The 67625-nt window shown below is 61.8% G+C and overlaps 2 protein-coding genes across 7 annotated transcripts in view; one reads left to right on the top strand and one right to left on the bottom strand.

Moving 5' to 3' along the window:
- The first annotated feature begins 1098 nt into the window (after positions 1-1098).
- On the top strand, positions 1099-50554 carry SBF1 (SET binding factor 1). Of its 4 annotated transcripts, XM_039383500.1 has the most exons (43): positions 1099-1147; positions 16590-16675; positions 20699-20836; positions 21286-21420; positions 22490-22600; positions 24404-24427; positions 25488-25593; positions 26001-26133; positions 27251-27359; positions 28053-28166; positions 28750-28827; positions 29278-29391; positions 30396-30524; positions 30654-30752; positions 31433-31637; positions 31896-32008; positions 32557-32706; positions 32813-32881; positions 33380-33538; positions 33867-34126; positions 34757-34929; positions 35034-35107; positions 35209-35404; positions 36450-36577; positions 37187-37362; positions 40342-40481; positions 41120-41327; positions 41431-41627; positions 41715-41852; positions 43315-43410; positions 43642-43719; positions 44279-44463; positions 44997-45173; positions 45700-45801; positions 45884-46069; positions 46213-46339; positions 46423-46553; positions 47071-47304; positions 47454-47564; positions 47986-48197; positions 48316-48403; positions 48502-48633; positions 48963-50554. In XM_039383500.1, exons 1-43 carry the CDS (start codon positions 1114-1116, stop codon positions 49059-49061), a joined length of 5754 nt encoding a protein of 1917 aa, XP_039239434.1. In that variant the 5' UTR covers positions 1099-1113; the 3' UTR covers positions 49062-50554. The 4 variants fall into 4 exon arrangements, with proteins under 4 accessions (XP_039239434.1, XP_039239435.1, XP_039239436.1 ...); XM_039383501.1 differs by lacking the exon at positions 24404-24427; XM_039383502.1 differs by lacking the exons at positions 43315-43410; positions 43642-43719.
- Positions 50555-63087: 12533 nt separating this feature from the next.
- PPP6R2 (protein phosphatase 6 regulatory subunit 2) overlaps positions 63088-67625 on the bottom strand; it is a 56579-nt gene continuing 52041 nt past the window's right edge. For 2 of the 3 annotated variants that reach the window (XM_027722548.2, XM_027722547.2), the window contains exons 22-24: positions 66557-66764; positions 64047-64202; positions 63088-63307 (exon numbers count right to left, since the gene is read on the bottom strand). In XM_027722548.2, the coding sequence (XP_027578349.1) occupies positions 63256-63307; positions 64047-64202; positions 66557-66764 (416 nt within the window). In that variant the 3' untranslated portion in view covers positions 63088-63255. Of the gene's footprint in view, positions 63308-64046; positions 64203-65465; positions 65700-66556; positions 66765-67625 lie in introns of those variants that run through there. The other variant, XM_039383499.1, reaches the window with a different exon arrangement.

Below are 67625 nucleotides of genomic sequence, written 5' to 3' on the forward strand. Positions count from 1 at the left end.
CCCAGCTCTGCCAAGGCCACCCCTGAACCACGTCCCCAAGTGCCACATCCACAGGGCTTTGAAATCCCTCCGGGGATGGGGACTCCCCCCTGCCCTGGGCAGCCTCTTCCAAGGCCCCACCACCCTTTCCAGCAACAAATTCCTCCTCAGCCCCAACCTGAGCCTCCCCTGGCCCAGCCTGAGGCCGTTTCCCCTTGGCCTGGCCCTTGTTCCCTGGCAGCAGAGCCCGGCCCCCCCCGGCTCCCCCCTCCTGGCAGGGACTTGCAGAGCCAGAAGGTCCCCCCTGAGCCTCCTTTGCTCCAGGATGAGCCCCCCCAGCTCCCTCAGCCCCTCCTGCTGCTCCAGACCCTTCCCAGCTCCCTGGCAGTGTCCAGGGGGATCTGCTGCCTCTCCGTGTTGCCTCAGGGGCAGGAGGGATCCAGGGCCTCCAAGGTGTGGAGACATCCCTGCAGCACCAGGTGTGAGTGTTGGGAGCAGAGCTGGGATGTTGGCACACAGGAATTCCTGGGATAACCTGGGATAAGTCCTCCTGAGCCCTTTAGAGCTTGTCTGGGGGATGGTGGCAGTGTCACCTGTGTCACTCTGAGGGACACAGCCAGCTCATCTCTGGGCTGGTTTCCCCTCGGCTGCACTGCCAGAGGGGACGGGGCTGGAGCCAGGCTGGGAGAGCTGGGGGGGTTCCCCTGGAGAAGAGAAGGCTCCAGGGAGAGCTGAGAGCCCCTGGCAGGGCCTAAAGGGGCTCCAGGAGAGCTGGAGAGGGACTGGGGACAAGGGAAGGAGGGACAGGACACAGGGAATGGCTTTCCCTGTTCAGCCTTCCCGCTCTCGGTCTCTGAAATCATTTCAATGTGATTATTTTGCATTATTTTGCTTGGCTCTGCCGCTTCATCCCAGCCCATGAGGGCTTTGGGGTGCATGGAATTTTCCATGTGCTGGGGTGGCTGGAAGGAGCCTGGAAAAAGGGGGATGAGTTGGGAGTGTCATCGTGTACCACCCCAAAAGCAAAATCCTGTCTCCTTGCCCTGGCATTGGGAAAAAGGAGGATGAGGAAGGGGCTCTGGAGGAGCAGGGGGAGTAGGAAGCTGCTCACAGCTCTTGGATCTCTTCCCAGAAATGCTTGCTGGAAAATGTGGACTCTCCTCCCCAGGTCTGGAGGGAGAGACAGGGAGGTGGTGGGTTCATCCCAGCTCCGGCTCTGGTGTGGGATGTGGGGAATGGGGAGGTGATGGGCTCATCCCAGCTCCTGCCCCAGCCTGGGCTGGGTGGGATGGAGGGAATGGGGAGGTGATGGGCTCATCCCGGCTCCTGCTCCAGCCTGGGCTGGGTGGGATGGAGGGATTGGGGAGGTGATGGGCTCATCCCAGCTCCTGCCCCAGCCTGGGCTGGATGGGATGGAGGGAATGGGGAGGTGATGGGCTCATCCCAGCTCCTGCCCCAGCCTGGGCTGGGTGGGATGGAGGGAATGGGGAGGCAGTGGGCTCCTCCAGTGCTGTTCCACTGCTCCATGTCTCATTTTGGACAGCTTTGGGTCTGATTTGGGGCGTTGTTCCCACTGGTGACTTCCCAGATGGTGCAAATATTCCCATCCTGGGCCTCCGGAGTGGGAGTCCCTTTCTGAGCACCCAAACCACCTGGGCACGGGGATTTTGGCTCTGGCAGGAGCCAAATCCCTCTGGGACCCGACTTCACCGGAACCACCTTTGGGCCAGCCTGTTTTCCTCGGGTCTGCTGGGATAACCCATGCATTCCCATCCCTGGGGTTTCCAGCAGGTCTCCTCCGTGTCTCCAGCGGGGCTGGAAGGCCGGTCCCGTGCAGGCCTGGGATTTGTCTGTGGGATTTATCCCCAGCCCCGTGTGCCCACGCACGTCCCGGCCCTCCAGTGGGATTATCCCAAGCTCTGTCTGTCTCCCTGAGCTCCTTTGGTGCTGATGGGGCTGTTCCTGCCCTGGGGGGGCTCGGGGGGTGCACGAGGGGTCCCTCACGTCCTTCCTGCCTGGGCTCTGTCCACGCAGCCGGCTCGGTTTAGCTTCGCCTTGATCCAGGGCCAAGTTTGGAATACTCAAGATGTATTTTCCAACTTTCCTGGCCCTTGATGTGGTTTTTTTTTGGTCTTCTGGGTGTTTTTTCCCGGGATTGGTCTGTCTGGAACCAGCTGTCCGGGCTGCATTGTCCAAAATCCCCGGTGGGACGAGGTCTCTGCGAGTATCGCTCCGTATTCCTGAAAATCCAAGCGGGACAGGAAGCTGGTGTTGGGGAAAACGTTGGAATTTTCTGTGGTTCTCTCAAATTTATCGCTAATTGCCACTCTATTTATATTTTTAATTGGTTTGTTACTCATCTCCCTGTGACCTTTGGTGGTGGCTGAGTTGGTTTTGCGCTCACACGACTCTCCGTGGGTCGGGTTCGGGGTTGTTTGTTTGGCTGCTGAGCGTTGTCAGGGTTGTTTTTCGTTGGGCTCGGTGAGTCCCGGGCGATGTTTTCCATCCCTGGGGCTGAACGGGGGGTCACTCACTCGGTTGAGGTTTTGGAAAAACCTAAACCTACGCCAAAGATGGAATTCAGCTGGGTCAGATTCCAGAGGTTTTCTGCCTTTTGGGAGACCCGGGTCTGGCTATGGTGGAAGTGAAGCTGTTTGGGGGCAGAGGGGTCAGTGTTCTCCTGGGGAAGAGAAGGCTCCAGGGAGAGCTGAGAGCCCCTGGCAGGGCCTGAAGGGGCTCCAGGAGAGCTGGAGAGGGACTGGGGACAAGGCCTGGAGGGACAGGACACAGGGAATGGCTTCCCAGTGCCAGAGGGCAGGGATGGATGGGATATTGGGAAGGAATTGCTGTCTGGGAGGGTGGGGAGGCCCTGGCCCAGGTTGCCCAGAGAAGCTGTGGCTGCCCCTGGATCCCTGGAAGTGTCCCAGGGCAGGTTGACCGGGGCTTGGAGCAACCTGGGCTGGTGGAAGGTGTCCCTGCCCATGGCAGGGGGTTGGAAAACATGGTCTCTGAAGTCCCTCCCATCCCAAACCATTCCATGATTCTACGATTCTCAGTTTTTCTGGCAGAACAGCAGCAGAGATGAACGTTTGCCTCCTCAAGTCTGAGCAGTTATTCCAAGGCTGGAAACTCCACGTGTGTGGAGTGTGGAATGTGCCAGGCATCTCAGGGAAGTGCACTCCTGCTCCAGCTGGATTTCCCCTCTGCTCCTGTTGGGATGGGGAATTCTCTGCTGTCCCTTCCCCTGAGAGCAGTGTTCCACCTCCCTGCTCCCGGGGGCTGAGCCCTGGCATGGGCAGCAAATGTCACCCTGGGCTGGGACTCCCAGGGTTTGTGCCCATCCTCACATGTTCTCCAGAGGCTGGGCCAGCTCTTCCTGCCTTAAGGAATGAAAATGTGATGTTATGGCTGTTCCTGGAGTTCCTGGATTGTGTCCCTGGCACAGGGCGCCAGTCGGACACGGGCCCTGCCAGCCATCCTGTGTGGGTGCAGAGCATGGCAGGAGCTCGTGGTGCTGAGCTGGATCCAGGGATTCACGGAATCATGGAATCCCTGAGGCTGGAAAAGCCCTCCCAGCCCATGGATCCCCCCTGGGCCCCATCCCCACCTTGTCCCCCAGCCCAGAGCACTGAGTGCCACGGCCAGGCCTTCCTGGGACACCTCCAGGGCTGGGGACTTATCCAAGGATTTCAGTTGAGTTCTTCCTGGAAGCAGGGGATTTTAGGCTTGTGGAAGTTTTCCAGCCTTGTCCTCTGCCCTCCAGGATCCACCTGTAGGGAGGTACCCAGGTGTGGAGCCACGCTGGGACTGCAGGACCTGCCCCGGCTCTGTTGGTTTTGGGTGGAGGAGGAGGAGGTTTGTGCTCCCTTCCCGTCAGGATCTGAGCAGTGTTTCCTTGTCCTTCCCGGCACACAGAGCCTCTGCCACTGACAGGGGTGCCGGATGTGCCTCGGGTTCAGGGAATCATGGAATGCTTTGGGTGGGAACTTCAACACCACCCAGTGCCACCCTGCCATGGGCAGGGACACCTTCCACCAGCCCAGGTTGCTCCAAGCCCCGTCCAGCCTGGCCTTGGACACTTCCAGGGATCCAGGGGCAGCCACAGCTTCTCTGGGCAACCTGGGCCAGGGCCTGCCCACCCTCCCAACCAGCAATTCCTTCCCAATATCCCATCTAAATCTCCTGTCTTTAGCTAAAACCCCTGGGATAATCCGGGAAGAGCCTCATGCCCTGCTGATCCTCAGGAGCCAGCCCGGGATCACCGGTCCCAGCTCCTGGCACAGCCGGAGCCGAGCGGGGTCGGCAGCTGGGACTGGGCTTGGGATCGGGCTGGGAGCAGCTCCAGGTGCCTGGAATATCCTGAACTGCCAGGGACCCCCAAGGACCATCCAGTCCAACCCCTGGCCCTGCCCAGGATACCCCAGCGATCCCCCCCTGTGCCTGAGCTCTGGCAGCCTTGGGGCCGTGCCCATTCCCTGGGGGAATTCCCTGTTCAGTGCCCACCCCCCTCTGGGGGAAGGGCCTCTCCTCTGGGGCCGGTGCCATTCCCGGTCACCTCCGTGACCTCCTGCAGAGTTCCCAGATAATCCGTGTGTGGAGGGCGAGGTGGGTTTGGGGGGTCTGGCTGTTGGTGGGGTGGGTCAGGAGCTGTAGCAGGAGCTGCCAGGGACACGCTAATCCCAGTAATCCCCTGGCTGTGCTCAGGGCTGGTGGCGCTTGGATTCCCATCTCCCTGCTCATTCCCAAGGATTAGAGGTGAGAAGCCATCCCGGGTCACGGGGGCAGGAGTGGGACTGTGGCTGGGCTCCGGCTCCCTGTGCCGTGGGATTTGGGGGCAGCAGAGGTGGGATTTGGGGGCAGCAGGGGTGGGATTTGGGGGCAGCAGGGGTGGGATTTGGGGGCAGCAGGGTCTGCATTCCCGGGCCTGGGCAGGGCACAGCTCCTCTCCAGGCTGTGGGGTCAGGTTGGAGGGACAGCTCCGTGTCCTGGCACTGCCGGTGCTCCGTGGGACAGGAACTGCTGCCCTGGAACCACAACGGGCTTCACCTGCTCAGAACTTGCCCTGGCTCGCGGGGAAATGCCGAGGAGGAAGCTGAAGGCTCGAGGGGGAGAATCACTTCCCCATCCCGGAGCAGTCTGTGATCAGTTTGATGGGGTTTCAGTTCCCCTTGGCATCGGCCCCTTCCCCCTCCGGGCTGGGCTGGCTCACTCTGAGAGGTTCCTGCGGGAGCTGCCTCGCTCCTCCTGCACCCTTCCCACTGCCCCGGGACAGGCACATCCCTGGGGAGGGTCCTCCCTCACCGGGGGGATTCCCTTCTGCTCCACAAATCCTGTGAGGAGCGGCCGAGGGAGCTGGGAAGGGTCTGGAGCAGCAGGAGGGGCTGAGGGAGCTGGGGGGGCTCATCCTGGAGCAAAGGAGGCTCAGGGGGGACCTTCTGGCTCTGCAAGTCCCTGCCAGGAGGGGGGAGCCGGGGGGGGTCGGGCTCTGCTGCCAGGGAACAAGGGACAGGCCAAGGGGAAACGGCCTCAGGCTGGGCCAGGGGAGGGTCAGGTTGGGGCTGAGGAGGAATTTGTTGCTGGAAAGGGTGGGGAGGCCTTGGCAGGGGCTGCCCAGGGAGGTTTGGAGTCACTGGGCTCAGTGATCTCAGAGGACTGTTCCCCTGTGTTCACAGGATCATGGGATCATTAAGGTTGGAAAAGCCACTGGGTCCAACTGTCCCCAGCACTGCCAAGGCCACCACTGACCATGTCCCCAAGTGCCACATCCACAGGGCTTGGAAATCCCTCCAGGGATGGGGAATCCCCCCTGCCCTGGGCAGCCCCTTCCAATGCCTGACCACCCTTTCCAGGAGGAATTTTCCTGACCCTCCTCTGGCCCAGCTTGAGGCCGTTTCCTCTTGTCCTGTCACTTGTTCCCTGGGAGCAGAGCCCGACTCCTGCCCCCCTTCTCCCTCCTCCTGTTGGGGAGTTGGAGAGTGTTGGGATCATTTCCTCCATTCCAACACTCAACAGGAGTCCCTTGGTAGCTCTGGTGCTGCCAACCCCGCTGAGGCCCCTGTGGAATCTGACCTGATTCCCACTCCTGTATCCCGGATCTGGCAGTTTGTGGTGTTGTCCCTCCCTGCACAGTTTCCCCTCTGGATGTGCCACACTCCGGGGGCAGCTCCGGCCCTTCGGCCGCCTCCTGAGTGGGACACTGGGAACAAAAGCTCCTTCTGCGGCTGTGGGAGATGTTGATCCTGGCAGGCTCTGGATGGAAATGATCTCTGTGGGGTCGAGACAAACTGAGCCAGTGCTTAGATCATTCCTTCTGCCCTGGCAGGATGGAATGGGGAGGGACTTGGGCACCCGTGTGTGATCCGTGAGGAACAGCCCGGGCTGGGATTTGGATTTTGGGGTTTCCCTCTGTCCTTGGCTGCCCTGCAGGGAACTGCCTGGCACAGACAGGAGAGGGGCTGGCACTGAGCCCTTTTGTCCTGGAATTGAAGCTGGTTCCATTCTCTGCTGTGTCTGGGGCTGGATCTTGCTCCTGCTGTCCCTCTGCATGCGTTTGCCAGTTGGGAACAGCTCTGCCCTGGAGCCAGGCTGGGAGAGCTGGGGGGGTTCCCCTGGAGAAGAGAAGGCTCCAGGGAGAGCTGAGAGCCCCTGGCAGGGCCTAAAGGGGCTCCAGGAGAGCTGGAGAGGGACTGGGGACAAGGCCTGGAGGGACAGGACACAGGGAATGGCTTCCCAGTGCCAGAGGGTAGGGAGAGATGGGATATTGGGAAGGAATTGCTGGTTGGGAGGGTGGGCAGGCCCTGGCCCATGTTGCCCAGAGAAGCTGTGGCTGCCCCTGGATCCCTGGAAGTGTCCAAGGGCAGGCTGGACGGGGCTTGGAGCAACCTGGGCTGGTGGAAGGTGTCCCTGCCCATGGCAGGGTGGGACTAGGTGGGCCTTAAGGTCCTTTCCAACCCAAAGCATTCCATAATTCCCACCTATTTTTCCCTGCAGTTTCCCTCCCAGGTGGTTGTCAGGACCCACCATCAAACGCACCCTGCTCCCTCCCAGCTCCATCCCATCCCTCCTGGGGCCCTTTTCCCTCTGCTCTGCTCTTGTGCTCTGGGAAATGTGTCGGAAACGAGTTTAAAAGGAGGTGATGCCTAATGGGAAAACGCTCTGGATGACTGGAAAAGAGACCTAAAGGTGCTGATTAAGGAAGAGGCAGTAATTAATGAGGTGGGTGGGTGGCAGTGCCAGCCTGGCATGGCCAGGCATGAACCCCGGGATCCAGAGGGATCCCAGCAGCAAGGGTGGAAGGGAATGGCCAGAGCTGGGGCAGGCTGGGACCCCCCAGGGCAGGAGGGGCTGTGGGAGGGGGGTCCTGAGGGATCAGTGGGTTCCAGGGCAGGAGGGGCTGTGGGAGGGGGGTCCTGAGGGATCAGTAGGTTCCAGGGCAGGAGGGGCTGTGGGAGGGGGATCCCAAGGGATCAGTGGGTTCCAGGGCAGGAGGGGCTGTGGGAGGGGGATCCCAAGGGATCAGTGGGTTCCAGGGCAGGAGGGGCTGTGGGAGCAGCCCGGGCTGTTTTTAGGCCGTGGGTAAACGTTGGCAGCCCTGTAATTATGCCCCGGGGTGCCAGTGCAGGGGGGTGATGGCTCCCCTGGGAAGCAACTGGAATTTGGCATCAGGTAAAAATAGAAGAGGTTCCTCCCCAAAACACTTTTAGCAGCTCTGGTCACGCGGAGCCGCGGCCGGACACGGCCATGGAGCTCCGGATGGGCATCGGGATCCTCATCCCGGGGGACTGAGCCACAGCACCCACCCCGGGCCAGGGTGTGGAGTCAGTCATGGAATGGGTTGGGCAGGAAGGGACCTCAAAGCCCATCCAGTGCCACCCCTACCATGGGCAGGGACACCTTCCACCAGCCCAGGTTGCTCCAAGCTCCGTCCAACCTGGCCTTGGACACTTCCAGGGATCCAGGGGCAGCCACAGATGCTCTGGGCAACCTGGGCCAGTCCCTCTCCACCCTCCCAGCCAGCAATTCCTTCCCAATATCCCACCCATCCCTGCCCTCTGGCAGTGGGAAGCCATTCCCTGTGTCCTGTCCCTCCATGCCTTGTCCAAAGCCCCACTCCACCTGGCAAACAGGATTCTCCAGGAACTTTCACTGAAATGATGGATTTTGAGTTGTGCTTTGTACTGATTTGGGAGTTTCAGTCCCAAACCCACCCAGGCTGTGCAGTCTGAGCTGGGCAAAGCTGTTTTCCACGAGGTTTGGGTCAGGGAGAGCCGTGCTGTGCTTCCAGGAGCGGGATGGGGGATCTGTGCCCACTCATCCCCTGCCCCAGGGTGTGAGGCCATCACCTCCATGGTGGGCACCAGCCTGAGCAGCAGGGAGGCACCAGGGCAGGGTCAGGTTGGATACTGGGAAAATTCCTTCTGGAAAGGGCTGTCCAGCCCTGGCACAGCTGCCCAGGGCAGGGGGGAGTCCCCATCCCTGGGGGGATTTCCAAGCCCTGTGGATGTGGCACTTGGGGACAGGGGTCGGTGGTGGCCTTGGCAGAGCTGGGGGAGAGTTGGACTCAGTGGGCCCAGAGGGATTTTCCAGCCTAAATGATTCCATGTTTCCACGCAGCTTCCACCTCTCCAGATCACTCCTGGTCCCTCCTGGCTTGAAGGAACCCCCTTGGACAACCATCCCACCTTCTCCCAGGCACTGTCACCTGGACGCTTTTCATAGAATCCCAGAGGATTTGGGGTCACCTGGGGTCCCCTAAAGCAGCTCCTGGGCCCTCAGCTTGTCACAGTTTTCCTGGAGGGATCTCTGGCCCTGGGCTGGAAGAGCCGTGGGGCCCAGCCCCGTGTGAGGGGTGGTTTGGGGGCCCTGGGGCCGTGTCACCCCAGGGATTTGTGGAAGGTTTCCTGTCCCAGCAGCGGCTCGGGGTGAGCCGGTGGCAGCTGCGGAGCCTTATCTGTGTCCTGCTGCCAGGCCCCCTCCGGGCCCGCAGCGCTTTCCTGGGACAGCTCTCGGAAACAGGCGGGTTTTTTTTTTTGTTTAATTACTTCCTCTTCTGCCTTAATGTTTCTAAAGATAAACACGGCTCTCCCTTGGCACCGGATCAAGGAACAGCCGGGCTGTGCCAGGGACTCCGCTCCGTACGGGAATGTGCCGTGCCCGCTCTGCAGCCCCGCCGGAGCCGGTGGGAAATCTGTCACCCCCTGCCAGGACAGGACTGATTCCACACGGAGCTGTTCCCTCCTTCACCAAGCGTTCCCAGATCCCGGGATCTTCCCTGACCCTCTGGGGCGTGTGTTGAGTGTCATCCCGAAAGCGCCGTGTGTGGCCAGGAGCAGCATCCGCTGCGTGGGGACATCCGAGTGGATCTTCCCGCAGGATCCGGGGCGATGGGAGAGCGGAGAACCCCACATTCCACAGGCCCACGGGGGTTTTTCGGCCAGAAGGGGTTTGCCAGCATTCCTGATCCCATGAGGCTGCACCTCCGGGTCCTGGCAGGGTACCTGGTGCTGCCCCAGGGGTCCCACACAACCAGGGGAGATGGGATCTCTCTGACACTTCTCATCCTTAATTTCAGAGGGATTAGGAAGAGGTCTGAGGAATAATGACAGCTCAGGGACAGGGGCCCCGGGCCAGGGCTGGTGTGACAGAGCGGTGAGAGCCCTGCAGGGGGATCAGCTCTGTCCTCTCTTTCACCTGCTTCACTTAACTGCCTGTAAACACCTCGTCATCGTGGGGCTCATCCAGAGCCTCACGTGGGAGTGCCGGAATTGCCCTGCCGGGAATGACAGCCGGGAATTGCCGTACTGGGAATGTGCCCTGGTCCCAGCCCCCCGTGCCAGCCGGGCAGTGCCGTCCCCGCCGAGTCTGCTCGAGGATGTTGTAACTGGGAGTGAGTGACCCCGGGCTGGCTGTGCCTCCTCTGGGAAGCCTTCCGTGGCTGGAAGGAGTGTTTCCAGCCGGGAGCTGGTTGGGATTGCATTGCATGCAGACAGTGCCTCGTCACCCAGCTCCCGTTCCACCCGGCCCAAGCTGTTTGTGTCTGATCGTTATCGGCCCTGTTTACAGAGTCAGGCACGTCCTCACCCATCACCGGGGCCAGCACTAAACACGGAAAGAGGCTGCCTGTCCTTAATTTGCCCCTTTTTTTTAGCTGTGGTCAGGGTAGGAGTTGGTGTTCCAGGCCTGACTTGTCTCTTTGCAGAGAGTTTTGCTCCGAGTCCCATCCAAGGCCCCCTGGCAGAGCCGAAGGTGTCGGTGTCACCCTGATCCTGCCCTGCCCACCTGCAGCCACCTGGAGTTCCTGCTGCCTGGGAAAGGGTGTTGTCCCTGCCCAAGCACCTTGTCCCGTGGAATTGCACTAGAACCTGGAGTGAGTGGGTTGTTATTCCTTGGGATTATTCACTCACCTGCCGTGCTGTCCCTGTGCCAGGGGGGCATAGTGGCTGTGCCCACAGCAGGGATGTGGCCTCGGGGGCAGCCCAAGGGGACAGTGGGATTCCAGTAAGTGCCATCTCAGGAGGAATTTGTTGCTGGAAAGGGTGGTGAGGCCTTGGCAGGGGCTGCCCAGGGAGGTTTGGAGTGCCCATCCCTGGAGGTGTCCCAGGAAGGCCTGGCCGTGGCACTCAGTGCTCTGGGCTGGGGGACAAGGTGGGGATGGGGCCCAGGGGGGATCCATGGGCTGGGAGGGCTTTTCCAACCTCAGGGATCCTGGGATTCATGGACACATGGCAGCAAAGTCCCTCCTCACACCGGTGGGTGGCACAGGGAGCTGCCAGCACCCACCGTTGGTGCTGGTGGGGTCTGGGCTGTCCCCCCCGTGCCGGGGGGACCCTGCTCGTGGCCAGGTGTGGGGACAAGGACTGTCCCCTCTCACCCTGGGCTGGGTGGGCTTTCCCTGGAGGCAGCCGTGGGGCCGTGGCGTGGCCGGAGCAGTGGGACAGCCTCGACCCTCACACAGGCCTTTTGTTCCCCTCCATAGCAAAGCCATTCTTGGTGCTCCTTTCGGGACTACGTGAGGAGGGAACAGTGCCTGCATTGTCCCGGGGCACACACTCGCAGTGTTGTTCTGGGCGGCCCTGCTGGGGCTGGGGGGGCTCTGGGGTGGGGATGGCTCCGGCCCTGCTCCGGCCTTATTCCTGTCCTCTTAATCCCCCAGAGCTTCTCCTGCTCTCCGTGAGGGAGGAGCTGGAACATCCCAGCTCTGCCCTCCCTCCGGTGTTGGCTCCCGGGGAGCAGGAGGGCTGAGCGGTGCTCCGGCCGGCCGGGACACCTCTGAGGATCGTGGAATGCTTTGGGTGGGAAGGGACCTTAAAGCCCATCCAGTGCCACCCCCTGCCATGGGCAGGGACACCTTCCACTGGCCCAGGTTGCTCCAAGCCCCGTCCAACCTTTGGCACTCGGGATGGGGCTCATCCCACCCCGTGGTTGATGCAATCGCTCCCACTTCTTGCGGAGCAGTTCCCAGGCTGTGACGGGGCTGCCTCGGGGTTACGTGGATCTACGTGGATCTACGTGGATCCTGCCCCGTGCCAGGAGCTCCATTAGTGACCTGCTGGGGCTGGGCCTCGTTGGCCTCTGCTGGAGCAGCTCCAGCTGTTTGGGGTTGTGGCACCGAGCGCTCTTGGCAGGAGCTCCTGGCCCCGGGCAGGCCGTGTGGCCTCGTGCCTGGTGGCTTTGCAAGGAGCCACCTCGGTGACTCCAGGCAGGGCTTTGGAGCACGAAGGGTTTTAGGGTGCTTTAAAACTGCTAAATTTGTCAATGATTTCTGCGCTGAGGCAGCGAGAAGCTCTCAGCTAATGATGATTCAAAGCAGGGATGAGGCTGAGCCCGTCTGGGGGGAGCTGGAAAATCACTGGTGGTGTGAAATGAGCATTTTGGAAATAATTTGATGTGTCTGAAGTAGTTGAATGTTTCTGAAGTGACCCCCCACCCTGTCCTGGCCGAGCTGACACCTTTGGGGCTGGTGACACAGCCGGGGGGAGGGAAGGGTGAAGCACATCTTGCTCCTGTGGTGAGGACTTAGAATCAAAGGATCATGGAATGGTTTGGGTGGGAAGGGACCTTAAAGCCCATCCAGTCCCAGCCCCTGCCAGGGGCAAGGACACCTTCCATTATCCTGGGTTGCTCCAAGCCCTGTCCAACCTGCCCTTGGACACTTCCAGGAATGGGGCAGCCAGTGTTGAGCTGTGTTGGCTGAGCTTTGTGTTCCCCTGGATGATATCATCCCAAATTTCCGAGGTTTGGGCTGTGGGAGTCGTGTCTGAGCCTGCAGAGGCCCCCCTGTTCCTGGGCACTGGCTGGACTGGTGGTCCCGTGCCGTGGTGTCGGTCACTGGGAGCGGAGGGTGTCGGGTGGGAGGGGTGGGACAGGACTCCTTCCGAACAAGGAAAAGTTTTGCCTCAAACCCACGTGCAAACCCCTGGCTCTCCATCACCCTGGCTCTGCAGGGAAGGGCTGGAGAAGCTGCAGCACGGCCGGTTCCTCGCGGGCCAGGCCCTGTGGTGTCCCTGGAGCAGGACCTGGCTGTGGGACCGGGATGGGCTGGGGCCACGGGGAGCGTTCCAGGGAAGGTGGAACCTCTCTGTGGGGTCCAGGAACACTCCAGACCCCGGAGATGGAGCCCTGGCTCGGTCTGTGCGTGGTGTTGGGGCTGAGCTGCCGTTGTCACATCATTTAAGGGGCGCTGGGAGCGAGGGAAGCGCCGGGAGCCGCTGGCGTGGCCGTGACCCCCGGCCGTGACCCCCGGCCATGGCAGGGGCCGTTCTCGCCGTGCCAGCGCTCCCGGCGGGGTCATCCTGCGGCTGAGAGTTTAACTTTGTGCTTATTTAGAACTTCCTGCATTGCAATAACATCCCGTAAACTTCCCGGTGCAGCCGGTGGGGACGGGGCCAGGGGCGGGGACAGGCTCCCCCAGGTGTCACCCCCGGGCCTGCCGGAGCAGGAAGGGAAACAGGGAGCCAGGCAGCTGCGTGGAGGCCGAGGTTCACAGGCACACGTGCTTTCCCAGGAATCTCGGCCGGGAAAGCAGGAGAATGGATGGGGCAGGTCCAGTTCCCCCTGGCAGGAAGGGACGCGCCGATCCCACAGCCCGATAGGGCCCTGCCTGTGCTGAATGCTGGGAAGTGGGAAGGCTGGGATCAGGCTGCCCCAGGAGCAGCTGAGGGAAGCACCGGGAGGTTGTCCGGGATCCCTGAGTCAGGCTGTTTGTTGGTGACAGTCCCTAAAATCAGGATGTACCTGCCTGCAGGTGGCTGAATGGCGTGGGAGCACTTGGCTCTGGGAAAACCCCAGGAGTCAAGTTTCCTTTGGCTCTCTGCAGCTCTTGGAATGAGCCCAGAAACACCCCCCCTGCTGTGTCCTGGGCAGGGCAGGGGGGGATTCTGCCCCTCTACCCCCTCAGGGGAGACACCCCCCCCTGCAGAGCTGCTCCAGCCCTGGGAACAACAGCAGGAGGACGTGGAGCTGCTGCAGAGAGTCCAGAGGAGGCCCCGGAGCTGCTGCCAGGGCTGGAGCCCCTCTGCTCTGGAGCCAGGCTGGGAGAGCTGGGGGGGTTCCCCTGGAGAAGAGAAGGCTCCAGGGAGAGCTGAGAGCCCCTGGCAGGGCCTGAAGGGGCTCCAGGAGAGCTGGAGAGGGACTGGGGACAAGGCCTGGAGGGACAGGACACAGGGAATGGCTTCCCAGTGCCAGAGGGCAGGGAGAGATGGGATATTGGGAAGGAATTGCTGTCTGAGAGGGTGGGCAGGCCCTGGCCCAGGGTGCCCAGAGAAGCTGTGGCTGCCCCTGGATCCCTGGAAGTGTCCCAGGGCAGGTTGGACAGGGCTTGGAGCAACCTGGGCTGGTGGAAGGTGTCCCTGCCCATGGCAGGGGGTGGGGCTGGATGGGCTTTAAGGTCCCTCCTGTCCCAACCCATCCCATGACTCTGGGATCTTGGATCTGTTTCCCCTGTGGATGTGCCAGCGGAGCTGCGTGCGCTCGTGGCAGGACTGGAGTGAGCCAATGTGGAGGGCACAGGTTGGAGCCATCAGAGCCATAATCCTGACCCGTGGATCTAAAGGGATTTTCCTGTCTGGAGCTTGAGCCGGGCCCTTGGCCCCGGGAGCAGGAGCCCTTGCCCGGGGTGTGAGGAGCAGGGCTGTGCTGTGGGAGCACACGGCCGGCGGGTCTGGTTAACCCCGTCCTTGTCTCTGTGTCTGCCCAGCTTGGCTCTGACCTTTCCATTTTGGGCCTCGGGCTATAAATGGCACCTTTCCCGCTGCCCTGTCCTGCTAAATCCAGCTGTGGCTGCCGGGCGGGGAGCGGGGCCCCGGGGACGCGGCCGCGCTCCCAAAATAGCCCTTTGGGGCTGCGCTGCTCCTGTTCCCGGCCCCATCGGCTGTTCCGTGGCCAGGACCCGGCTCCCAAATCCAGCAGGCGTGGGAGAGGCCCTGGGTGGTCCCCTGGATGATGCACTGGATGTGATAATCCCTCAGCGGCTCTGGAAGGGGCTGGAGTAGCCGCCCTTGCTCCGTCACAGGCTGCCTGTGTTCATGGCTGTGCCACACTCCTCGGGATCTCTGATCCACAGCTCGATCCATGAGCAGCATCACTGCTGGAAGGGCATGGCCAGTGTGGAAGTGCCTCCCCAGCCTGGCAGCTCCTGGAGGTGGCTCAGCCGTTGCCTCAGGCTGTCCAAGGAGCCTCTGCCCCTGGAACCCTTTCCATGCTGTCCGGGCCAACTGCGTTGGGAAACAGCAGCATTTAGTGTTTGGGTCGGTGTGGGCTGGGGGGCAGGTGAGGGCGGGAATGCTCCCAGTGCTCCCAGTGCTCCCAGTGCTCCCTGCACAGCGTGGCACCACAAAGCCACGGGGCAGCAGGAGCTGCAGGGAAGCCAAAGGCAAAGGCGAGGGCAGGATGCAGTTGTTTGGGAAAGGCCGAGTGCCAGGCTGGAGATAAGGAGCAGGGAATTCCACTGGACCCGGGGTTTGGGATCCCTGTGGGGTGTGTGATCCCTGTCAGGGTGTGTTATCCCTGTCCATGTGTGTGATCCCTGTCCATGTGTGTGATCCCTGTCAGGTGTGGGATCCCTGTCTTGTGATCCCTGTCCATGTGTGTGATCCCTGTCAGGTGTGTGATCCCTGTCCATGTGTGTGATCCCTGTCAGGTGTGTGATCCCTGTCCGGGTGTGTGATCCCTGTCAGGTGTGTGATCCCTGTCCATGTGTGTGATCCCTGTTGGGGTGTGTGATCCCTGTTGGGGTGTGTGATCCCTGTTGGGGTGTGTGATCCCTGTCAGGGTGTGTGATCCCTGTCCATATGTGTGATCCCTGTCAGGTGTGTGATCCCTGTCAGGGTGTGTGATCTGATCCCTGTGGGGTGTGTGATCCCTGTGGGATGTGTGATCCCTGTCCATGTGTGTGATCCCTGTCCATATGTGTGATCCTTGTCAGGGTGTGTGATCCCTGTCAGGGTGTGTGATCTGATCCCTGTGGGGTGTGTGATCCCTGTGGGATGTGTGATCCCTGTCCATGTGTGTGATCCCTGTCCATGTGTGTGATCCCTGTCGGGGTGTGTGATCCCTGTCAGGTGTGTGATCCCTGTCCATGTGTGTGATCCCTGTTGGGGTGTGTGATCCCTGTTGAGGTGTGTGATCCCTGTTGAGGTGTGTGATCCCTGTCAGGGTGTGTGATCCCTGTTGGGTGTGTGATCCCTGTCCATGTGTGTGATCCCTGTGGGGGTGTGATCCCTGTCCATGTGTGTGATCCCTGTGGGGTGTGTGATCCCTGTGGGGTGTGTGATCCCTGTGGGGTGTGTGATCCCTGTCCATGTGTGTGATCCCTGTGGGGTGTGTGATCCCTGTCCATGTGTGTGATCCCTGTGTGGTGTGATCCCTGTCCATGTGTGTGATCCCTGTCCATGTGTGTGATCCCTGTCAGGGTGTGTGATCCCTGTGTGGTGTGATCCCTGTGGGGGTGTGATCCCTGTCCATGTGTGTGATCCCTGTCCATGTGTGTGATCCCTGTCCATGTGTGTGATCCCTGTGTGGTGTGATCCCTGTGGGGTGTGTGATCCCTGTCCATGTGTGTGATCCCTGTGTGGTGTGATCCCTGTCCATGTGTGTGATCCCTGTCCATGTGTGTGATCCCTGTCCATGTGTGTGATCCCTGTGGGTGTGTGATCCCTGTCCATGTGTGTGATCCCTGTGTGGTGTGATCCCTGTGGGGTGTGTGATCCCTGTCCATGTGTGTGATCCCTGTCCATGTGTGTGATCCCTGTTGGTGTCACGAGGGAGGAGGCCTGGCCTGGCCCGTGACCGGAGCTGCTGCCCCGCGGCCCTGGTGCTCCTCAGATAACGCACCGGGAACTGTTTGCTCCCGGATCCCTTGGAATTGCTGCTCTTCCCTGCTGGGGTGGGCAGTGCCACCGTGCCTGTGGGACGGGCTGGGGTCTCTCCTGTGCTGCCTGTGTCCGTGGAGGGCTGACGTGGTGCTGGAATATCCCAGTGTTGCTTCCAGCCTGGCATTCCCAGAGGTGGCTGTGCCAGCAGGGGTTCCTGCTGCCTGCTCTCTAATCCCAGTGTTGCTTCCAGCCTGGCATTCCGGGGGGCTGGCAGTCCTCTAATCCCTCTCTTGTCTGCAGGGAGCGGGGATGGACAGGGACAGATCCTCCAGCGCTTCCCGGAGAAGGACTGGGAGGACAACCCCTTCCCACAGGGCATCGAGCTGGTGAGTCACTGTCCCTGGGGACCCTGGGGTGACACCGGGGTGGGTGACACGGGGACACATCCCACAGGGTCTGATGGGGGGAGGGGTTCCCACCTGCCCCCAGTGCAGCTCCAGAACACTCTGGAAATGGTGGGATCCAGCGTGCTGGCTCCTCTCCCTGCCTCTGTGCTCCCCCTCCTCCTCTGGGCTCAGCTGCTGGGGGTGCTGGAATGTTTCCTGGAGGAGCCAGGGATGCAGCCTCACCAGCGTGGTCAGGCCCTTCCCGGTGCCTTGCCCCCTCTGAGCAGGGGCAATCCCGAGGAGCTGCTGGGACCTGGATCCCTGATCCCTCCCAGGGCTCCGGACACGGTCACCAGCTGTCCCCAGAGTCCTTTGGGATCAGCTCAGTGCCGGGTCATTCCCAGAACGTGGCACACCCAGCTGGATGTGGTGCTTCATGGGATCCTCCAAACCAGGAGAGTGGGATCGTTCCCCTTGTTTGCTAAATTGGAATGGAAGCTCTTCCCAAGTGCTGTGCTGTGCCCTGGTGCTCTGAGGACTCCGAGGGAGAGGAGCTGGAGCTCCACTGCCAGCGACAGGACAGACCCCAGACTGAGCCCCCCCGAGGCTGCTCCGCTCCCCTCTGCACTTTGTGGGATCATGGAATCATTTAGGCTGGAAAATCCTCTGGGCCCACTGAGTCCAGCAGTCCCCCAGCACTGCCGAGACCACCACTGACCCCTGTCCCCAAGTGCCACATCCCCAGGGCTTTGAAATCTCTCCGGGGTGGGGACTCCCTCCCTGCCCTGGGCAGCTGTGCCAGGGCTGGACAGCTTCTCACTGGCACTGGGATCAGTGGGAGCAACTGACTCCTCTTCCCACCGTCACTGGGATCGACAGTGTCCAGCCCCTCTTCCCATCGTCTGTTCCCCAAAACTCCAGCGCAGTTCCGGAGTTTTCTGGGCTGTTTTGTGCGAGGCAGAAACACACATTATTTTTCTGGTCCGAGTTTCCTGGTGTCTGCAGGGACTTGGGAACGGTCCCAAACAGGAGGAAAGCTGCTTTTTTCCCCAGGGGTCAAACCGTCCAGCCAAAAAATCCCTGGAATTTAAACAATTGGAGCCCTGTCCTGTTGGGAGCCAGGGGTGGCTCCAGGGCTTCCCACAAGCCCTCCGAGGTGTCCCGGGGGAACAGGAACAGCACGCGGGGCTGAGCCGAGGGCAGCTCCCCAAAACCCAAGGGAGCCCATCCTGGGGGATTGGGCGGGACGTGACATTGCGGTCGCAGCTGGTTCTTTTTAGCAGCTTTTTTGGGGAGAAAAGGCTTTCTGGGGTGTCAGGGAGCTGCAGTTTGTAGCTTCTGGCCTTGCGCGGCGTCCGGCAGCAATTCCAAACACGAACATGTCGTGTTGACGGAGCCGGTTCCTCTGGGGACACACACAGGATGTGGCCGTGTCCCTGCTGCAGCTCCTCCCTCCCTGCCCAGAGCTCTCTCCTCCGGAGCCCCTGGAGCTGCCTGGAGTGGGCATTCCCAGGGGAGCAGCGGGAGAACGAGGGATCCTGGTGGCAGCGGCTGCCATGGCCCGAGCGAGGTGTGCCATGGGAGCGGAGATTCCTGTAAATCCGGGGCCTCCCTGTGCTCCAGGGAGGGTCAGGGCCATTCCCACTCTCCCTTCTGGATCCTTCCCGTGGTGCTGGGCCTCCTGTCCTTCCATGCCGTGATCCCACAGGTCTGCCTGACATGGCACAGGATTTTCTGTGTCCTGGGGTGGCTCTGGGGTGGTTTTGGCACCCACTGGGTGCACCCAGGCCTCCAGATCTGTTCCACCTCTGGCAGCACAGCCAAGGCAGCGTTCCAGACATCCAGCTTCCAGTGCCTAAGGGAGCTCTAAGAGAGCTGGAGAGGGACTTTGGACAAGGGCCTGGAGGGACTGTGGCTGCCCCATCCCTGGAAGCGTTCCAGGCTGGGTGGGATGGGGCTTGGAGCAACCTGGGCTAGTGGAAAGTGTCCACGTGGAAGGGGATGAGCTTTGAGGTGTGGATGTGACTCAATCTGTTGGACTTGGTGAAATTCCCTTTTAATTGTGTGTCATGTTTTTCACTGAAGCTGGAAAATACTTCAGGTTCTGGAAAATTATTGAGGGAAAGAGGGAACAGGGAAGTAGTGGAGTCCCCATCCCTGGAGGAATTTAAAAGCCATGTGGATGTGGCACTTGGCTGGGGGGGTGGGCAGGCCCTGGCCCAGGTTGCCCAGAGAAGCTGTGGCTGCCCCTGGATCCCTGGAAGTGTCCAAGGCCAGGCTGGACAGGGCTTGGAGCAACCTGGGCTGGTGGAAGGTGTCCCTGCCCATGGCAGGGGTGGCACTGGAGGGGCTTTAAGGTCCCTTCCCACCCAGACCGTGCTGGGACTCTGATCTGTGACCCAGCAGCAAGTTCTTGGGGGGCAGCAGCTCCGTGGGCTTTGGGCTCCTCATTCCTGCGATGCCCAGGAGATGTTTGTGCCGAGCTGGGAGCTCGTGGTGGAGCCCAGTGAGGGGGGAACTGTTGTGTGGGGACAGTGACACCGTGTGCTCACCCCCGTGGCTGCTGAGCCAAACCTTCCTGGGGCAGGAGCACCGGGATGGAGAGCTCCCAGAGGTGGGTTTACAGGGACACCCCTGGCAGAGCCTGGGGAGCTTTACAGGGACACCCCTGGCAGAGCCTGGGAAGCTTTACAGGGACACCCCTGGCAGAGCCTGGGAAGCTTTACAGGGACACCCCTGGCAGAGCCTGGGAAGCAGCTTCTGGGGTGCCTTTGCCTACCCTCCCATCCCGGGTGTCTGGGGAGATCCAAGCTCCTGCCCCAGTGTCCAGCTCTTACCAGAGAGGAGAGGAGGCTCCATGGGCACCATGAGCACAGGGAGTGGTGAACAGCTGGAAAACTCACCAGGTGGGTGAGTTTTGGATTCCTGAGGGTTTGGGCTGGGGCAGTGACTCCTCGTGTGTTGGGCCCCGTGGCCGGTCTGGCCCTGGTGCCCCCTCGTTCTCGTCCTCGGATTTGCTCCAGTCCCTTGTCCTCGGCGTGGCCCCGGAAGGAGCCGAGCTGTCCCGCGCCCAGGGAGCTCCCAGCACTGCCGGGAATTTTCCACAGGGCTGAGGAAACGCGGAAAAACCCCTTGAGGCTTGGAAACCTGGGGGAGTCCTGGGGCCGCTGGCTGGAATTACCCCCGGCCCTGGGAGGGGGTTTGGGAAGTCCCAGTGGCAGGTCCAGCGGGGTTGGGAGGTGCTGGAAGGGCAGTGGTGGCACAGCCAAGGGCAGTGTGTGCCCAGGGGAGCGGTGCCACCTCCTGGAGCCACCCCGGTGCCCATGTCCTGCGTGTCCACAGCAGTGCAGGATCACCTTTCCTTCCTGACCTTGTGGTGCCAGTGTGTGATTGCCTGGCACCGTGGTGGGCTGGAGGTGTGCAGAGCCTGGGGGGCTCGGTGCCCTGGTGGGCCTGGGGGTCTGTGCAGAGCCCGGGGGGGCCGTGCAGAGTTTAGTTGCTTGGTGCCAGTGCCAGGGGGGCTGCAGAACTGTACAGGGCCCAGCAGGCAGGGGGGCTCAGTGCCAGGTGCCAGCAGCCCCTGGCCCAGCCAAGCCCCTCACAGCCCCTGTACTGGGGCTCCTGTGGTTGTGGGCAGGGTGCCCATCCTGGCCGGGGTGTCCCATCACCCTTTCTTCCCGCTTGGGTTTCTCCAAGCAGCTCCAGCTGTCCCTGCAGAGAGGAGGGGATGGCACTGGCCCTGTTTTCCCCTGGGAGGGGGTTTGGGAAGTCCCAGAAGCCGGTCCATGGTGTAGGAGGGTGCCTGAGGTGCAGTGGGTGAGGGGAGGGGGAGCTCTGCCCTATGCTCTCCCCATTCCCAGATCACAGAGCTGCCCTTCCCTGCAATGTGGTGCCACACTGAGCTCCCTGTTCCCGGGGTCCAGGACCGGTGGGGTCGGGGTTTGCTCTCACCCCCTCCAGGGGTGCAGGGGTTGAGGGGCAGTGGTTGGCAGCCCCTCTGACCCCAGCCCTCCTTCCCCACAGTTCTGCCAGCCCAGCGGCTGGCAGCTCTTCCCGGAGAGGAATCCCCCCACCTTCTTCGTGGCCGTGCTGACCGACATCAACTCGGAGCGGCACTACTGCGCCTGCTTCACCTTCTGGGAGGCCGTGGACAGCCCGCAGGTGCTGGGGGCACTGGGACGGGGGCAGCAGTGCTGGGGGGAGGCATCCTGCTGCCAGTGGCCCTGGCCAGTGGTTCCTGCCTTCCCTGTGCCACAGGAATCCGGGGATGGGTGGGAGTGGTGGCAGCAGCACTGGTAGAGAAGCATCGGGCTTCCGTTGGCCCTGGCCAGTGGTTCCTGCCTTCCCTGTGCCACAGGAAGCTGGGGGTGGGTGGGAAGGGTGGTCAGCAGCACTGGGGGAAGCATCCAGCTGCATTTAGCTCTGGCCAGTGGTTCCTGCCTTCCCTGTGCCAGGGGAATCCGTGGCTGGGTGGGAAGGGGGGTCAGCAGCAGAAAAGGAGTGGTTCCTGCCTTCCCTGTGCCGGAGGAATCCGGACCCTGGCACTGGGATCTTGGGAGAGGGAAGAGCACCCTTTAACCCCATGCCCTGGCTGCTGTGTGTCTCCCCAGCCCCAGAGCCACCCCAGGAATGGAGAGGGCGAGGAGGGGGAGGAGGAGCCGTCATCTCCCGTCCAACCTGCCCAGCTCTTCGCTCCCAAGAGCCTGGTGCTGGTGTCCCGGCTGGACCACGCCGAGGTGTTCAGGGTGAGTCCGGGATGGGGGAGCCGGGATCCTGCTCGGGGAGCAGTGCTGGGAAAGGCTTCCTGACTCTGGGAGCGAGGGCTGCAGGAACAGCCTGGCACAGCACCCGTGGGAGCGAGGCCCGTTCCCATCCTGCCCTTTGCATCCGGAGCCGGGCCCAGTTGTGCTGACCCCGAACGGCCGCGGGACACGGAGCCAGGGCCCCCCGTGCCAGCTGGACCCACCTGGTTCATGGAACACAGGGAGGAACAGCCTGTTCCTGCAGAGTGTTGGTCTCTGCCAGCTGTGTTTGTGTGAAGGTGCTGCATTGTGTGCCTGGGAAGGGTTTGGGAGGGCTCGGGCTGGGAGCTGGGCTGTATCCATGGGCATGGGGCTGGGAGAGCTGGGGGGGTTCCCTGGAGAAGAGAAGGCTCCAGGGAGAGCTGAGAGCCCCTGGCAGGGCCTAAAGGGGCTCCAGGAGAGCTGGAGAAGGACTGGGGACAAGGGATGGAGGGACAGGCCAAGGAGGAATGGCTTCCCACTGCCAGAGGGCGGGGTTAGATGAGATATTGGGAAGGAATTCCTGGCTGGGAGGTCGGGAGGCCCTGGCCCAGGTTGCCCAGAGAAGCTGTGGAAGGAACCTACAACAACCACCCAGGGCTGACAAAAGTCAAAGTGTGTTGTCAGGGGCATTGCCCAGATTTTGGGAACCTCGGCCAGCCCTTGCTGGGAAAGGGTCTCCTTCCCATCCCTTCCTTGGAGTATTTGTGGACTGGGAGTGCTGGGGGACTGGAGAACCCGGGTGTTCCCAACCACTCTGCTCATGGAGCTGTGGGAAGCCCCTGCTGCTCCAAGGGGTCAGTGTGGGGATGGGGATGTGCTGCTGGCTGGAAGCAAACAGAGCCTGTGCCGAATATCCCATCCCTGTGGACGAGGAGGAGGAAGACCTGGAGCACTGCACCTGGGATTGGCAATCCCAGGGTGTGTTTGGCCAGGGACAAGCCCTGGGAGCCCCTCCAGGGAATGGGGTTCCATGCTGGAGGGTCTCCCCAGCTCCCAGCCCTGCTCATCCGTGCCCTGCTCCCCCCTCCAGAACAGCCTGGGGTTGATCTACACCATCTACGTGGACGGGCTGAGCGTGTCCTTGGAGAATGTCATCGGGAACCTCCTCACCTGCACCATCCCCATCACGGGGGGAGCACAGGTGGGTGTCCTGCCCCTCCCTCTCCTTCTCCATGCCCTTCCCTCTCCCTCTCCATGCCCTTCCCTCTCCATGCCCTTCCCTCTCCCTCTCCATGCTCTGCCCCCTCAGCAGCTCTGTCAGAGCTGGGCTGGGGGTCCTGCTCAGCTGGGCTCTGGGTTTGCTGTGCTGGGTGAGCTGAGTGGGACCCGTGGGCAGGGCCTGGCTCCGTGCCCTGCTGCCTTCCCAAGTGCTTCGGAGCACAAACACCAAAATTCCGTGACGTGGAGCCGCTCAGCTGAGCAGGTCCTGCTGCTTGGCTGGGCTGCACTTCCCTGTCCCAGCCAGTGGCTCCTGCTCCCTTGGGAAGGAGACTGGGAGCTCGACCACCAGCTGACGTGGGTGCTGCTCCGTCTGTGCAAACACATTCCATGGGCCGTGGTCACTCCTGCACTCCTGGCTCCGTTTGCCCGGAGAGCTGCTCCGGGGCCGAGTGGTCACGGGCCATCTGTGAGAGCAGGGCTGGGGCAGCTGCAGGGACACGGGCCAGGGAGGGCCAGCCATGCCAGACGGGCAGCCTGGAGCTCTCCTTGGAGCACTGGGCTGTTCCTGTGCCTGGTCCTGTGCCCGTGCCTGGTCCTGTGCCCGTGCCTGGCCGGCGTCTCTGCTGGACAGGGCCTGTGCCCAGAGCCGAGGCCATCACACCCCCTGCCCCCCCCTTGGAGCTGAGTGTCCCTCCAGCAACTCCTCCTGCTCCAGGCAGCCCAGCTGGGCTCAGCAGATGGGACAGGGGGGGCAGAGGGAGAGCCCAGCTGGACCCCCTGGCAGGAGATTGGGGACAGCAGTGCAATGCCCTGGGGCTTTCCTGCCATGGTGACACCTCAGATGTCACCAGGGAGGTGTGCTTGTCTCCCCCTTCAGCTGAGCTCCTCTTCCTCCAGCACAAAGCGATATTAATTATCCCACATCCAAGTGGGGGAGTCTTGGCGAGGCTGGAACAGCAGCAGAGTGCACTGGGACAGCAGCAGAGGGCACTGGGACAGCAGCAGAGGGCACTGGGACAGCACCACGGAGAACTGGGACAGCACCACGGGGCACTGGGATGACACCACAGGGCACTGGAGTAGCACCACAGACCCCCAGTGCCTTCAGACAGGGGTTTCCTTCCCCCTGTGCCCGTGACCCTGAGGGGGTTCTGCTTCCTGCCCCCGTCTCTGAGCAGGTTTTTGGGCAGGAGCCCCTGGAGCTGCCGTAGGTTTGGGGCTCCCTCTGAGCACCCGGGAGAGCCCGGCACTGCTCCCGTGTCTGCAGGAGAGGGATGGAGCCAGGCCTATCCAGTTCTCTGGAGAGGAGAGCGGGGTGCTGCCCACTGCCAGGGCACGGGGGCTGTGCCAGACACCCTGGGTTTGCAATCCAATCCCGTGGGATCTGCCCGGATCCGGTTCCTCCCCGGCGGGATGAGGAGGGCTGGCCGGAGCAGGGCGGCTTCTGCAGCCGCTGTGGCTCGCTGGGTTTGGCTCAGATCCATCCCCCCAGCTGGGGCAGGACCGCTCTGTGCTGTGGGAACAGGGACTGTGTGACGGGGGGACAGTTTGGTGGCACTTCCCTTCCCTTCCCGTGCTTTACCCGTTGTCCTGCCGTGTCCAAGGCTCTTTCCCAGTGCCGTAGCCATGGCTTTCACTCCATGTCTGTGTTTGTGTATGTGGGCTCCTCTCTGAGCATTGTCCCTGCTCGTGGCTGGCTCTGCCCGTGTCCGTGTCCCCCTTGTCCCGTTGTCCCTTGTCCGTGTGTCCTAACTGACTGTGCTCTCTGTCTGTCCCACCTCAGCCTGACGCGGACGACGAAGCAGCGGTACGAACTTCTTTTCTTTCCCACATTTCTTTCCCACATTTCTTTCCCACCTTGGGGTCTGTCCCCTCGTTAACAGCCTCTCTGTTAATTGCTCTGAGTGTGACCCGCCCAGGCCCGTGTCCTGGTGGTCTCAGGGCACCCTGGGGTGTCTGTGTCCGTGTGTGTCCCGGGACGTGTCCCTGGGCTCCGGGAAGGGGCTGCATTCCTGGCTGGCCCTTCTGCCTCTCTGTGTGTTCTGGGGGTTGTGAAAGCTGGGCTGGAGGAGCAGGTCAGGGGTCTGGCTCTGCTCGACCATGGCCCTGTCCAGCACTGGATTTTGGGGCTGTTCCTGGTGGGATCTGGGAGCTCTCGTGGCTGCGGGGAGGTGGCGAAACCTGCTATTGCAGGAGCGTGTTCCCTGGAGAGGTGTGGAAAAAGGAGGAGAAGGGCCAGAGCTCCGCTCCTGCCTCAGCCCCTGCAGCCTAGAGGGAGCCTTGGGATGTGTAAGCGTCCCTGTGCCAACTGGGAGTGGGTTCAGTCTGGGAATGATAAGTGGTGTTGGGGAAGAAGCAATGAGCCTGTGCCCGGTCTGTCCGTCCCTTCACCGGGAGGCAGCAGGGCCTACTCCTGCTGCCAGAGAGACTGCAGAGCTGGAGCTGCTCCCTGGTACAGCAGGGCTGGGTGGGCACAGACAGGGGAGCTGCTCCCCTTGGGTCCAAGGGCCTGGGGAGCTCTGGAGTCCTGGGGAGCCGTTGTGTCCCCTGTCTCCGTGCGGATCTGGGGGCCGCCGGGATGTCGCTGGTGCTGGCTGGGAATACTGAAACAGGTGCCCTTCCTCCCCTCAGCCCGTGGACCCAGTCAAGCACCCAAGGGGTTCAGTGGCAACATCCTCTTCCTTCTTTCCTCTTCCTTCTTCCCTCTTTTCTCTCCCCTCTTCCCGCAGCAGCCGTGCTCCAGCCGTGCTGGGGGCGGGGGCTGTGCCAGGGGTGCCCTGTCCCCTGCACCGGGGGGTTTGGCTGCCCCTGCCTTGTCCTCGTGCCATGCCGGGGTGATCCCGGTGACTGGGTGTGTTCCCTTGCAGAGGACGATCTCCCTGGGGGCAGGGGACAGGCAGGTGATCCAGACTCCCATCAACGACTCGCTCCCCGTCAGCAGCTGCAGCGTGGCCCTGCTGTTCCGCCAGCTCGGTGAGACCTGGCCCCACCCTGCCATGGCCTCGGGGCCACAGCCCCTGCAGGTCATTCCCACCTGGCCTGTGGCTCCAGAGCCTCCCCGGACCCTTTTCCAGGAGGGTGGGATGTGGGGCAGGGGTCATGAGGAGCAGCCTGGGTGCAGGAGGAGAGCCCAGAGCTGGTGTTGGCCTTGTGCCTCCCAGTTAAGGACTGGGGCAGCCCGGGAGCAGTGGGAGCATCTCTGGGAAGAGGGACTTCCCTGGGTGACCCGGGAGTGGCTCTTTGGGGGATGCTGAGCTCTTCTCTCGGGCAGGGCGTGGGGATGGGGAGTGGTCTCCAGCCCTGGGGGGCGGGTCAGGGGGCTCTGGAGGGATGCAGGAGGGGTCCCCCTGTTTCTGAGTGCCCTCCTGTGCCCTGCCCAGGCATCACCAACGTGCTGTTCCTGTTCTGCGCGGCGCTGACCGAGCACAAGATCCTGTTCCTCTCCAGCAGTTACCAGAGGCTGACAGATGCCTGCCGGGCTCTCCTGGCTCTCATGTTCCCCCTCAAGTACAGGTGAGGGGTCCCTGAGCCCCCCACCCTCCACCCTGTGCCAGCTCTCCTGCCTCCCCCTGCCTCCCAGTGTGACTGGGGAATCTCCCAGCCCTGCCTCCCTCCTCTCCAGGCAGGATGGGCTGAGCTGGGAAATGTTCTCCCTGGTGACCAGGACAGGGCCCAGGGAAGGGCTGGAGCTGTGCCAGGGCAGGCTCAGGGTGGATCTCAGGCAAAGGTTCTTCCCCCAGAGGGTGGTTGGCACTGCCCAGGCTCCCCAGGGCAGTGGGCACAGCCCCAAGGCTGCCAGAGCTCCAGGAGGGTTTGGACAACACTCTCAGGGCCAGGGTGGGATTGTTGGGGTGTCTGTGCAGGGCCAGGAGTTGGATCAATGATCCCTGTGGGTCCTTTCCAGCCCAGGATATTCCATGATTCCATAAGCAGCAGTGAGGTGTTCCCAGCAGTGTCCCCAGCCCTGTTCCTGGCTGGGGCAGCTCTTGGCAGAGGGAAGCAATCCCATCAGAGTCTGGGATGTGATCCAGGGCTGTGCAATCACTGCATGGTGCACATGGGAGAGGCCAGAGGTGCTTCTGCCTCCAGAATCCATCCCTTTCCCTTCTCTCAGTGGGATCATACCATAGAATTATGGAATCGTGGAGTCCCAGGAGGGTTTGGGTGGGAAGGAGCCTTAAAGCCCATCCAGTCCCACCCTGCCATGGGCAGAGACACCTTCCACTAGCCCAGGTTGCTCCAGCCTGGCCTTGGACACTTCCAGGGATCCAGGGGCAACCACAGCTTCTCTGGGCAACCTGGGCCAGGGCCTGCCCACCCTCCCAGCCAGGAATTCCTTCCCAATATCCCATCTCTCCCTGCCCTCTGGCACTGGGAAGCCATTCCCCCTTGTTCTGGCCTTGTCCAGAGTCCCTCTCCAGAACACTTCCAGGGATGGGGTGACCACAGCTCCTCTGGGCAAGTGTCCATGAGCCTTCAGGAGCTGTGGGCAGGTGCTGCCCCGGGGGCTGGGAGTGCCAGGGGCAGCCTGGACACACATCACCCCCCTCTGGAGCCGGGATGGGGGCTGGTGCTGGGTGTGGGTGCAGAACAGGCCCGGGGGCTGCACTGAGGCTCTCTCTGGTTGCAGTTTCACCTACGTGCCCATCCTGCCTGCCCAGCTCCTGGAGGTGCTGAGCACCCCCACCCCCTTCATCATCGGGGTCCACTCCATCTTCCAGTCAGAGACGCAGGAGCTGGTGAGACACCGTGTTCCCTGTTCCCTGCTCCCTGCTCCCTGTGCCAGGGGAGGGCTGGGCAGGAGCAGGGGGGGGGACAGCAGGCTTGGGGGGCATCAGGCATCATCCTCGGGGTGCCCAGGGCCACAGGCTCTGTGTGCTCAACTGGGACATCCAGATGTCCTCATGAGCCCAGTGGGAATGGCTGGGTCCAGTGGGAATGGCTGGGTCCAGTGGGAATGGCTGAGTCCAGTGGGAATGGATGGGTCCCGTGGGAATGGCTGGGTCTGGTGGGAATGGATGGGTCCCGTGGGAATGGCTGGGTCTGGTGGGAATGGCTGAGTCCAGTGGGAATGGATGGGTCTGGTGGGAATGGCTGGGTCCAGTGGGAATGGATGGGTCCCGTGGGAATGGCTGGGTCTGGTGGGAATGGCTGGGTCCAGTGGGGATGGCTGGGTCCAGTGGGAATGGCTGGGTCCCACGGGGATGGCTGCATCCAATGGGAATGGCTGGATCCAGTGGGAATGGCTGGGCCCCACGGGGATGGCTGGGTCCAGTGGGAATGGCTGGGTCCCACAGGGATGACTGGGTCCAGTGGGGATGGCTGGATCCAATGGGATGGCTGGGCCCCATGGGGATGGCTGGGTCCAGTGGGACCTGTGGGCTGTGGGGTTGGGAAGCCAGGCCTCGTCCCACGCTGTGCTGCCCTTCCAGCTGGATGTGGTGATCGCGGATCTGGATGGTGGGACCGTGAACGTTCCCGAGTGTGTCCACATCTCCCTGCTCCCCGAGCCCCTGCTCCAGCAGACCCGGGAAGCCCTTTCCATGGTAAGTGCTGTGGCATTCCCTCCATCCCTGAGGTGCCGAAACCCTGGGAATGACACACGTGTCCAGGGAGCTGGGAACGGAGCTGGGGCTCCTCTGAGAGCAGGGTCCACTCCTTGGGCTCCTCCTGATCCTGTCACAGGGACCATTCCCAATCCTGATCCGATGGCCTCTGATGCACAGCAGTGCCAGAGAGCCTCCTCTGCCAAAGGTTTCTGGGAATGGGAAGGCTGGCTCCCAGCCCGTGGGCAGGAAGCAGCTGTGGCCCTGCAGCCCTGCTGGCTGTTCCTGTGTTCCCCCTGTGTACCCAGGGCACTGTGCCCTGCCAACGCTGCGGCTCCTGGGCCGGGGGCACCGGGGGGGAAGGTCTCCCTGGCAGAGCCGGAGGGGCTCCCCCTTCCCTGGGAGCCCCACTCTGCCAGCAGTGCTTCCCAAGGAAGGGTCAGGCCGTGAGGCTTCCCGTGCCTCATCCCTGGTGGTTTGTCTCCAAACCCCTCAGTGCTTTTCCAGGGGGACTGTGGGGTCTCTGGGGAACACTCCTTGGCTTTTCCGGCTGGGAAAGAAGCTGTGTGTGTTCCCTGGGCAGGTCCTGGACCCGGAGCTGGAGGTGGCTGATCTCGCCTTCCTCCCTTCCACCATTTCCGCCTCTTCCCTCAAGATGCAGGTGAGTGGAGCGGGGACCCCTCGTGGGGAGGCCATTCCTGATGGACACCCCATCTCCCAGGCACCATTCCAGGCCTGTCTCCATCTCGGTGTCACTGGCACTGCCTGGGCACCGAGGGCACTGCTCTGAGCCCTGGTTGGAGCCTGCAGTGCCCCTGGGTTCATGGCTGGGCTGGAGGCAGACGTGGAATGTTTGGGCCCTTCAGCAAATCCTGGGGCTGTGAGAGCTCCTTCTCCTCCCTGTGCAGCATCCGGGGGGCAGAGCGGTGAATCCAGGCTGCTGTGCCCCTTTTTCCCTGGAATCCCTGCTGTGTTTCCTGCCCTGACCCAATGGCTTGATCCCCTCCCCTCGGCCCTGGGGGGAAACTCCTGCCCCGGGAGCCGCCTCATCCACACCCTGTCCCACCTCGCTGTGGCCACTCCATGAGCAGGGCGTCCTTCCCTTTCCCAGGACAAGGAGATCCGAGCCGTGTTCCTGCGCCTGTTTGCACAGCTGCTGCAGGGCTATCGCTGGTGCCTGCACATCATCCGCATCCACCCCGAGCCCGTCATCCGCTTCCACAAGGTGTGTGCGGGGCCTGTGCCAGGGGCAGGGGCGGGATGAGTTGGGCTGTGACAGCTGAATCCAAAAAACAATTCCGGGTTTCCAGCCGGTGACCTCCCCGACCCCCCTCCCGGGCCCACCTGCATCCCGTGTTTGTCCTTGAGCGTCCCGAGGGCTCTTGGATCGGGCAGCGCTTCCCTGGTCGTGCCCCGGAGTGCTCGGATGCTCCACGGCCATGTCCCTGCTCCTGCAGCCAGGGCAGGAGGGAACCCAGGCCTGGAGCTGGGGTTTTATTGAGACCTTGGCACTGGGGAGAGGCCTCCCTGGAATCCCGGGGGTAGTTCTGGGCCCTCAGACAGGAGAGACCTGGAGGGGCTGGAGCGTGTGCAGGGAAGGGAAGGGAGCTGGGAAGGGTCTGGAGCAGCAGGAGGGGCTGAGGGAGCTGGGGGGGCTCATCCTGGAGCAAAGGAGGCTCAGGAGGGACCTTCTGGCTCTGCAAGTCCCTGCCAGGAGGGGGGAGCCAGGGGGGGGTCGGGCTCTGCTGCCAGGGAACAAGGGCCAGGCCAAGGGGAAACGGCCTCAGGCTGGGCCAGGGGAGGGTCAGGTTGGGGCTGAGGAGGAATTTGTTGCTGGAAAGGGTGGGGAGGCCTTGGCAGGGGCTGCCCAGGGAGGTTTGGAGTGCCCAGCCCTGGAGGTGTCCCAGGAAGGCCTGGCCGTGGCACTCAGTGCTCTGGTCTGTTCCTGTAGCCCTGAGTTCCTGTATCCCTGTGCCCATGTCCCTGTGCCCCTGTGCCCTTGTGTCCCTGTGTCCTTGTGTCCTGCCTCTGCACACTGAGGTGACACTGGTGCTCTTCCCTTGCCACCCGTGTCCTGCTGCTGCAGGCCAGAGGTTCAGGTTTCCGTGCAAACCCTGTCCCCGTGCCCAGCTGGGACAGGGCAGGAGGTGGCACCGTCCCAGTGCCACCCGGGTGCGTGTCCTTGGCTCCGTGTCCCCCCAGCTGACGGCACACGCTCTCCCCCTGCAGGCAGCGTTCCTGGGGCAGCGGGGGCTGACGGAGGACGATTTCCTGACCAAGGTGTTGGAGGGCATGGCCTTCGCCGGCTTCGTCACCGAGCGCGGGGCCCCGTACCGGCCCATCGACCTGTTCGACGAGGTGAGCGGGGCCCCTTCCCGGCCACCCCGCTGGGCCCTGCCTGCCCCGGAGCCCCGCTGGGATCTGCTGGGACCCTGGGGGCACACGGGGCCGTGGGAAGGGCTCCCCTCAGCTCCGCCTCGTCCCCAGCTCGTGGCGTACGAGGTGAAGCGCATGCGGGCCGAGGAGGGGAACAAGCAGAAGATCCTGCGGCACATCAAGGAGCTGGCGGAGAAACTGTACAAAAATGTGAGTCCTGCAGCCCCCAGGGCAGGACTGGGAAGGTGCTGGGAGGGTACAGGGCAGGGAAACCCTGGCTGGGTCAGAGCCCTGGTCGCTCTCTCCTCCCTCCATAAGCTCTTGGGGCATGATCCTCTCCCCCTCTGGCACTGTGACCCTGGTGTGAGCTGCTCCCAGGAGAGGGACTCCCTGGTTTTATGGAATCCCAGGATCCCTGAGGCTGGAAAAGCCCTCCCAGCCCATGGATCCACCCTGGGCCCCATCCCCACCTTGTCTCCCAGCCCAGAGCACTGAGTGCCACGACCAGGCCTTCCTGGGACACCTCCAGGGCTGGGCACTCCAAACCTCCCTGGGCAGCCCCTGCCAAGGCCTCCCCACCCTTTCCAGCAACAAATTCCTCCTCAGCCCCAACCTGACCCTCCCCTGGCCCAGCTTGACGTGTCCAGTGGCACTTGACCAGCACAGGTCACTTGCCCATGGCACCCTCGGCTGTCTGGGATGGAGCTCCTGAGCAGGGCTTGGCTCTCTGTCCGTGGGGCTTGGGAGCAGATCCTGCTGGCACTGCAGGTTCCTGTAGAATCCAGCTGGGAGCAGTGGAGGTGGCTGAGGGACACCTCGCTGGGGCTCCTGCGCTGGCAGAGGACGTGCTGTGTCCTCAGGCCTGAAAGGAGCTGTCCTTGCCGTGGCAGGAGAACCCCTACCCCGCAGTGACCATGCACAAGGTGCAGAAGCCCACGGAAGGTTGTCACCTGCGGCTCCACCAGAAGCCCTTTCCCCGGCTGGACGAGGGGACGGTGCAGTGGATCATCGACCAGGCCACGGCCAAGCTGCAGACGGCCCCTCCGGCCGTGAAGGCCGAGAAGAAGTGCATGGTGCCATCAGGGCCCCCCATCGGTACGTGTGGGCACCAGGAGGGACCCTCCTCGGCCCGTCCGAGGGGCCGTGGCAGCAAAACGTGGAGGAGCAGCAGCACCTCCTGAACTCCTGCCCCTCGGGCTGCTCAGAGCACCCAGGGGTCTGTCAGCACCCTGAGGGGGCACACCCCGGGGTCTCTTGGAGCCCAGACCCTGCCCATGGGGAGCAGGGGGGCACCATGTCCCCCCCGGGGGTGCAGGTCCTGCCCTGACTGGACCGACCGGATTCTCTTCCCAGCTGCCATCCTGGAGCGCAACGGCAACGCCCTGGCCAACAGTGCCCGGCGCCTGGAGGTGGTCAGGAACTGCATCTCCTACGTCTTCGAGAACAAGATGCTGGAGGCCAAAAAGGTGAGGGGGGTCCTGAGGCTGGGGGGAGGAGAGGGGCGGGTTGCTCTCCTCTGTGGCAGGGTGGGGAGGACGTTCCCTGCCCGTGTCCAGATCTTTGCTGGTCAGCTTATATTCATGGAATCATGGAATCCCATGAGGTTGGAAAAGCCCTGAGAGCCCATTGAGTCCAACCATCCCCCAGCTCTGCCAAGGCCACCACTGACCCATATCCCCAAGTGCCACATCCACAGGGCTCTGAAATCCCTCCAGGGATGGAGACTCCCCCCCTGCCCTGGGCAGCTGTGCCAGGGCTGGACAGCCCTTTCTGTGAAGGAATTTTCCCCAGTATCCAGCCTGACCTTCCCCTGGCACAGCCTGACGCCATTTCCCCTTGGCCTGGCCCTTGTTCCCTGGGAGCAGAGCCCGACTCCCACCTCAGTAATAGAACCATGGAGTCACTGAGGTTGGAAAATCCCTCTGGGACCATCGAATCCAACCGTTCCCCAGCACTGCCAAGGCCACCACTGCCCCATGTCGTGTTCCCCCCTGAGCCTGCCCGTGTCCCACAGCTGTTCCCGGCGGTGCTGCGTGCCATGAAGGGCCGGGCCGCCCGGCACTGCCTCACCCAGGAGCTCAACCTGCACGTGCAGCAGAACCGGGCGGTGCTGGACCACCAGCAGTTCGACTTCGTCATCCGCATGATGAACTGCTGCCTGCAGGTGGGACGGGGCTGGCGGGACCTGCTGCTCCCTCCTGGGAGCGGGGCCGGCCGTGGGAGTGGGGTCCTGGTCCCGGATCCCCCGTCACCCCTGCTCCCTTCCCCAGGACTGCACGGCCATGGACGAACACGGGATCGCCGCCGCACTCCTGCCGCTGGTCACCGCCTTCTGCAGGGTGAGCTGCTCCGGGCCCGCGGCCTCAGAGTCCCTGCAGAGGGCAGAGGCTGAGGGTGGAAGGGCAGAGAGCCAGGGGTTGTCCTGTCGGGGCTTCTCAGAGCACAGTTCCTGCCCAAACCTTCCAGCCCCCCACAGGCTCCTGGGGTGGCTGGAACACCTGTGGGAAGGGCGCTGCTCTGGAGTTCCAGCTTCATCTGTTGCTCTGGAATTCCAGCTTCATCTGTTGCTCTGGAATTCCAGCTTCATCTGTCCGTCAGGGCGGGCTGGGATGAGGTTCTACCTCCTGTAAAACAGTGGCACTGAGGGCTCTGGGTGGGCGCTGGGCAGGAGAAGAGTTTTCCAGGAATCCTGGAGGAGCTCTGGTGCAGATGTTCCCTCTGCCTGCCCAAGGACTGGGGGCTGTCCCAGCAGGTGGCTAGAGCAGGGATTGCCAGGGAGCAGAGCCTGGCACAAAGGCCACGTTTGTATGGACCTTTTCCACCTTCTCCCTCCGCAGAAGCTGAGCCCGGGCATCACACAGTTCGCCTACAGCTGCGTGCAGGAGCACGTGGTGTGGACCAACATCCAGTTCTGGGAGGCCATGTTCTACTGCGACGTGCAGAACCACATCCGGGCCCTCTACCTGGACAGCAACGAGGAGAACCACGCGGAGGAGGTGAGGAGACCATGACTGAGTCTGGGGATGATGAGCAGCTCTTCACAGAGGTCTGCAAGCTGATCGTGGAATCATGGAATGGCTTGGGTGGGAAGGGACCTTCCACTAGCCCAGGTTGCTCCAAGCCCCATCCAACCTGCCCTTGGACACTTCCAGGGATCCAGGGGCAGCCACAGATGCTCTGTGCTAGTTGCCTGTTCTGGGCAACCTGCTCAGACAAGGATCAGGGACCTCATCCTGGTTCTGGGAGATTCCTGTGGGAACAGTGAGGTGAAGGCGGGTGGATCTGTCCATGCCAACAACCACCACCTCCTTCCAACCCCTTCAGGAGAGCACGGAGGAGCCCCAGGAAGCCAAGTCTGCCCTGGAGATCGCGTCGGAGCAGCTGCGGCTCTGGCCCACCATGAGCCGGGAGAAGCAGCAGGAGCTGATCCAGAAGGAGGAGAGCACCGTGTTCAGCCAGGCCATCCACTACGCCAACCGCATGAGCTACCTGCTCCTGCCCCTGGACACCAGCAAGAACCGGCTGCTCCGCAGCTCCGGCCTGGGGGACGTCGAGAGCGTCAGCAACAGCTTCGTCACCAACAGGTGAGGGGACGCGCGGGGGGACACCCGCCACGGGGACGGCAGCTCCCGGGGCACCCCGGTCAGTCACTGCCCTCAGGACACGGGACATGTCCCTGCTCGCTGCAGGGAGGTTGGACCGGATGGACTTCAAAGGTCCCTTCCGACCCCAGCCACCCTGGGATCCCGGGATTCGGTCAGGATTGAGGCAGGTTGTGGTGCCCGGGGGGTTTCTGGGAGTGGGAGCTCTCCTGTGTTCCTGTCAGGAGTGGGAGTTTTCCTAGATCCATACCAGGAGTGGGAAGTCTCCTGGATCCATATGAGGAGTGGGAGCTCTCCTGTGTTCCTATGAGGACTGGGAGCTCTTCTGGGTCTGTATCAGGAGTGGGAGCTTTCCTGTGTTCCCATCAGGAGTGGGAGCTTTCCTGTGTTCCTATCAGGAGTGGGAGCTTTCTTGTGTTCCTATCAGGAGTGGGAGCTGTCCTGGGTCTGTATCAGGAGTGGGAGCTCTGCTGGAGCTCTTCTGCATTCCTCCGAGGAGTGGGATCTCTTCTGGGATCCCGCCAGGAGTGGAACCTCCCTGGAGCTGCTCCCAGCCCGGGTTGCAGCCAGGCAGGGCTGTTCCAGGTTGACCCTTCCCTGCTCCCCGGGCAGCATCGCCGGGAGCGTGGCCGAGAGCTACGACACCGAGAGCGGCTTCGAGGACGCCGAGAGCTCCGACGTGGCCAACTACGTGGTGAGGTTCATCAACCGCTTCGTGGACAAGGTGTGCACCGAGAGCGGCGTCACCAACGAGCACCTCAAGGGGCTGCACGTCATGATCCCAGGTGGGTGCACCGGGGGTGGGCACGGGGGTCCCGCGGGGGGCAGCGGAGGGCACGGGGTGGGCAGGGCAGGGCTCTGCTCCGGCCTCACCCCCTGCGTGTCACAGACATCGTGCAGATGCACATCGAGACCCTGGACGCCGTGCACAGGGAGAGCAAGAGGCTTCCTCCCATCCAGAAGGTATGGGGGGTCCCGCTGGGACGGGGCTGGAGCCGTGGGGGGGCTGCGGAGACCCCCCTCCCGTGCTCCTCGGGGGCTGAACTCCCCGTTGTCCCCCCCAGCCGAAGCTGCTGTGCCCCAACCTGCTGGTGGGGGAGGAGTGTGTGATGGAGGGGCTGCGCGTGTGCCTCATGCCCGACGGGCGCGAGGAGGCTGCCGGGGGCAGCATCGGGGGGCCGCCCCTGCTCCCCGCCGAGGGAGCCATCTTCCTCACCACCTACAGGATCATCTTCAAGGGAACCCCCACCGACCCGCTGGGTGAGGGGCTGGGGCACCACGGCCTCAGGGGGCAGCGGGGATCCCTGGGGAACAGTGGGATGGTTGGGGATCCCTGGGGAGCAGTGGGATGGTTGGGGATCCCTGGGGAGCAGTGGGATGGTTGGGGATCCCTGGGGAGCAGTGGGATGGTTGGGGATCCCTGGGGAGCAGTGGGATGGTCGGGGATCCCTGGGGAACAGTGGGATGGTCGGGGATCCCTGGGGAACAGTGGGATGGTCGGGGATCCCTGGGGAGCAGTGGGATGGTTGGGGATCCCTGGGGAACAGTGGGATGGTTGGGGATCCCTGGGGAGCAGCGGGATGGTTGGGGATCCCTGGGGAGCAGTGGGATGGTTGGGGATCCCTGGGGAGCAGCGGGATGGTTGGGGATCCCTGGGGAGCAGTGGGATGGTTGGGGATCCCTGGGGAGCAGCAGGATGGTTGGGGATCCCTGGGGAGCAGTGGGATGGTTGGGGATCCCTGGGGAGCAGTGGGATGGTTGGGGATCCCTGGGGAGCAGTGGGATGTTCGGGGATCCCTGGGGAGCAGTGGGATGTTCGGGGATCCCTGGGGAGCAGTGGGATGGTTGGGGATCCCTGGGGAACAGTGGGATGGTTGGGGATCCCTGGGGAGCAGCGAAGGGAGGACTTGTTGGTGATCCCTGTGGAGGAAGGGGCTGGTTGGGGATCCCTGGCAATGAGGGGCCTGGTTGGGGATCCCTAAAGAGGAAGGGTGTAGTTCGTGATCCCAGGGGAGGATGGGACTGGTTGGTGAACCTTGGGGAGCAGGAGGATGGTTGGTGATCCCTGGGGATCAGGGAGCTTGTTGAAGATCCTTAGGGAAGAGGGGGCTGGTTGGTGATCCTTAGGGAGCAGGTTGTTGATCCCTAAGGATGAGGGGGCTGGCTGTATCCATCCTGCCCTGTTTCCAGCTGCTGTGTCCCGGGGGACTCTGTGGTGGGCACAGCCGAGGGTGGCCCAGGGTGGCCGGTCCCTGTCCATGCCAAGGCAGGGATGAGCCTGACCCATTGCCATCCCTGTGTCCAGTGGGGGAGCAGGTGGTGATCCGGTCCTTCCCCATCGCCTCACTGACCAAAGAGAAGAAGATCAGTATCCAGGCCCAGGCGGATCCGTTCCTCCAGGAGGGATTGCAGCTGCGCTCGTGCACATTCCAGGTGAGACCCCGGGCTCTGGGGGGCTCTGGGGGGCTGTGGCTGCTCCCTGGCATTGCTGTGTCTCAGCTGGTGAGACCCGTGTGCCCGATGCCCACCTTGTCCCCCAGCCCAGAGCACCGAGTGCCATGTCCAGGCCTTCCTGGGACACCTCCAGGGGTGGGCACTCCACCTCCTCCCTGGGCAGCCAAGAAGGTGTGAGGCATCCCCACATGGGGCTCCAGGAGGTGGTTCTGCCAAACCTTGTGCAGGTCCTGGGGGAGAGAAACACAGCAGGGAGAGATGTCACAGCAAATGGAGTTATTGGGCATTTTACATCTTTGGGAGATGTGTGGAGGTGGAGCAATGCTGGGAGAGAGCTCCTGAATTTTCTGGCTGCTCCTGCCATGCTCAGAGCTGCCTTGACCAGTCACTGGGACACCCTGGAGTCTCCAGGGACACCCTGGAGTCTCCAGGAGGAAAGGGAATGGGACAGAGTAACCAGCACGGAGGGTCAGGCGGGGCAGCCTCCCAGCCTGGCCCGTGCCCGCTGCGCTCCCGACGGGATCCGAGCCCTGCCCCGATCCCTGGGAAGGGTGGGTGACCCCCAGGCCTGCTCCCTGCCATCCCCAGCTGCTGAAGATCGCCTTCGACGAGGAGGTGGCTTCGGACAGCGCCGAGATCTTCCGGAAGCACCTGCACAAACTGCGCTACCCCCAGCACGTGCGCGGCACCTTCGCCTTCACCGTGGGCCAGTCGCCCAAGCAGGCCATGCAGCCCAAGGCCAAGGAGAAGAACCCCTCGCTCAGGTACCTGTGCTGTGGGGACAGCCACGCCTGGGATGGGCCTGATCCTCTGGGACACCTCGGGGCTCCTCCTGGCCCTCCTCCAGCCCCCCCAGCTCAGCCACCAAACAGGGACCACTCGGGGAAATGGGGCACAGGGGCCTGAGCTGGACGTGGCTCCCTGAGCCCCCCTTGCTCAGACCTGTCCTCACACAGGATTTCCCCTTGTCCCCATGTCCCCAAGTGCCACATCCACAGGGCTTGGAAATCCCTCCAGAATGGGGACTCCCCCTGCCCTGGGCAGCTGTTCCAGGGCTGGACAGCCCTTTCCATGAAGGAATTTTCCCAATATCCAACCCGACCCTTCCCTGGCACAACTTGAGGCCATTTCCTCTTGTCCTGCCCCTTGTCCCCCGGGAGCAGAGCCCTTCCTGTCAGGGAGCTGTAGGGTGAAGAGCTGTAGGATGTCCCATGTCCTGCAGAGGATGGGTCACACTGGGACCCAGGAGTTTCCTGCACTGGCATCCCCAGCCCTGCTGAGGAGGTGTCCCATGGGAGAGGTTCCAGTGGGCTGGGTGACTTGGAAATATGATCCTGCAGTGCTGGGTGACTTGGGGACACGGTCCTGAAGCACTGGGTGACTTGGGAACATGATCATGCAGTGCTGGGTGGCTCAGGGACACAGTGCTGGGTGACTTGGGAACATGATCATGCAGTGCTGGGTGGCTCAGGGACACAGTTCTGCAGTGCTGGGTGGCTCAGGGACACAGTGCTGGGTGACTTGGGGACACAGTTCTGCAGTGCTGGGTGGCTCAGGGACACAGTGCTGGGTGACTTGGGGACACGGTGCTCCTGCTATGAGTGACTTGGGAATGCAGTGCTGCAGTGCTGGGTGGCTTGAGGACATGGCCCTGCAGTGCTGGGTGACTCAGGGACACAGTGCTCCTGCACTGGGTGGCTCAGGGACGTGGTACTGCAGTGCTGGGTGACTTGGGACATGGTGCTGCGGTGCTGAGTGGCTCAGGGACATGGTCCTGCATTGTGGGGTGGCTCGGGGACACGGTCCTGCAGTGTGGGGTGGCTCAGGGACGTGGTCCTGCAGTGTGGGGTGGCTCTGGGACATGGTCCTGCAGTGTGGGGTGGCTCAGGGACATGGTCCTGCAGTGCTGGGTGACTCAGCAGTGCAGTGCTCCTGCACTGAGTGACATGGGGACATGGTGCTGCAGGGCTGGGTGACGTGGGGACATGGTGCTGCAGGGCTGGGTGGCTCAGGGGTGCAGTGCTGGGTGACCTGGGGACATGGTCCTGCAGTGCTGGGTGACCTGGGGACATGGTCCTGCAGCGCTGGGTGGCCGTTCTCGCTGTGCCCTGTGCCCTAAGCGTGTCGGTGTTTGTGACAGCTCCCAGCAGGTGACCCATCTGTTCCAGGGCCTGGCAGGGGGGGTGCTGTCCCTCGGGCACCTCGGCCATCCCAGCACGTAAGCTGCCTCCGGCCTGGGCGGGCGCTTCCGAGGTGGCGGCTCCGGCTCAGCCCTCCCTGCTCCCAGGGCTCCCTGCCTGCTCTGCATGTGGCTGTCCCTCGGGAATGCCCTTTCCCAGGCTGCCGGGTGTGGGATCTCTCACCACCGCATCCTCCTGGTGCTCCCTGGCACTGCTGGGTCGCAGGAGCTGGGCCTGTACCACTGACTCCGGGGCTTTCCAGAGCTCTGGCCTGTGCCCCGTCTCAGAAGTTTGTCTGGGTTTGTGACATGAGCTTTGTGACATGACCCTTCCCAGTGCAATCCAGTGCCCCCACTGTCTACAAGTCTTGTCCCTCTGGTTAGGAAGCTCTCCCATTCCCAGCCTCTGTTCCTGAGCTTGTTCCCAGGACATTGTTCCTTCTCAGTCCTGAGGCTTTCCCTCCCTTGGTAGTTGTAGGGAGCATTGGGATTCCCTCACTGTCCACTTTGCAGAGCAAAATGAGGCACCTCCTGGTCTCCCTTTGGCCCCCACCTTGAGAAGAGGAAATCCCAGGAATCTTAGCATCAGCATGGCTCTTGTCCTGGGCTGGACAGGGCTCCTTCCCTGGCTGATGGATATCCCACATCCCCCGGGCTGGATGTGGCCCCTTCCCTGTATCCCACATCTCCTTTATTTTCCCTCCTTGGAGCCCAGGACTCACCGAGATGGTGACAAGGCCGAGGTCCTGCGTGTGGTGAGGCCATTCCTGCCTTCAGGAATTCCTGCCCTCTGGAGCTCTGTGGGGCAGAGCCTGTTCTGACCACGCAGCCCAATCCCCGTGGGTTTGGCAGCTCTCCCTTCCCGAATTTCTCCAAGTGCCTCGGGAGCACCTGAGCCCAGCTTTGCTCTCCCTGTTCCTGCTGTGCCATCAAGGTCACCAGCCCAGGGAGGAGCAGCCCTGCACCCGGGATGGGCTGGCAGGGACCCCCTGCTCCCTGTGGTGGGTCCCCAGGTCCCTGCTGTTGATCCCCTGATCCCAGCAGCAGATCCCCTGGTTCCTGCCATGATCCCCTGGTCCCTGTGGAAGATTCCTTGGCCACTGTGGTGGTTTCCCTGGTCCCTGTCATCGATCCCCTGGACCCTACCATTGATCCCATGATCCCAGCAGCAGATCCCCTGGCGATGGATCCTGACCCCTGCAGTGGATTCCGTGGCCCCTGTGGCAGATCCCCTGTCCCTGCCACGAGCTGGAGCCCTCTTCCTCTGGGATGAGCCGTGGTGGCTCCGATGTGGAGGACATGGTGTTAGTGCTGGGACGAGGCCGGGTCCCCTCGGATCCAGGGGGGCTCTGCCCCCACCCTGGTGCCCCCAGGGCCGAGGTGCTGGCGGGTGACACGTCCCCTCCCACGTGACAGTGACTGAGCGGGGCCGGGGCTGCTCCTGTCGCTGCTTTGCTGGGTGACAGTGTTGTCTCTGACCCTCTGGGCTCCTCTGGCCGCGCTGGCTCCGGTCACACCCAGGCAGGGGGTGTCACCGGGCTCAAGGCCCTGTCTGGTTTCCCAGGACGCTCTCCAAGAACCTGGTGAAGAACGCCAAGAAGACCATCGGCCGGCAGTACGTGACGCGCAAGAAGTACACGCCGCCCGCCTGGGAGCAGCGCGGCAGCCAGCACTTCCCTGAGGACAACGAGGACGAGATCTCAGGTGGGGAACGCCCCAGGCAGGGATGGGAGCATCGCCCACCGGGGAGAAGCCCCTTGTTCCGAGGGGAGCAGGGTGGGAGCATCCCCGGTGCTGCCCCCACGGGCCCCTCTCCCCGTTCCCGACAGCCCCAGCTCTTGGCTGCTGGTGGTGCCCAGTCAGAGCTCAACATGCTTCCAACACAGAGGGAGGAGGGAGGTCTTTGGGCAGTGCCCTCGGCTCCTCAGGTGGAAAATCATGGATTTGAGGTGCAGGAGGGCAGGTGAGGGTGGACAGAAGCGCTGGACTGGTTTAGGAGTAGCGAGAGACTGGAAGGGTCAGGAGCCCTGTGTGTGGAAGTTTAGAACCTTCCAGGTGGGAAGCCTGGAGGAGGTGTGGTGGATGGGATTTAGGGTTTCCATGGGGGATCCAGTCTCAGTTCTGCCCAGCGCTCTGGTTTCAGGTGAGGGAGCCAGGAGGCAGCTCCATCCCTGTCCTGCCCCTGTGGGTTCGGAGATGCCTCCATCCCATCCCATCCCATCCCATCCCATCCCATCCCATCCCACCCCATCCCATCCCATCCCACCCCATCCCTCTCCTCCACGGTGGGACACCGTGTGTCCATGCTGAGCGTGTCCCCAGGCCCCAACTTGTCCCCGCAGTGTCCGAAGACATGGACAGAAGCACTTTGACCCCCAGCACCACCATGAGGCCCTCGGACAAGATGACCAACGCGCACGTGGTGGAGCGCGCCTGCTGCCGGGACTACCAGCGCCTGGGGCTGGGCACGCTGAGCAGCAGCCTGACCCGCTCCAAGAACGAGCCCTTCCGCATCTCCACCGTCAACCGCATGTATGCCATCTGCCGCAGGTGAGCCGGGCCCGGGGGTCCCGCCCGCCCCGGGGGGTCCCACCCGCCCCGGGGGACCCCGCTGAGCCCCGGGGACCCTGCTGAGCCCCGCTCTGTCCCGCAGCTACCCCGGGCTGCTCATCGTGCCGCAGAGCATCCCGGACAACACCATCCAGCGCATCTCCCGCTGCTACCGCCAGAACCGCTTCCCGGTGGTGTGCTGGAGGAACTCCCGCACCAAGGCCGTGCTGCTCCGCTCGGGGGGGCTCCACGGCAAGGGCGTCGTCGGCCTCTTCAAGTCCCAGAACGCCCCGACCGCAGGTGCCCGTCCCCCCGCCCCGGGAACGCGGGGGCTGCGGGGCCCCCCCGGGCTCTGGGGTGGTCACGCTCGGGGGTCTCCCCATCCAGGTCCCTCCCAGACGGATTCCACAAGTCTGGAGCAGGAGAAGTACCTGCAGGCCGTGATCAATTCCATGCCCCACTATTCCGATGCCAGCGGGCGCAACACGCTCAGCGGGTTCACCTCGGCACACATGAGCAGTGCAGGTGAGGGAGGGGGGCACGGAGAGGGGTGGGGGGATGCAGGTGGGCTCCTGCCAGCCCTGGGTCCTGCTGTACATCCCAAGTGACCTGCTCTCCCAGGCTTTGGCATCCAAAGAGGCAGCAGAGCCTCTCCAGAGCTCCCGGCTCCAGCTGGATCCCCGTGGCTGGTGGTGGGGTTGGGTTTTGGGACACCTGGTGAACACTGGGAGCCCTGATTTTGGGAGATGCAGTGGCTGTGGACCTGTGAGCACCGAGAGCCCCAGGGAGTTTGGGAGACCCAATGTCCCCAGATCTGTGAGCACTGGGAGCCCTCAGTGCACTCTCTGGAGCTCCAAACTCCAGCTGGGACTCCGTGGCCAGTGGTGGGGATGGGTGCTTCGGGCACTGGGAGCCCCGAGGGATTTGGGAGCCCCGGTGTCCCTGGAGCTGCAAGCACTGGGAGCCCCAGCCTGTGCTGGGATCCAGGCACTCGCCGGGGCCGGCAGGGACAGACCCTTCCAGCCGGGATCTCAGCACCGTGTGCCCCCCACGCACACGGCTGGGGTCTGTCCGGGGACCCCCGGTAAGTCCAGGCACACCTTGATGCCCCACCAGTCGGCCCTTCCCAGTCGGCCCTTCCCTGCAGGACAGAGCTCCCCCCACCGCCCTGCTCCAGCACCAACCGTCCTGTCCCAGCCATTCCATCCTGTCCCAGCCATTCCATCCCGTCCCAGCCATTCCATCCCGTCCCAGCCATTCCACCCATCATCGCTTCAAGGGGGGTGTGGGGAGCTGGGAGGGTTCCCTGAGCCAGGGGGATAGAGGACATGCTGACAGTCCCTCCGAAGCCCCTCCCCGGCGGGGGGACGTGCCCGGAGGAGGGGGCTCAGCCAGCGCTGGGGGGGCACAGTGACCTGGCAGGGCAGGGGCTGGGACAGGGTGATCCCCCACCCGGGGGGGCAGGGCCGGGTCGAGCCCCCTCCCACACGGCCGCACCAGGCGCCTCTTGGCCGTGGCTCCAGCTGGACGGTGTTTCCCAAACGCTGGGCTCTGGCTCCTGGCTCCGGGTGGACGGTGCTTCCCTGGCTCGGGGGGACGGTGCTTCCCTGGCTCGGGGGGACGGTGCTTCCCTGGCTCGGGGGGGACGGTGCTTCCCTGGCTCGGGGGGGACGGTGCTTCCCTGGCTCCGGGGGGACGGTGCTTCCCTGGCTCGGGGGGACGGTGCTTCCCTGGCTCGGGGGGACGGTGCTTCCCTGGCTCCGGGTGGACGGTGCTTCCCTGGCTCCGAGTGGACGGTGCTTCCCTGGCTCGGGGGGACGGTGCTTCCCTGGCTCGGGGGGACGGTGCTTCCCGCGCACTGGGCTCCGCATCCCGGCCCCGGGGGCTCCGCTTGCTGCCGCTTTCTCTGAGCCCCTTCCCCTCCCTCGGAGCAGCCGAGGGGAGGCCGGGAGGGCCCTCGGGAGCTGACGTTCTCTTGGTGCTGCAGATTTCTCCGACAAGAGGCAGCAGCCTAAGCTGGGATCGCTCATGAAGCAGGTGATGGGAGGGAAGGACGAAGGGCCTGGGACTTTTAGCCGCGGAGGTGAGGACGTGTGGGGGGTCGCTGCCTCGGGGGGCCTCGCCGAGACCCCCGGTCCGGGCAGCTCTCGTAGAGTAGACGCTCCCCGAGCCGAGCAGCCGCTTCTGCTCCGCGGGGCGGCCGCAGGGAGGGGGGGAGGGACCCGCCGCACCCCGGCGCCATCGCCTCCATCCCACCCGTTGTCCATCGCTCCGCCCCGTCCCTCGCTGAGCTCGCTTTGTCCTGTGCCCCCAGGGCTGGGTCACAGAGCCCGGGTCATCACCCTGTCCACCCCCAAGTGCGCGTCGCCGAAGGGCCGCGAGACGCCCCGAGGTACGAAAGCGCGGCCGCCCGACCTGCCCGGGCACCCACTGACCCACTGACCCCCCACTGCCACCCCTCACACCACTAATGCCCCAGTAACCCCCCTCAGTCCCCACGCCTGCTCCGAGCGTTCCACGGGCACAGGTAAGTACCGGGCAGCCTCGCCAGGTTTGCTTTGGGCTCCTCGTGCCGCTGCGGGTGCCGGGTGGCGGTGCCGGGGCTGGGTGCGGTGCCAGGGCTGGGTGCGGTGCCAGGGCTGGGTGCGGTGCCGGTGGCACGGCCGGGGTGCAGGTGGCAGGTCTCAGCGATGCCAGAGTGCGGTTTGGCAATGCCAGTGATGGGATGTGGAGCAGCCGGGGTCAGGCTCCAAATCCAGCGGGCAGGAATTCCTGCAGCACCCAGCAGGGAGCAGGAGCCAAAGCAAACCTGGTGCCCAGCACGTCCCCGGCATGTGCTCCCAGGGCTGGGCTGGGGGGCGCAGCACTCGGCCCCCCCGCTCGCCCTGTGGCCCCCAGGCTGGGGGTGAGCCCCCAGACCCGCATCCCGACCCGTCCCGTGGCTCCCGCAGGGAAGTGGGGCAGCATCCGGGCCAGCGGCCGCATGAGCAGCTACGCCCTGAACGTGGAGATCGGGTCCCGCCTGGCCGGGAAGGACCTGCTGGGGGCCCAGCACAACGGGACCCCCGCCGAGACCACCTTCCTGCGGCAGCACCGCGCCTCCCTCTACATCATCGGCGACAAGTCCCAGCTGAAGGTGACCCCACCCCCGGCACGGCCCGCGGGGGAACAGGGCTGGGGAAAGGAACGGAGCTGGGAAGGGGCTGGAGCAGCAGGAGGGGCTGAGGGAGCTGGGGGGGCTCATCCTGGAGCAAAGGAGGCTCAGGGGGGACCTTCTGGCTCTGCAAGTCCCTGCCAGGAGGGGGGAGCCGGCGGGGGAGTCAAGCTCTTTTCTCAAAAAACAAGTAACAGGATCAGAGGAAATGGCCTCAAGCTGTGCCAGGGGAGGGTCAGGTTGGATGTTGGGGAAAATTCCTTCTGGAAAGGGCTGTCCAGCCCTGGCACAGCTGCCCAGGGCAGGGGGGAGTCCCCAGCCCTGGAGGGATTTCCAAGCCCTGTGGATGTGGCACCTGGGGACAGGGGTCAGTGGTGGCCTTGGCAGTGCTGGGGGAGGGTTGGAGTTGGTGATCTCAGAGGGCTTTTCCAACCTCAGCGATTCCGTGATCCTGAGGGTGGTGGTGGCTCTGCTGGGGGTGTCCCTCAGGACATCCTGACTCTCTGCTCCCCCAGGGGGTGAAGCCGGACCCGCTGCAGCACTGGGAGGTGGTTCCCATCGAGGTGTTCGACGTGCGGCAGGTCAAGGCCAGCTTCAAGAAGCTGATGAAGGCCTGTGTGCCCGGCTGCCCCTCCAGCGACCCCAGCGTGGCCTACCTGCGCTCCCTGGAGGAGTCGGAGTGGCTCTCCCAGGTCAGGGTCATGCACAGCCCTGGGGCCTGTCCCCCCCTTTGCCCGTGGGCTCCTGTGCTCTGCCCTCCCGGCCACCCGAGGACGGGGGTCCCGGTGCCCTGCCCAGAGCACCCCTGGGACACGGAGTGGGGACACGGCTTGGTGTGAGGGACAGGGATGGAACAATCCAGAGCTCTGCTCCGGGCGCTGCAGGTCTGGGGCAACTCCTGGATGGGGAAGCCAGACAGGACCCTCAGGAAATGCCCCTCTGGAGGGGCTGGGATGAGGCAGTGCCAGCAGTGACTGGGATCACCGGGTGGCAGCTGCCTGGTGAGACTGGTCCCAGAGTGAGCTGTGGGAGGGGTCCCACTCTGGCTGCTGGAGGGAGTGAGGGTCTCCTGGCTCTGCTGCCACTGCTGTGTCCGAGTGTGGGGTTGTGGCCCCGTGATTCCTGAGCATGGCCTTGCTTGGGAGAAGGGGACAGTGCCCCAGCACCCAGCACAGGAGTCCCCTGCACCCTCCTAACTCCTGGCCCTGCCCTTGGCAGATCCACAAGATCCTGCAGATCTCGGTGCTGGTGGTGGAGCTGCTGGACACGGGTTCCTCCGTGCTGGTCAGTCTGGAGGACGGCTGGGACATCACCACGCAGGTGAGAGCCCACCAGGGCCTGAGGTGGCCGTGGCCCCCCCAGCAGTGCCTGGAGCCCCCTGTCCCTGTCCCTGTCCCCGCAGGTGGTGTCACTGGTGCAGCTCCTCTCGGACCGGTACTACCGGACGCTGGAGGGGTTCCGGCTGCTGGTGGAGAAGGAGTGGCTTTCCTTCGGCCACCGCTTCAGCCACCGCGGTGCCCAGACCCTGGCGGGGCAGAGCAGCGGCTTCGCCCCCATCTTCCTGCAGTTCCTGGACTGTGTGCACCAGGTGAGCCCCGGGATCTGTGCCAGGGGGCCCCCGGGCACCCACCGGGACCCCCGAACATCGGGAGCACTCCAGGGGCAGTGGGAGGGGCCCGGAGCTCCGTGTGGTTTGGGGTCCCGGGGGTCCCACCTCGCCGCTCCCCACAGATCCACCTGCAGTTCCCCATGGAGTTCGAGTTCAGCCAGTACTACCTGAAGTTCCTCAGCTACCACTACATTTCCAACCGATTCCGGACATTCCTGCTGGACTCGGACTACGAGCGGATCGAGCTGGGTGAGGGCACCGTGCGGGGCCCACGGGGGGGCACCCAGACCCCCACCCCAAATAACACCCCTTCTGCCCTCCGTGCCCCCCAGGGCTCCTGTATGAGGAGAAGGGCGAGAGGAAGAGCCAGCAGGTCCACAAATCCATCTGGGATTACATCGACCGGATCAACAGGAAAACTCCCGTGTTCTTCAACTACATGTTTGCTCCCGAGGATGGGGAGGTGAGAGCTCCTGTCCTGGGACATCCAGGGGGCTTGGATGGGGTCTCCTCCCTGCTAGAGTGGCTGGAGTTGGTGTTTGCCCACCAGGGAAGGGACCTTAAAGCCCATCCAGTGCCACCCCTGCCATGGGCAGGGACACCTTCCACCAGCCCAGGTTGCTCCAAGCCCCATCCAACCTGGCCTTGGACACTTGCAGGGATCCAGGGGCAGCCACAGCTGCTCTGGGCAACCTGGGCCAGGGCCTGCCCACCCTCCCAGACAGCAATTCCTTCCCAATATCCCATCTCTCCCTGCCCTCTGGCAGTGGGAAGCCATTCCCTGTGTCCTGTCCCTCCATCCCTTGTCCCCAGTCCCTCTCCAGCTCTCCTGGAGCCCCTTTAGGCCCTGCCAGGGGCTCTCAACTCTCCCTGAGCCTTCTCTTCTCCAGGCTGGACACCCCAAATCTCCACGTGGACACATTGTCCCCTCAGCCTGGCCAGGAATGTCCTTCCTGATCCCAGCCCTGCCCATTCCACAGGTGCTGAGGCCGTACAGCAACATTTCCAACCTGAAGGTGTGGGATTACTACACGGAGGAGACGCTGTCCGAGGGCCCCTCCTACGACTGGGAGCTGACGCAGGGGCAGCCGGAGCAGGTGGAGGAGCCGGACCGGCAGGACACCGGAGCCCCCCAGAGCAAACGCAGGATCATCTGGCCCTGCTACGACAACCGGAGCCGTGTGGAGCCCGACGCCATCTCCAGACTGCTGCAGGTCAGGGCTCCGGGGGGGACACACAGGGACACACAGGGACACACAGGGACACGGCTCCGGCAGGGCTGGGCTCGGTTGGGTCCCCGGGATGGGGACAGCGGTGCCAGGGATCTTGTCCCCAACGGGGCTGATGCCCGAATCCCCCCCAGGAGCTGCACAACCTGAAGACGGAGCTGGGGCACGTCCAGGAGCGTTGGAAGGAGACGTGGGATGGGGTGAAAGCGTCGCAGAGAACTGAGGCACGGCAGGAGGGCAGCAGGGTAGGTGGGGGTGTGACAGGGCTGTGACAGGGCTGTGACAGAGGCTGTACTGGGGGGTGTGACAGAGGCTGTGACAGAGGCTGTACTGGGGGATGTGACAGGGCTGTGACAGGGCTCTGGCATGGGCTAGAGAACAGGAGTGGCTTTACCCACAGGTGCCCTGAGCAAAGGGCTGTTTGCTTCCGAACCCCAGGGCCAGGGAGGGGTCTCGGTGCTGGGTACTCAGTACTGGGTTCTGGGTGCTGGTGTTGGTTCTGGGTGCTGGTGCTGGGTGCTGGTGCTGGGTGCTGGTGCTGGTTTGGGTGCTGGTTTGGGTGCTGGTGCTGTTCTGGGTGCTGGTTTGGGTGCTGGTGCTCAGCCCCACGCTGGGGCTCCCGGGGGTCACGGCCCCCTCCCCATCACGCCGTTCCTTCTGTTGCAGACCCCCAGCTCCCTCCTGATGTCCTCGGGGCTGTCCCACCACCGGCGCTCGCTGGGCGTGTACCTGCAGGAGAGCGGGGTGGGCTCCACCCTCAACCTCAGCCTGGACAGCGACACCAGCAGCACCTCCACCCCGTCCAGCGGGAAGCCGGGCGGGCGCCGCAGCACCTCCACCCTCTACAGCCAGTTCCAGACCTCCGAGAGCGAGAACAGGCAGGGGGGCTCGGGGGGCTGGGGGGACCCCTCCCTGGGGGGTGAAGTGCTGCAGGGCACAGCCCTCCGTGGGTTCCCGTCCCTGATCCCTGTTCCCGGTGCTCCTTCCCACCCACAGGTCCTACGAGGGCTCCCTGTACAAGAAAGGCGCCTTCATGAAGCCGTGGAAGCCTCGCTGGTTCGTGCTGGATAAAACCAAACATCAGGTACTGGGGGGCGGGGGGGCCCCGGGGTCTGTCCTGTCCCTCCATCCCATCCGTCCCTCCCATCCCAAACCCTGACAGGCGCATCCTCTCTCCCACAGCTCCGGTACTACGACAGCCGGATGGACACGGAGTGCAAAGGGGTCATCGACCTGGCCGAGGTGGAGTCCATCACCCCGGGGACCCCCACCATGGGGGCCCCCAAGACAGTGGATGAGAAAGCCTTCTTTGATGTGAGTGTGCCCTGGGGGGCGCTGGGCAGCCACGGCCCCACCGGACACTGCAGGCTGTGGTGCCATCAGGAAGGTGGTGGGGATGAGAAAATCAGGTGGGAATAGGGCTGTTGTCAGTGGGAGTGGCTGAGAGCAGCATCACTGCTCAAGTGGAGCTGAATAACCCAGGCTGAGCAGTTAACTGGGCCCCTGAGGCCACAGGCAGGGAGCGGATCCCAGGGGAGGTTGCCCAGGCCGTGCCCCGGGACGGTGGGAGGGCAGAGCGGGCTGAGGGGCCCCGCCTGGCTCAGCTCCCGGCCCCGCTCACCCCCTCCCCTCCCGTCCCGCAGCTGAAGACGACAAAACGAGTTTACAATTTCTGCGCCCAGGACGTGCAGTTGGCCCAGCAGTGGATCGACCGCATCCAGAGCTGCCTGTCGGACGCGTGAGCGGCCCCGCGGAGCCGCAATTCCAGGCACGGCTGCCGGCCCCGAGCCGGGAGCAGAGGCAGCGCCAGGCTCGGCCTGAGCCTGGGACTGAGGAGAGGAGGGGATGGCCTTCCTCCCGCCCGCCCCGGGCAGGGCGGGGCCGTTTCCCGGGGGTAGGACGGCGCAGGGAGGGATTCCTAAGGCATCCCTCGCGTTGGAGCGGGCGGGGGGACCCGGCCCCACCCGGCCCTGTCTGAGCCCTGTCGTGACTCCGTGTCCTCCGTGTGCCCGAGCCCCATCCCGCGCCCTGGGCAGGGGGGTCCTGGCCCCGCGCCCCCCACCCCCCACTGCTGGAGGAGCAGGAGCTGCCCCTCATCCTGCCACCACTTGCATGTCCTGCCAGAGCCCCCCGGAACCTGCCCTGCTCCTCCCACCGGGAGCGTGTCCTGGGCTCCGCTCCCGTCCCCGGGGATGTGCAGCGCAGGGGATGGCGGAGGGGACACAGCGGAGCCCTGGGACCATCTGTGTCCCAGCCCCGGAGCCCCAGCACAGGATCGGGAATGCTGGGATGCTGCAGGCGCCGTGTCCCGGAGGGGACGTGGCCGCGGCCGTGGCTGGAGCCCCCTCGGGCTGTGCCGGGGTCCCTGTGCTGGCTGGGACAGTCTCTACCTCCGCGGCCAGACCGGCTGTCCCGGGGGGGACACGTTCCCTGTGGGAGGTGCCAAATGCTGGAGCCTCCTGGGTGCCCCTCTGACCCCTCGTGTCGGGGGGACCAGCCCAGCCCCCTCCCCAGGATGAGGGTCCCCTCCGGGCGGTGGCGATGACGGGGCTGGCACAGGCCGGGACAGTGGCCCTGCAGGTGCCACCCGGTCTCTTTGCACAGGTCACCCCCCAGAACCCCCTGTGTGAAGGGGGGGCAGCACCAGGAGGGCACCACACACGCTGAGCTCTTCTCCCCCCACCCCAGGGCTGTCCCCTGCCCCGAAGCCCCCCATGTTCCCCCCTCTGTGCTCTGCCTGGGGGGCTTGGCTGGAGCCCCCGGCCCCCCGGAGGGCAGGTCCGTGTCCCCCCCCGCCCCTCCCCGCTTGCTGCCGTGTCAGTGAGGGGGACCCTCGGTACAGACCCTGCTCCTGCAGCCCCCCCGCACTGGTGTGAACTGGGGGGTTCAGCCCCAGCCCAGGGGCCGTGGGGGGAGCCCGACCCGGCACCGTGTGGTCTCTCTGGCCCCGCTGCCCCCCGGGACCCCCCCGGCACCCCCAGACTGCCCCCCCCGTGTTGTTTTTAAAGCCCCTTTCCCCATGCAGAGCCCCTTGTACAGTCCCCGTTCACTGCCCCAGCCCGGCTGTGCAGGTGTAACACGGAGGTTTGTAACTTACCTGAGCAGTTGTAGATTATTGAAGTTTCTGTACATTGTGTCAAACATGCAGAGTCCTTGTATTGTATTTGTGCCTAGAGGAAAAGGTTATTCTATAAAGAGAAAACTAACGGAATTTAATAAAAAAATTAATATGACAGCTGCCCTTTTGTCCCTCTGAGCCTCCGGAACTGGGAAAACACCACGGCAGACACGGGATCCAGGCTGAGCTCCTGCCCTCGGGATTCACTGTCCTGTGTCCTGGGACAGAGCTCAGGGAGGGATCCTGGCACAGCACCGGACACACGGACAGACCTTTGTCCTGTGCTGGATCCGCTCTGTCCCTCCTGCCACCCATCAGACCTGCCAGGAGGGGGGAGCCGGGGGGGGTCGGGCTCTGCTGCCAGGGAACAAGGGCCAGGCCAAGGGGAAACGGCCTCAGGCTGGGCCAGGGGAGGGTCAGGTTGGGGCTGAGGAGGAATTTGTTGCTGGAAAGGGTGGGGAGGCCTTGGCAGGGGCTGCCCAGGGAGGTTTGGAGTGCCCAGCCCTGGAGGTGTCCCAGGAAGGCCTGGCCGTGGCACTCAGTGCTCTGGGCTGGGGGACAAGGTGGGGATGGGGCCCAGGGGGGATCCAGGGGCTGGGAGGGCTTTTCCAACCTCAGGGATTCCGGGATTCTGGGATTTGCCCCTCTCTGAGGGACTGGGCTGGCGATCCCCTGTCGGTGTCACCAAGGCTCAGCTGTGCTGGGTCCCTGCCTGGGCTCAGGACCTGCAGCAGAACCACCTCCCAGGAAAAGAGGAGAAATTCAGGTTGGACACTGGGGAAATTCCCTCTGGAAGGGCTGTCCAGCCCTGGCACAGCTGCCCAGGGCAGGGGGGAGTCCCCACCCTGGGGGGATTTAGGAGCCCTGTGGATGTGCTCTGTGGTGCTCCAGGGCAGCAGCAGGGTCACCTCAGCCCCTGTGCCTTTGTACCTTCTCCAGGAGCTGGGATGCCCCAAATCCATCCCACGGAGGCGTGTCCTGCAGGACGAGGAACCCACCACTGGCACGTGAATTTTGAGCTTTTATTGATAGTTGGAATTTACAGCCTAAAACTGACAACATAGAGAGATGCAGACTTTTTTTGTTGTTTTTCCTTTTTCTTTTTTTTTCCTTGTGTTTTTTCGTTGCTTTTTTACAAAAAAAAAAAAAAAAAAAAACAAAAACCCACCAAAAAAAAAAAAAATCCAAACCAAAAACCAAAATAACCAAAAAGCCACCAGCATCAGATTTACAATATAAAAGTTTTGACAGTAGAGAGACTAAAGTACATCTGGAATTACTCAGAAAAATAAACAGGGCAAAAGGCAGTAATTTAAAATTTGTCCCTCATATATACACATAATACACAGACATTGCTTACAAAGACCCGGATTCAACATTTAAGGGCAGTTGGCATCATGAGAAAAGGCTCCCCCACGTCATTGCACTAATTAAGGACCCCCGGGGGCACCCCCTGTGCTGCCCCTTCCCGCTGGAGAGGCCGCCCGGAGCAGGCCGGGATCAGCTCCCGGGATCAGCTCCCGGGATTCGGGATCAGCTCCCGGGATCAGCTCCCGGGATTCGGGATCAGCTCCCGGGATTTCCCTCCCTCGGGGCCGCTCCGTGGTTTTATTGCTTTACAGAGCTTGGGCCCGGCACGGCGGGAAAGGCATCGAGTGCCCCCGACTCGCTCTTCCCACCAGGAAAACCCCTCCCTCGGGACGGCCCCGCCGGGCAGATTTCCAGGGAAACTCCGGACACCACGACGGGATTTTGGGAAGAGCGGGAAAAGGAGCTGCGGAGCGACGCTGAAAACCTGGGCCTGGCACCACCACTGCAACATTCCCAAATCCACGGATCCCCATCCCCACGGCGGCAGCGCCTTCCCCTGCTGGGATTGCTGGATTTGTGGGGTCTCCGGTCCTCAGGAAAGGCTCCACCTCACATCCCACAGCCTGGAATTAGCTCTGCCTCGGCTGGGACACGGGGACGGCAGAGGGGGCCATTCCCAAGGGCTTATCCCAAAGAGCCAAGGCCAAGAACTGAGCACGGCCACGGGCACCCTGGGATGGCCACGGACCATCCTGGATGGAATCTGCTCCCTCCGGAGCTGCCTGGATGGCCCTGGCAGCTCCCAGGCACCCCTGTGTTCCCAGAGCCTCCAGCTCTCCCAGAAACCAGGAACAACTTAAAAACCCACCAGTTTTGGTTCATTTTTAGTTTGAACGGGAATTTCGGGTCCCTCAGCCGGAGGGTTTTCCCGGGGGATGGGCCCTCAATCCCTGGTTTGTGCTTAACAGTCAAAGAGCCAAATGTTCCCACTGACCTGGAGCCCAACAAACCCCTGGGAGGGATGGAAAGCCCTGGAGACACCACTCCAGAAGCTCCAACTGAACAGCAACGAATCTGGAATATTCCCCCGTGTCCGAGTGGGCGGGTGAGGAGCCTACGGAGGGATTTGTGGGGATTCCTCGGAGCAGATTCCCCCTGTACACCCCCCCTGGAGCCCTGGAGACTGGGGGGTGATCATGGATATCATGGATATCACCCACTCCACAACCACCTGGAGCAGATCCCGTGCCAGCACTTGGCATGGGATAAAGAAAAGGTTTGGAAAACATCAGATCCAGAAAAATGTCCATAAAACTTGGCCTTTCCACCCAAACTCCTCCCAACCGCCGCCGCTCCCGGGTCGGACACAAAGGCAAAGACAGAGACAAGGAACAAAAGGGAAAACCCACGACCTGCTCCGTGAGCCCGAGGCCAGCGCCAGGGACACCCTGGGGCTGCTCTGGCCCAGGGAGAACAGGAACGGGGTAAAAAAGGGAACGAGTCGTTCCATTGTCAGCCCTCGGCCCCCTGGAATTCCCCCGGAATTCCCGGCCCCGCCCAGTCCCTGCGGTGGGTCGGACTGGGCTCCTTTGTACCCTTGGAAGGTGCAAAACTCCTGCTCGAGGAGTTCTCGGCAAAGCCAAAAGCTCTGAGGAAAACGGGATTGGGGGACTTCAGAACCCTCTGGAATATATTTATATAAATAGTCCCTATTTACAGCAACAACCGGGGTGGGGGCGGAGGGAGGGAGGAGGAGCCGGGACACGCTCCCGGCGCTCGGAGCCACCACCCCTCGCCCTCGGGATGCTCCTGCCTGTCCCAGCAGAATCCCAGCAGAATCCCAGCCCTCTTCCCACGGATCCCTCACCCCTGCGATGTCCTACCTGTCCCAGCAGTGTCCCAGCAGCATCCCAGCCCTCTTCCCACAGATCCCTCACCCCTGGGACGCTCCTGCTGCAGGAAGAAACCATTTTCCTCCCTGGAATCCCAAGGATGCTTTCAATCCCAAGGTCTCTCCTTGTCCATCTCACGGTCCAACCCTGGAGTCCCGCTGGACTCAGCCAAATGGGAAAGCCCTGGGAAAGGCTGTCACTCCCATGGATGCTGGGAAAACGGCTACGAGTGGTGTGGGGGGTGAGGCCTTGTTCAGAAATTGGCCCTAACTCCACGGGCAGCACCGGGAGGCTCCGGAATGCGGCGGCACCCACCCAGCTCCAGCGCCAGGAGTCCTCTCCATGTGCCTCCTGGGAGCCCAGCCAGGGAAAGGCCGATCCCAACCATGGGAATCCTGACCCCAGCCAAGGAAGGTCCAACACAAACCAGGAAAATGCCGACCCCGACCAGGGAAAGCCTGACCCCAACCAGGCCGACTCCAGAGGGTGCCAGTTCCATACAACATTCCCGGTGTTCTCTGCTCTTGGCATCGGCTGCGACGGAAGGGATGAACAATTTTAAGAGGCAAAAGCTCTTCAAGGATTTCTCTGGGACTGTTTGGGCTGGAAAATCATTTTTCATTGCAAAAAAAACCCCCCCAAAATTCATCAGAGGAATATTTATATTCCACAAGGGGAAAATATTTACAGGTCAAGGAGGTTTTAATTTAAATTACACCTTAAATAATAAAATATTTGGTATTAAATATTAGTTCTATTCAAGCAGAAAAAGAGGGATAATCCATTTTTTTGGTGCTTTTAAGCCCAGTTTCTCTCCCGCTCGGACAGATCCGACGCCCAGGTTGGAGCTGGGATCCATCTGGAGCTGATGGCAGGACACAGACACCACATTATCCCTGCATCCCGAATCCATGGCAAGTCCAGCAAGGGAGGGGAAGGGGCCTTGGGGGTCCTTCTGAATCCTCGGGGGTCCCTGGGGCAGCTCCCAGTGACCAAGTCCTGGCTGGCTCCACTGGGAGATGGAATTGCAGCCGGGGCTCTGGGGTGACACCAGGGATGGACTGACTGGGATACAGGGATGGACTGACTGGGATACAGGGATGGACTGACTGGGATACAGGGATGGACTGACTGGGATACGGGGATGGACTGACTGGGATACGGGGATGGACTGACTGGAACAGAGGGATGGACTGACTGGGATACAGGGATGGACTGACTGGGATACGGGGATGGACTGACTGGGATACAGGGATGGACTGACTGGAACAGAGGGATGGACTGACTGGGATACAGGGATGGACTGACTGGGATACGGGGATGGACTGGGTGGGATACAGGGATGGACTGGGTGGGATACAGGGATGGACTGACTGGGATACAGGGATGGACTGGGTGGGATACAGGGATGGACTGACTGGGATACAGGGATGGACTGAGTGGGATACAGGGATAAGCAGCTGAGAGGTGTAAGAGGAGGAGCACAGGGAACAGAAATACCTTTGCTGGGATCTGGATGGATTTAAGGCACTCGGACCAACAGTGGGATATTTGGGAATGGTCACTGTCTGCACAGTGTGGGCTCTGGGACACAGGATGTTCCCTTCCCTGTCTCCTGCTGAGCTGGGGATGGAACATGCCTTGGCTCCAAGCTGGAATGAGAAGCAATGGCTCCTTCCGGACTAAATCCGAGGCCCTGGGATTACACTGGAACTTCCCTTGGATCAGTGCTGTGCCCTGCAGAGCTCAGGGCTCCCAGGGCTCCCAGCTGGAGGTGTCCGAGGGAGCAAAAGGCCTTTTCCTGGGAAAGCCACAGCAGGTCCAGAGAAAGGGGAGGAGCTTGGAGCTTCCCATGGGAATAGCAGGGAGGTGATGCAACACGTGGGAATTACATGTAAATTAACAGGATAGAGGGAAGGGAAGGGAAGGAAAGGGAAGGGAAGGGAAGGGAAGGGAAGGGAAGGGAAAAGGGAAAAGGGAAAAGGGAAAAGGGAAAAGGGAAAAGGGAAAAGGGAAAAGGGAAAAGGGAAAAGGGAAAAGGGAAAAGGGGGAAGGGGAAAGGGAAAAGGAAAAAGGGAAAAGGGAAAAGGGGGAAGGGGAAAGGGGAAAGGGGAAAGGAGAAAGGGGAAAGGGGAAAGGGGGGATTTTCCACACAAAGCCATTTTTCCAGATGTGCTGTGGCCAGTGAGTCACTGTTTGGAGTTTGAACCTTCTTGGGATGATGGGAGAGAGGAGCAGGGAAAGGGGTGAAGTCTCAGTGCAAAGTCACTGCCACAGAAGGGGAGGAGCACAGAACGACTGCCAGGACCATGGAACGACTGCAAGGATCAAGGAATGACTGCCAGGACCATGGAACGACCGTGAAGAGCATGGAACAGCTGTGAGGAACAAGGAACAACTGCCATGCCCACGGCAGGACACACGGGGGGCCCTGGGGACACACCCCAGAGCTCGCTCCAAACCCACCACCAGCAGGGGAATCTCTACTGCATTCCTAGAATTCCTACAAAGTTCTGCAAAACTACCTCTGAGCATCAAAATTACAGGATAAAAGATTTTTTTTTTCATAGTTTACATCTTGTCCAAGGAATCTGAGGGAATCAAAAATAGAAGGGGAAGGATCTGCCCTCTAGAAAAGCCCCGACGCCAGGGAGGGAAGAACATCCCTCCCTCCCCATCAGCATCAGATACAAAAATACACTTTACACAGGGGAATGTCCCACTGTCCCACGGCTGCTGGGAGGGGGGACAGCCCCCGGAAATACAGGGAATTCCTGTACAAATCCAAGCAGGAGGTCACCACAAAGCCCTTCCAGGGATGAGGTAAGTGAGGTTTGGATGAGAAAAGCCAACGTGGAGGAGCCAAATTGTTTCATTTTCTGTACATCTGTCACAAAGTTCAGCCATAAATGTGGGTGGAAAAGCGGGTTTGCCGGGAATTCCCACCAGCAGCAATCACGGGGGGAAACCGGGATCGGAAACCTCCTTCTCACCCCAAAGCCAGAGTTGATCCAGCCCATCTTCCAAAGGATCTTAAACTTTCACTGAACTGAACACTAGAGATGGTCCAACCCCAAGGTCCCCATTTGTGCCACCTGCCACACGTCACTAATTAACTGACACCTGGAATTGTTAATTAATGCTGCAGAATTCCAGGGCTGGAACGCGCCGCTCCCCCAACCACGGGGGTTTGGGGGTTGGGGTTTGGATCTTGCCCTGCAGAGGCGAAACCACGACTTCAAACTTCTCCCCGAGCTGCTCTCAGATTTCCCAGGAACGGCAGGGTGTGCTCAGAGAGCCCGACTCCGGAGCCTGGGATCCGGCACCGCCTCTGGAGCCGGGAACACCCCCCCGGGAATGGGAGCTCGTGGTCAACAGCTCCTCTGAGGTGGGATGAGCTACACCTGGGGCTGGGATGGGCTTCGGTTTGGGTTGTTTTCAAGTTTGGGAGGATCCTGAGCTTGGGACGGTCTCAAATTTGGGATGATCTCAAGTTTGGGATGGTCCTGAGTTTGGGTTATTCCAGAGTTTGGGTTGTTCTAAGGTTTAGGATGATCTCAAGTTTGGGATGTTCTCGGGTCTGGGATGTTCTCAAGTTTGGGACATTTTCAAGTTTGGGATGGTCTTGAGTGTGGGATGTTGCTGGATTTGGGTATTTCTCAGGTTTGTTTTTTCTTGAGTTTGGGATGGTTTTGAGTTTGGGTTATTCCCGTGTTTGGGATGGTCTCAAGTTCAGGATGTTCTCGAGTTTGGGACCCTTTTTTGCTCAAAACCTGTTTCTTGCTTGGATGGAGAACCCCCCCTGTTGGTACCTTCTGTCCACAACCCCAAACCTGCCGAGACAACACTTACTAACACAGAGCACCAAAAAATCCCCGGCACAAAGTCCCTCCCAGCCCATGGACACAGGTTGGAGTCCCCGTTCCCAGCACATGGAGCTCTCACATGCTGCCCTGGGGCAGCAGACACAGGACCCTCCCCGAGCTCCCGTTCTGGAATGCTCTGATCCCAAAGGGAAGAGTTGTGAGGGGTCCATCACACCTGCAAAGCACCACCAACCCAAATCCAGGCTCAGCAAAGGGAACGGATCCACCCGACACCGCCCCAAGGGCAGAGCAGTCCCAAACAAACACCTCAATCCAGGCTTTTCAGGGATACACACGACTGCTCCCAACACCAACACACCCGACGGCCTCCAAGGCCAAAGGCTTCCGAGGAGCCTCCCGCTCTTCCCTGCCCAGGCTGCTCTGGAAAACCAGACTCAATCCTAAAGCCCAGCACAGTCTGGGTTCCAGGGTGGCACAGTCCTTTTGCCCTGAGGAGGGAAACAACCAAGTCAGGAGGAGAAGAGCGAGAGGGGCAGGACATGTCATGGAGCCAGGAGCCAGCAGGGATGGGAAGTGCCCTCTGGAAGTGCAGGAACAGCTCCAGCCCCGGTGTGTGCGGTGGCGGCGGCGACGAGGCCACGGGAATTCTCTGGGGGCAGCACCAACCCAAGGAGCCCCAGTCTAAACCAGTTCACAGCAAGTCCCCAAGAGACTCAACATCAGCAAGACGGGTACACCCCCAATACACCCCAGATACACCCCGGAGACACCTCGGAATACGCTCTGGATACACCCTGGATACACTCTGGATACACCCTGGATACACCCTGGATACACCCTGGCACAGCTCCCCAGCCCCTCAGCTCTTTCCTGCGCATCAAATTTGGGGGTTTTCATCCCATGGAGCCCCTCACCCTATGAACAGACACTACAAGGTCTCCTCAGAACCAGGGGCATCCCCCCCCTTGGCTGGATGGGTTTGGGGGCCTGTGGTGTCCAAAGCACACAAAGACTCTCCTGTTTGGGTGGGTTTTCCTGGTCTGTGGTGTCCAAAGCACAGAATTCCCAACAGTTGCTCCCAAATCATGGAGCTGCAGCCCCCACACGCCCTCTCAGAGCCTCCCCTTGCCCAGGGCTCTCCCTGGGCACCCAGGGCTGGGAGGGGAGGCAGGAACTGAACTTCCCCTCCGGGAGAAGCAGCTGAGAAGGTTTTATTTTAAAGCTGGGCTTGGCAAAGAGCGTGTGAGGGCTGAGGCTGCCTTGGGAGCACCCAAGGGACTGGGCACCTCTTCCACAGCCCTCTGGGCAGGAACTGGGGCTCTGCCACCCCCCAGAGTTCACCGGGCCAGGGGAACTGAACCACTGAGGAAAGGGGGCTCTTGGATCGGCACAAATCCCACCGGATGAGCACACTGTGGTGACGTCCCCCAGGAGATGGTTCAGTGCAGAGATGTCAGGCAGCCCTGGCAGAGCTCCCACCCCAGGTTGGGCAGGAGGGACAGGAAGGCACCTGGTGGCTGCAGGGACCAAGCCCAGGCTGGAGCACGACGGAGCCACAGTGTGGTGTAACCGCGGAGGGACCGGCACGGGGCCGTGCTCCGAGTGATGCCACTGAGGAACCAGGGCTGTAATGACAGCTCACTGGCTAATCAGGGGGAAAAATGGTTCTGGGATGCCACTGGAGAACAAAAAAGCCACTGGAATTGTATTTCCTTCAGATATGTTCTTTGGGAATGTCCCTTCACCTTCCCCCAGGCGGTGCCCCAAGCCTTGCCCTGGCCATGGGATGTCTGACCCTTCTGGAACAGATGCTGAGGGCAACACTCGCCTTTTTTGGGGATTTTTTTTTTTTTTAGTCATTTTTTGTCATTTTTTTAATCTGTGCACTATGGGTTTCCATTCTGCTGCCCACCTGCAGCTCTCCAAGGAGATGTCCTTGATGAAACCTTGGGATGAAACCTTGGGTTTCATCCCAAGGGCAGCAAAGCCTTGGGACAGTCACAAAAGTTCTATCAGGCTTTGCTGAGGACACAGCATCCAAACAAACACCTGGGATTTTGCCTGCCATGACTGTTACAGCTCAAGAGAAGCAGGAATTCCACTTTTTTTGGGGAAAATGTTGTCAGAAGATGGGTGAAACTCCAGCTTTATCCGCTGTGGGATCACATCTCCACAGTTCCACTCTCCCCACCCCTCTGCTCACAGGGGTTCCAGCCGTGCTCCCCTTCCCCACCCAACCCCCAGGGACTGACCACGGGAGCTGGGACCCCTGGAGAGGCCCCTGCTGTGCCGATGGATGGCAGCTCCCAAGGCTGTTATCCATGGATCCCATCTCCCGTCACCTGAGGAGCCCCTGTGATCCAGGAATGGGCCAAACTGGGGGGCTTTAGGAGCCACTCGTGCCCTCCCCCAGTGAGGTGGCCGTGCTGGTTCCCCGGGGATGGTTTGCTGGTGCTCCTGGAGCTGCCCAGGATCCCAGTCCGGCTCGCTGGGCTCCCAGGGGCTCCTTGCCCAGGTTTCTCCCAACATCCCCCTGTGTGTGCACAAATGTCCATGGAATAACACAAACACGGATCTACAGACAGGTCAGTCCTACCAAGACAGGCACCCTGTGGATATGGACAGATTCCAAGCTCTGCACAGAGGGAGGAGGGACAGCGCTGAGCAGAACCTGGGCCGAGTCCTCATCGCTTTGGACACGGAGCCGAGCAAGCCCAGGGGCTTAAATGGACAGGTGGAGTCAGGAAATCCATTTTCACAGCCAACAGATCCTGCTCCAGCCCCGGGAGATGGGAAGCTCAGACTCAGAAGGACATTTATTCCTGGTTTCCCTATAAAATCAGCGGAGCCAGGTAAGGAACCCCCCCGACTCTGGATCTGTTCCGAACTGCAAACCCCGACACATCAAGCAGAAGGAATGTTTTGTGGGTCAGGATCACCTCGTGGCTGGTGGGAAGGACATTCCCAGGGAGTGATGAGGTAATTCTGAGCTCCAGTCCCAAACGAGGAGGGATCATCCAGCGGCACCAAAGCCACGGAGCTCGTGCATCTCTACAGGTCTGACCAACCACCGGTGACACACCTGAGCACAGACTGGGCACAGGCAATCAAACTAATCCACCAGGAGAACGAGTCCCCGGTACCCAACCTGTGCTTGGAGCTGCTCCCAGGACATGCCCAAGGATATTGTTATTAAAGCTCTCCCTGGCGTTCAGAGACTCGAAGCGAGAGCTGAGGAATGCCAAGTTCGGAACCTGCAGCGAAAGGCACAGACAGACACGTCCTCTCGGAGCCATCCCAGGGGTTATTGCTGCCAGCAGCCCTGTGTCCCTGCCCAGGGGGAATTGCTGCTCCCAAACCACAGCATTCCGAGCACACCAGGCGGGGGGAGCTGATGGTGACCCCGACTGGTCACTCGGGGGAGCCCCGACTGGGACACGACCCAACGCAAAGATCATTTCTCTGACTGAGGAGGGGGATGAAAACAGATCGAAGCCAGAAGGATGAGCAAACTGTGCCTGCTATGGACATTTCCCCCTCAGCTCCTGATCCCAAATGGATCTGCTCATAATTGGTCACGGTGGAACCAACAAGAAGAGGCTGGAGGAGCCCCGTGGCCTCCCCGGGCCCGGAGCCCAGCCGTGGTGTCCAACAGACAAATGATCTCTCAGCTCTCACAGATCAGTTCTGGGGGCTGGAAGAATGCCCGGAGAGACCCTGATTTTCAGCAGAACTCTAGCACCAATCCTTGGAAAATTAAGACTTGAATGTGTCTCCAGCCAGGAACTCAGACCCGCTCAGCACTTGTGCCAGCCCTGGCTCAGAGTGGGATCGATCCCCGCACACCAAGCAGTGGAACCAAAGCACAGCGTGAGATTTTCCCCTCCCCAGTGCAACGTAACTCGAAATTATTTCTTTTAAATTACAAGGAGTGAGCCAAGACTTCCAGAAAGACCACGGCAGCACCTGCTTCCCGAGGAATTGCAGCTGGAGAATCCCCAGCCCTGCCAGCAGCACACGAGTGGCCCACAGCCCCAGCACAGCCCCCGGGAAGCTCCAGCACCCCCCATTTCCCGGGATTCCAGCAAGGCAAACCCTCTGTTTTCCCCCGGAGCAGAGCTGAGCAGCGTTGGGGCACACAGGGATGAGCCGGTGCCGCAGGAACGGCGCCACCGGACACCGACCCGGCCGGACACCCCGACCGGACCTGTGGGAACACCTCGTGCTCCTCACTCCCCCTCCACACACGTTACCACAGGGAAGGACGTTCCACGAGCACCACAGACATCACAGCAAAAACAAAGGGGTTCTGAGGAAGCCCCAGGGCTGGAGCCGCCCGTGCTGGGAGCCGTGGGAGGAACTTTCACACCCCAGGGCAAAGCCCCTCCCTGTGCTCGGGTGAGAATCTCCCTGACAGCAGCTACTCGGCTCCCTCTGTGTCAAGCTCCATGAGCTCACTCCCAAGGGAATGGTTTTCCAGGCCTTGGATCGCTAAGGAGGCGGCTCTGGACACCTGCCAGGTGGGTTCCAGCACAGCGGCGGGTCCAGCTCGGGAGCAGAGGAGCCCCCAGGCCCAGGTGACCCCACACCCTCACCTGTGTCACCCGTGTCCCAACAGCCCAGCGGTGCCACCAGCACAGCCTTCCCGGGAGCAGGTGCTCCAGGCCGGACAGATCCCGTGTCCCAGCTCCAGGGGCTGCCCCTCACCTGGCCCTGCTCTGCCCCACGGTGTGATCCCCAAAGCCCTCTCTGGGCAGGGACACCAGGGGTGCCCACCCGGAGCTGGGAGGGGCCGTGTCCCTCTCCAATGTTGTCACAAGGTACAAAGTGCAAAAGTGTTGCTGTTCCTGCATCCATTAAAAAACTTTAAAAACAGAACAAAACAAACAGAAAAAGGATTTCCATAATCATTTGAAAATACATTAAGTCTCCAAAAAGCCACCAAAGCCCTGGTCACCTCTGTGTGCTCTGGGTCCTGCTGGGCAGCAGAGCCATGGGCAGTGTCCTCTCCCCGGACACACCTGGACCACACCCAGCAGGGACATTGGCCGGGCTCGGACAGGAGAGGCCAAGTGCTGACCCAGCCCAAACGCTGCTCTGAACCACCAGTCTCCATGGGGGAGCAGGGAGCCACCCCTGGAATGCAGAGACACCTCACAGCACATCACCCCTTGGCCTCTGGCTCGGGACACCACGGCCTTCCCTCCCACCCCAAACCTGCACCTCCAAGCCCTCCCTGCTCCGTCCCGTGGAAGTGTTTGCATTTCTCCTCCTATGAAATGTTTCTGATAAGGCTTTATTGCTATACAAAAGCGGTGCAAAGGCTGCCCGAGGACAGCTCCATCAGGAACTTTGGTCACACGACTGCGGGACTCTTGTGCACTGTCCCCGTCCCGGCGTTAGACCTGCTACCTTTCCCAAGAGAAGCTGAATACTGTGTGCAATAACACTCGGAAAATAGGACTTGAACCCCAAATACAAAACAAAAACGAGGGAGACGGGGAAAGGGGACAACTCAAATCAGGCAGAAGGCTTTGCTTGGGAAGAGCCCGTCATTCCTGTGAGGACTAAACTGCTCAATGCTACATTTGGACAATGCAAAGTGTCTCTCCGGACAGACTGTTGGTGTTGGAACTGCGTGTCTGGTCCTCAATGCCAGCTCGCTCTCATCAATGCAGCATTTATTAAAAAATAAAATTAAAATGGAAAAAAAATAATAAGAATTGACAAATTGCATCACCAGGAGCAGCCTGGCCTGGGTCACACACGTCCCGTGGCAGCGGCGGCATCAAGCGGGGCCGTTCAACGTGGCTTCGGCGCAGGGCAAGGCCTCTTCTTTCCTGGGGAGAAACCCAGAGCAGCATTAGGGACAGGGAACTGCTGGGACACGCTGGCTCCTAAGGCTTCCTTCATCCTGGCTGCAAATTCACCTCTCTGGTGGGATCCGAGCCACCCTTCCTCTAGTTTTGTTTCTCCTGCCTCCTAAAGCGTCACCAGCTTCCAACAAGAACCTTCTCAGAGTCCTTCACAAATGAGGACACTGACAAATCACAAGGGAGCCATGGAATGGTTTGGGTGGGAAGGCACCTTAAACCCACCCAGTTCCACCCCCTGCCAAAGGGATTAGGGGGATAGAGCAGCTCTCCTATGAGGAAAAGGATGGGAGAATTGGGATTGTTCCCCTGGAGAAGAGAAGGCTCCAGGGAGAGCTGAGAGCCCCTGGCAGGGCCTAAAGGGGCTCCAGGAGAGCTGGAGAGGGACTGGGGACAAGGCCTGGAGGGACAGGACACAGGGAATGGCTTCCCAGTGCCAGAGGGTAGGGATGGATGGGATATTGGGAAGGAATTGCTGGCTGGGAGGGTGGGGAGGCCCTGGCACAGGGTGCCCAGAGAAGCTGTGGCTGCCCCTGGATCCCTGGGAGTGTCCAAGGCCAGGCTGGACAGGGCTTGGAGCAACCTGGGCTGGTGGAAGGTGTCCCTGCCCATGGCAGGGGTGGCACTGGATGGGCAATAGAGGTCTGTCCCCAGCCCTCAGCAGACCCAGGCTGTCCCCACAGGGCAGGTCTGTCCCCACCCTCACCTGTCTTTCGTGGCCGTTTCCGTGACGGCTGTGACGACAGTGGCCACTTTCTGGTGCCCCTCCGAGTGTGGGGCCACGTTGTTGAGGGCTTTGGGGGCCTTGGGTGACCCCAGGTCGGCGATGGCCATTTTCTCCACCACCACGGAGTCGGTGTCGCTGTGGGAACAGGGCAGGGCCACGTTAGAATGAGCTCGTGGCAAAGCCAAGGTCACACCGGAAGGGGAACGAACGGGGCTTAAACTCCAACGGAGGAAAAATCCTCCTCCTCCTCCTCTCCTTGCACAGGCCACAAAAATCCCGCAGAGAAATGAGAACTGGGACTGAAACGCAGTGTCCTGGAGGCTCTGGGTCCTAAAATCAACAAGATACCCCAAGAAGGTCAGTTCCCCCGGGCAGGCATTCCCATTTCCTGCTGCACAGTCTGCTCTGAGGGTTCCCAGAACTGCCCTTCTGCCTGCCAAGCTCAGCTCTCCCTAAACTGCTGCTTGGGCAAAGCCTGTTCTGCTCTGACACGGGCACTGACACTGCTCTGCTCCACACACTCCTCCCAAGTGGCCCCCGAGGCCTCCATGAGCACCTGGAAAATAGCAAATTTAAGGACAGCACCTAAGATCCTGTGGAAGAAAAGCCCATGGACTGGACATCCATGAGCAGAACGTTCAGAAGCCAAACCCGTGAAATGAACTCGCTCTGGTACCACGGAGGTGCCACAAAGCAGGGTCCTACACAAAACAGGGCCTCAGATCCTGGAAAAGGAGAAACTGTGGGCACACACCCTCCAAATCTCCTCTGTTGGGACTGAAACCACCCACATTTCTAACGGGGGAAGGGATTTCTGTGAAATTTTGGCCTCCCAGGCAGAGGAGGAGCTTCCCCATGAACCATCTTCTCCCCAGGTTTCATCACTTCCCTCTCTCTCTTTCAGAGAGCAAACCTTCCCAACGGCAGGAAAGCTCAGGGATGGCTGAGCTGGAATCCTGTTACCAGCTGCCAGGGGAGCTTTAATGGAATAAAAGAATCACAGCCTGGTAACGAGACATGTGATGGAGATTTGAGATCAAGGTTCTATTTCTGCAGCTACTTTTCTTGAAAAAAAAACAACCATAAAAATGAGGAATAAGGAGATCAAAACATTTCCCTTCCTCAAGGGCTCACATGCTCTTCAAAAGGAACGACTGCAAGTACAAAAATACACCTTGGAGAGAGGACAGGGACGGAGGAGACGGCAGAGAACTGAGCTGAATTCCCAGGAATGTCATTAGGAAACCACTTCCTACACAAGATACTGGAGCTCGTGAGATTCCAGTGGCTCAAAGATAAACTTAAAATCAACCACTGAAGTTTCCATGACACGAGGATTCCAGTGTTACCTGACCACTGAGGGGGACAAGGAAATTCCTCCCCCTTCACCAGGCTCCTGGAAAATCACAGCTGGGCACGGAAACCTCCACCAGGGACACGAATGGACAAACCAAGGGGTGGCAAACCCAGAGGGGGAGTTTGTGTGGGGCTGTGGCCCAGGCGGGAGGTTGATCACAAGATTTAATGCCAGTCTAGAACAAACTCTGGTACCTATAAATATCTGGCATCAGTGTCCCAGTCTCAGCTGGTTTTAGCAGCTCCCTGAGTCCATAAAGGCCTGTCTGGGGTGAGCTGACAGAGAAGGGAAACCAACAGTGACAGAAGGGACAGAAGGTGTCACCTGTCCCCTCACCTGAATCCCAGGCATCCCTGAGGTTGGAAAAGCCCTCCCAGCCCATGGATCCACCCTGGGCCCCATCCCCACCTTGTCCCCAGCCCAGAGCACTGAGTGCCACGGCCAGGCCTTCCTGGGACACCTCCAGGGCTGGGCACTCCAAACCTCCCTGGGCAGCCCCTGCCAAAATGAGATGCTGAGTCTAATTAACGATCTGCATCTCCCAGACTAAGGGTCTGTAAGGGATCCTGGCTGTGGTCCCAAATGATCCAAGAGCTGTAGGTACAGGATACAATTCCAACAAACTGCTGCCCAGCTGCTCACAAATCCCAGGATGTGCTCCAGCTTTTCCTGGCATTTTGTGGTTTTTGTCATTTATTGGCTTTGACACTGAGGGGACAATGTTAACCCTTCCCCTGCCCGGCTGGACACTGACCCCAGCTCAGCCCTCCTGGGGGGGCTTTGCTCCCCTTTTCCGTGTGACCCCACCCTGAGCCTGGATCCTCCTGTCTGACACCGGAACCCCCCAGAGATCCCCTCCCACCTGGAGATCCCCTCCCACCTGGAGATCCCTTCCCACCTGGAGATCCCTTCCCACCTGGAGATCCCCTCCCACCTGGAGATCCCTTCCCACCTGGAGATCCCCTCCCACCTGGAGATCCCCTCCCACCTGGAGATCCCTTCCCACCTGGAGATCCCCTCCCACCTGGAGATCCCTTCCCACCTGGAGATCCCTTCCCACCTGGAGATCCCCTCCCACCTGGAGATCCCCTCCCACCTGGAGATCCCCTCCCACCTGGAGATGCCCTCCCACCTGGAGACCACGGCCGTGTCCTTCCTGGCCTCCCCGGGGGCCTGGCTGCCCTCCTGCCCCGGGGCCGTGCCCGCGGGGGCCGTGCCGGGCTCGGCCTTGTCGTCGTCGTCGTCGCTGTCGGAGCCGCCCGAGGAGCTGCTGTCCGAGGCCACCAGCGGCGCCTTCCGTGTCACACACACGTTCCACACGCAGGGGGAGCCGGGGCTGACTGCGAGGGGAGGGCCCACGTCAGCCCCGGGCAAGGAGGGGGGTGCCAGACACAGCGTTCTCATGGAATCGTGGAATGGTTTGGGTGGGAAGGGACTTTAAAGATCATCCAGTTCCATTGCTGACTAAAGGGAAGCCCAAAAACTGGAGGGGGGCTTTGGACAAGGGCCTGGAGGGACAGGACACAGGGAATGGCTTCCCAGTGCCAGAGGGCAGGGTCAGATGGGATATTGGGAAGGAATTCCTGGCTGGGAGGGTGGGCAGGCCCTGGCACAGGGTGCCCAGAGAAGCTGTGGCTGCCCCTGGATCCCTGGAAGTGTCCAAGGCCAGGTTGGCCGGGGCTTGGAGCAACCTGGGCTGGTGGAAGGTGTCCCTGCCCATGGCAGGGGTGGCACTGGATGGGCTTTGAGGTCCCTTCCCACCCAAACCTTCCTGGGATTCTGCAAGCCAGGCAGGCCTTTATTGAATGGCTCTCCAGCTCCACAGGGAGAGCATCCCAATAACCCCCTGTGGCAGAAGACAGTCCCGTGCCTTCCCCCCTCCCAGTGTCACCCACCTTCCCATGGCTGCTACACACACAGGTCCAAGTTACTTCCACCCAAGTCCTTTGTTAAATGGAGTTTTCCTTGCTCAGGAGGGAGGAGGGAAGGGCATCACATGGACTCCCAATGTCTCAGCACAACCATCAACAGAGGGACTTACCCTGACCCTGGAATTCTGGGCAAGTGATTTTATAATCCAGCATAGTTAAAACAGGACTTTTGACCAGTTTACAGAATCATGGAATGGTTTGGGTGGGAAGGGACCTTAAAGCCCACCCTGTCCCACCCCCTGCCACGGGCAGGGACAGCTTCCACTATCC

The sequence above is a fragment of the Pipra filicauda genome, unplaced genomic scaffold (assembly GCF_003945595.2).
Source record: "Pipra filicauda isolate LSUMZ 115617 unplaced genomic scaffold, ASM394559v2 scaffold312_size1046226_pilon, whole genome shotgun sequence".
In the NCBI taxonomy this organism is placed as follows: domain Eukaryota; kingdom Metazoa; phylum Chordata; class Aves; order Passeriformes; family Pipridae; genus Pipra; species Pipra filicauda.

What these genes read in the sequence shown, in the direction of transcription:
- SBF1 (XM_039383500.1), top strand. Translation starts at nt 1,114, where the DNA reads ATGCTTGCTGGAAAATGTGGACTCTCCTCCCCAG. An exon ending in CCATCACGGGGGGAGCACAG is followed by an intron (nt 22,601 to 24,403) that starts GTGGGTGTCCTG and finishes GTCCCACCTCAG; the next exon opens with CCTGACGCGGACGACGAAGC. An exon ending in ATGTATGCCATCTGCCGCAG is followed by an intron (nt 41,328 to 41,430) that starts GTGAGCCGGGCC and finishes TCTGTCCCGCAG; the next exon opens with CTACCCCGGGCTGCTCATCG.